The sequence below is a fragment of the Phalaenopsis equestris genome, unplaced genomic scaffold (genome assembly GCF_001263595.1).
Source record: "Phalaenopsis equestris unplaced genomic scaffold, ASM126359v1 Scaffold000049, whole genome shotgun sequence".
Taxonomy (NCBI): Eukaryota; Viridiplantae; Streptophyta; class Magnoliopsida; order Asparagales; family Orchidaceae; genus Phalaenopsis; species Phalaenopsis equestris.
The window spans coordinates 525,302-577,805 of NW_018164491.1; the positions used below are offsets into that span (position 1 = coordinate 525,302).

General features: G+C 34.1%; 1 protein-coding gene and 1 pseudogene across 4 annotated transcripts; both read right to left on the reverse strand.

Moving 5' to 3' along the window:
• Nucleotides 1-7,409: 7,409 nt before the first annotated feature.
• On the reverse strand, nt 7,410-38,546 carry LOC110019110. Of its 4 annotated transcripts, none has more exons than XM_020716680.1 (9): nt 38,094-38,546; nt 29,000-29,080; nt 28,849-28,908; nt 25,069-25,119; nt 8,660-8,703; nt 8,469-8,511; nt 8,312-8,383; nt 8,145-8,246; nt 7,410-8,074 (listed from the first exon to the last, which is right to left on the reverse strand). In XM_020716680.1, exons 1-9 carry the CDS (start codon nt 38,475-38,477, stop codon nt 7,931-7,933), a joined length of 981 nt encoding a protein of 326 aa, XP_020572339.1. In that variant the 5' UTR covers nt 38,478-38,546; the 3' UTR covers nt 7,410-7,930. The 4 variants fall into 4 exon arrangements, with proteins under 4 accessions (XP_020572339.1, XP_020572341.1, XP_020572340.1 ...); XM_020716681.1 differs by having other exon boundaries at nt 7,421-8,061; XM_020716682.1 differs by lacking the exon at nt 25,069-25,119 and having other exon boundaries at nt 7,414-8,074.
• Nucleotides 28,197-28,657, reverse strand: LOC110019111 (annotated as a pseudogene).
• Nucleotides 38,547-52,504: the final 13,958 nt, after the last annotated feature.

Consider the following 52,504-nt stretch of genomic DNA (forward strand, 5'->3'; position numbering starts at 1 on the left):
ATATATGTATATATATATATAATATGATTAAGATGAATGTAAAATCATTGTTTATTTCTAGCAATAAATGCAAATGATAATAAAAAAAAATATGATGATCATTTTATTTATTTTATGAATTTATGGACACAGATTTTTGCTAAGTATGTGAGATACTTCTTTATCATTTAGTTGTTGCACCATTGTTCACCTCGATAATTTGTTATTAGTCTTTCATTTTGTAGCACTCCAAACTATTGTGGAACCAATTTTTATTTGAAAACCTGTAATTTTGTCATGGATTTTGAACCAACAAAGAACTCTAGATGGTCCTAATTTCTCATAGATGTTTGTTCCAAGTTATTTTCAACCTTATTGACATATATTTTAATGTGTTTTGATGGAAGATATGAAGCAATAGATTTGTTGCACCTTTAGATTTTGGGGTTTTTGGAGTTACATTATGAATAAAAGTAGAAAAAAAAATATGAACGAAGAAAGCAAAAAATAGTTAAATTAGTCAAAGATGTTCTTAGCTATTATAAGATCTTGAGGAGACAGATGATTTGCCATGGGTTGTGAGGCTCTGGTTATGACTTTTATCACTATATTCACGGTACATCTCCTAAAGAGTATAACCTTATCACTTTAGAGCTTGAGTTAATAAAGATGGCGAGGTAGTTTGATGATTACTACACAAGACAATCCAAGATTGAGAGATATTAATTGGTAAAAGAAATTCCTGCTTACATGTTATAATATCATTAGTCATATTTTATTGGTCCTAATAATAGTTTTGTTGAATTTGATTAGCACAATCTCTTACCATTCGATAGTGATGTTACGGATGTTAATGTTATATGAATTGGTAGTTGCTTTTTTTTTTATTCTAATAGTTTCAAGCAATTTCTACGATATAAAGTTATTATACATATTTTTGGAGTTAAGATTATAACAAGAGTTAAGGCATGAGTCATAGCAACTTGCTCAGAAAAAAGAATTTTCATGGAGAATCAAGGCAACATTATGTACAGCTGACCAAACATTTAAAGTTAAAAATTTTAAAATTCAACATCTATGTATATGTGTTAGTTAGCAAGGCCAAGAACAAGTAAACAACGTCTAGTTGGGTTGCCCATAATATTCAAGAAATGGAAAAGAAACAATCAAGCATCCTACCAAGATAAATAAACAATAGCTTAGAGCAAACATATGGCTTGTTTTTGCAATAAGCAGAATTTTGATGCTCAAGAGAGTTGGATCGTGATAAAATTTTTGGATTGGTTGACATGAATTATAAGTGGATACCCACATTAAAATATGAGCTACATGGTAGGAATCATGGCTCCCACATAATGTTCACTTATAATGATAAAGATAATTCTTTCAAGAGAATTTTTTTTTAAGTTTTAAGGTATGCATTAATGATTTTATTAATGCTTGTAGGCATCTGATTGGACTTGATGCATGCCATTTGAAGTTAAAGTACTTAGATGGCAACAATGAGATATTTATAATCGCCTTTGTTATTGTATAAACCAAATCCAAAAACCAATGTAAATGGTTTCAAAATTCAAAGCATTATGTGGTTAGCTACAAATGTATATGCAATGTATGAGTTGGATGTTAAAATAAATCATTGAACATTTCACCTCTACTCCATTCTTATATGCTCAAAGTTCTATATAGATAGTCTAAATTCCAGTTCATTCAAGAGATAAAAAATCACAACATTACAAAGAATAACATAATCAATTAATTCATGGATTGGGTAGATTGTTAGGCAAGATTAGAAGCATGTTGATCGAGAAAGGGCGGAAAGAAAAAAAGAACTCTTATATATGGAGAGAACCTGATTCCATTTATTGAGGAGTATATAAGATTAGTAATCACTTGAAATGCTCAAGTTATTATCAGGAAAACAAAAAATAAAAACGATGAGGTAGAAGGTCGTCATGGTATACAAGAAGTAGATATCATGGCTAGAGAATGTACTTGTGGATTTTGGCAAATTACTGGATTATCATGTATCCATATATAACTGTTTTTATAAGGACCAAGGAACATCATCTATAGAACATGCATGTACATGACCATTACTATATTAACAGGTGGGACTCATTATCATGCCACTTCACCTCATCATAATGTTAATGATATAATTTTCAATGCAAATAAATGATGGCTTGTGATGGTACCATCTCAACTATGCTAAGGAACAATAGGATGCATATGACAACACACTTAAAATTAGTGTGCCAAAGACGTTAAGGCAAAGGAGCCCAAGAAAAATAGATTTAAATGTTTTTTGAGAGATTAAATAAGTAAAAAAGAAACCGTTCATAAATGTAGTCATTGCGGACTTCAAGCTCATCATAAGAGTACTTGTATGAATCCTTTACCAAGTTAATTTCAATAGTTCCAAATGTCATTTTCGGAATATGTCTGACATACAAGAAAAGGAGAGCTAGCTTTTGATCATATTTGATTGCTTACTTTCATAAGGAATTTTTGGTGTGGTGGATGCATCTCTTCCTTTCTTTTTTAAAGAATGCATGTGTTCTTTTATTTTTTTGAACTTTAAATTATTAAAGTCAAGTGTAAAATGCAACATAATAAATTTTCCTTTGGGAGACAAGTTTGATAAGCAAATGTAACATTGTTTGGTTAGGGATGGGCGATAAATTGAAGTGTAATGGACAATTCACATTTATAATTTGGGAAATTTGCATATGCACCACACAATTATTTTTGTATTTACATATCTATAACCTAAAGTATGATATTTACATCTATACCATTTTGGTTTTATAAGTCTATGCATGAAAATATCTCTGACTCTTACAATGCCATGCAATGTTTCTCAAAGTTCAAAGATGTTTTTTAGTAAGTGACTAATGATTGTTTATAAAGAGGACACATATGAAAGTTGCATTAAGATGTATGGTTTCCCTCTCATTTTGAGTTGCTAGAAGCCAATCATATTCTAATCAAGGTAACTTACAAATAATGAGGCTCATGTGGCACTTGTTATGGATGGAGAGTATTTTGTTTATTTTGAGTCTGAATCAGTAAGCATCGATCATTTCTTACATATTTGTTATATTTTTAGAGGTAATGAATGTTGTGCTATTAAACTTCTTTTTTTTTTTAGCCTTTTACATCTTCTGAATGTTTTGCTCTCTGTTTGTTTTGCCTTATGATATATTATCTAGCTTTTTATTACACTAAGTGGCCCTAATTGAATAACTAAATTGCATTGTTGACCACCCTTTTGGTCAACCCTTCTTTGGAACTAAAAACCAACTCAAATTCAACTTAGTGCAAATGCTTGCACTTGAACACTGCTTTGAACCGACATGGTCACACATGGTCCGAGCGTAGCCACGCTCAGAAGTTTCTTGGTGTGTTCATGCAAGGTTTGGATGTGGCCACGGTTGTAAGTAACCAAGTGTGGCCGCTCTCGACATTGGTGTGGCAACGCCCCCAAGCCACGCCAATGATCTGTCCACGTTAGCAATCCATGGCTTTCATACTCGGATCCTGCAACAAATAAATGTGTCGGTTCGTCATCGGTTATTTGTGGGAGCTTCAATCATCAGAATAATCTCGACCATTAATCCACCACCTTAATTAAAGATCATTGAGGCCTCTGCCACCACCTCTCTAGCATATAAATAAGCCCTCTCAACACTCCCTTTGACACACTTGGGTGAGGGCTTCGACTGAGCGGCTTCCACTCACAAGGAGAAGAGTTCGAGCCTCCTCCTCTGGCAAACCACTACAGCCAACCTCCTTTCAGGTAAGCCTTCTCCTCTTCTCTTTTATATCATGTTTAGTTCATTTAAGTCAATTCGAGTTAATCAATTAGCCTCGAATTAAGCTTGGGTCTGGGTCTAGCTCAGGTCGACCTGAACCCAGACTAGCCTTAACTCGAACTCAGTCTAACTCTGCCCAAAACTTAACCCGGCCAGACTTCAACCCTAACCCTACCAAGCTGAAACCCCAATCCGAACCTTGACCCAAACTGTAACATGAACATGACCTGACCCTAACTAGCCTAACAAAAACCCAAGCCAAGTACAACCCAGGATAACTTAGGTCCAACACAGGTTAAATTAAGTCAACCCAAGTACAGCCAAGATCCAACCCAGGTCTAACCTAGGTCAACCCATGTCCGATTTTGAGTTGACCTTAGTTGAACCTCAACCCAAGTCTAATTCATGCTAAATTAATGTTATACTTTTCATGTTTAGTTTCATATCTCTTCTTTTATGGGTAGTTTCAAAAACAATAATAACAAAAAGAAATATTAACAAAATTACATAAAATAAAAAAGAGGATATCCTCTCACAATATGATTTTCCTTAAAAATATCTAAGAAAATAGCTAAAAGTTAAGGACCAAACTAACATTAAAAACTTAAGAAAATCTTAATTTTTCACAATGGCTGACAAATTTAAAAATTGAAACAAAACACAAATTAAATATTGAACCTCCAAATAACATCTAAAACATACCAATATAAAGAACGAAAACCAAACCTATGTAGATCTGACACCAGAAATGAGGATAAAAAACCTACCTTATGTTAGTCCAAGTATAGAAGCATAGATCTGTCTAATAGTTGTCCCTAGTTAGTGCTAAGGATTAGGACATATAAAATAAACAACATACTCCCTGAGACTATAGGGAATGCCCTAACATAATGTAACCCAAGATTACTGAAGAAAGCATTTCAAACCGCCTTTAAACCAAAAAACCCTCCACATGCCATGATCTTGGCGCTCAATAAGGATTTTTGATTACGAGGTTGGTTATAGTTGAAAGATATCAACATGCTCGGGACGACAGAAAACCATGAACATCCTGACAGGGGACGTTATTCCCAAAGTTTAGTTTAGTCCACCCACTAGAATTCCTTATAAAGTCTAGGGCTTCGCTTCCATCTAGAAATCCTTCTTACCCGACTTTATCGCTCCGTTCAGGAGCTTCAACAACTTCAGTCAGTCAAACCAAGTATTCCTAAGTTATCCATTTGACTTTAGTTGATCTATTGAAACTCATTACCAGTCTTTTCATACTGTTTAATCATCATCCTTCGGGTAAACTCCTTCCCTGGATGGTTAAATGCCTTTGTCTGGGCCTTTTCATGATACATTGTCATTGAATAGTAAATCCCCTCTTTTTAAGCTTAATTCTCCAATATGGATCCTCACATTCGACACTTAAATTTTGGAAGTCCAACCTTCAATATGAGATGTATAAATCATTATATTAATCAAGAGGTTTTTTAGGGCTCATAGCTTTGGAGATGTAATTAACTATGAGAACTTGCCCTTGTAGCGAACCTGACCACAAAAAAAAAACTTATCTTACCCCTATAAGGTAAGAGAAAGAATCCTGATTCCATAGACTTACAAAGTTCTTCATCATCTAGTTGAGCAGGCCCACTTTAAGATGGTATTTCCTTCCCTCTCGATATTATTTTTCAAATGTCATGCTCGCTCTTTTACATAGAAGTCTTCTGAAAGTTCTATGGTATGGGTTGACACAAAAATCCCCCGCCATGTACTTTAAAGGAGGTATCTATATGCTTTGACTCTTTGAATGTTGGGAAAAATAAAGAGCATGTACTTGTTTGCTAAAATTTAAGTTCATATCTATATGTGCATCTCTATCTGCTTCAAATTGTTGGAGCTGGGATTTCATTTACCTAATACTCTTATTGATGTCAACTTGTAGTAAATTTAACATGATGACTTTGTCATTTGGCATTTCTATTTTAGCAGCTATCATGTGTCCTTTTTTTTTGCAGTGCCATGTTTTGTTGCTCAACCTCCAATGGTGTTTTAGGATGTGGCTGATGCTAGGTGTAAGGATGAAAATAACATTAAAGTTAGATGTTTTGTTGCTTTAGTGCCATGTTTTGTTGCTCAACCTCCAATGGTGTTTCAGGATGTGGCTGATGCTAGGTGTAAGGATGAAAAATAACATTAAAGTTAGATGTTTTGTTGCTTTATCATTTTGAGTTGCTGGCAGAAAGTCATTCTAACAAGGATAATCTATGGTTATGAGGTTAATGTGGAAATTTCTTTAGATGGGAAGTATTTTATTTTTCTCTGAATTAGTTACCATCAACCATATCTCATGATAAATTTTCTTTATACTATTATATGGCTTTATGTTGAGCTAATTTGCCATTGTTGCCCTCTCATTTTTAGTTGCTGGCAACCATTCATATTCAAGCCAAGATAACCTATGGTGCTGAGGATTATGTAGCAGTTTCTTTGGATGATGAGCGTATTGTTTCTTCTCTCTAAATTAATAGGCATTGGCCATAACTTATGATATCATTGCCTCAAACTCTATCATTTGGCTTTTTATTGGTTTGCTCTGATTATCCTCTCATCTTGACTTATCGTCGGGTATTGCTAAAGTTTTGCACTTGTATTTATTTGATAGCTTCCTTCTTGCTTCAATTATTATAATATAAGAACCTTTTCTTGATGTATTAGAAACTTTGCTGACTATATTGGGAAATATTGATGATGATAGCAATGATTAAACCTTTTCTAATGTTTTATATGCCACACAATTGCTCGACTAGATTTTCAATGCCAGTATGAAGCTAAACTATAACAGTAGCAACAACAACGTTGCTCGACTAGATTTTCAATGCCAGTATGAAGCTACACTATAACAGCAGCAACAACAACAACAAAACTTTTATCCCACTAAGTGGGATCGGCTACATGAATTCTTTTTCTCCATTGTCTTATTTAGTGTCTTATTTTCATTTAATTTTAATAAATTAAAATCATTTTTTATACAATAATTCAATCAAAATTATCTCATCTATTGTGAAAAACGTTGATGCTGATTATTCAGAATCAGGTAATATACGCACATTGGTTTCTAATATATACCATTCAAGTAACATTTATATGGATTAAATTAGAATAGAGAACAATTTTACAATCAAATAAAAGCTATAAAAGACATCTCCTTCAAGAAAACCACAACATTCATATGATTACATAAAAGATGGCCAACAAAATTTCAGCTACAAAAGGTCAAACTAGATGGATTTGACATGTTTACAATCCACGTGCTCAAATGCTACAAATCTCGGTTGGTTCATTTCAAAGGTCGGTCGATCTACTTCATCGATCCATACAAAAAAAAAAATTGCAATTGTCTTCTTATCTAATTATGGTACACCAGCAGAATCTTCTTCCATGGCTTTCACATCTATGTTAGATGAATATTTTGCAATGCAAGTTACAGTGGGAATACATTTGATAAACTTGGTTACACATTGAAGCAATTGATTGGCTCAAACTCATTTTAAATAATGATTTGATTGTAACACGAAAAATATTAGTTTGAAGATTTACGCTTATTACCAAAACTTCATATAAAAGTTGCACAAGTAAGAAGGATTGTTCTATGAATGCAAGATAAAATAGAGCATTGAAAAATAAAATTAGTTTGAGAATATGTATCAAACATTCATAACACCTCTTGATTATACATTATAAAACAGAAGATCTTTTCCTCATGAAATTCCACAATGACTACAATGGTTGGTTTGTAGATCTGCAGAACTACAATAACACTTATTGTGAAAATCTTAAAAATCAAACTCTTAACAGCTATGGTTCATGAACTTATTTCTTATGATTCCAAGCTTGTTTTGTTAATCAATTCTTATGGATATTGTACTAATCAAAGGATTAAATTGGGAGCAAAACGGGACTCATCAAAGGATTAAATACTGGAAAAGGATCTCACTTCAATGCCTTAAAATCCTACCACACCCCTTTCAATTTTAAGTTGTCATCCTTAACTGACAGTTTCAAACATTAGGAGATGTAAACAACATTAAGGCTCGGCTAACCTTCTCATTTAAGTTTGAAGATTTCAGCCCAGAATAGTAGTTGCGTGGCTATCTATTATTCAGACCACCTTCTCCAGCCATCCTGGAAGCGCCAAAGAAGCTTTCATCCCAAGTTTGGTGAGGAATACAGCATAAAGAATATGCAGCAATAAAACAAAGAATCCACAGTTGAGAAGAAGCTGTTTTAGAGCACTGACAAATCAGATTTTTATCAATACAAAATTAACAGCAAATTGCTGAGAAAGAAAGAAAAATACGGTACCAGTGTCCCAAATATAGCATATATAGCATCCATTGTTGGTATAATACTCACTCCAATGGCTGCCAGGACATAGGTGAGCGAGGCATGAACATTAATGGTGATCTGTAAGAAAAAAACTAATTAGCAGGAACAAATTCATATTTCAGTTTAGGGACTTCAGGAAGTACCAGATTCAGTATATTCTCTCTTATTAAAAAAGAGGTTAGTAGAACATAACCAACAACTCCAGTCACTCGAACCTGTATATCATGAGATTTGATAAATAATCAGCATTTAATCATCAAAAACAGAAAGTTTAAGATAATGAAGGGTAAGGATAATTACAAGTGTGCATAAAGCTAGCGAGACGCTCCAATTTATTCTCAGCCTGAAAATACCATCAGCACCAGAATTAAGCTCAAGTGACTTGACAGCTAAATGCTACAGAAATGAATGAATTATTGAAGCTTTAAATCAAAGAAAATACTATAAATGATAGAGGAATATAATTTTCAAGGAAATCTCCATAAACTAACCTCCACAATGAACCCATTGCAAGACCAACCAACCCATGCATTAGCTGCACAGAAGAAGGGGAATCTCAACCGGTATGAAAACTGGCTATCAGTGTATGCAAATTTTGAAGTAATATATGGAATGGAAAATAAGTATAAGAAGTTCGATGGAGCCTCGTTTAAGCCTTAACTGTTACTACTACTGTCGACTGATGAACAAGACTTAAAACAAGGAAAGATTATTGTTAATTTGATCTTTGATACTTAAATAAAATGCGGCATAAATTTAGTGCTTGAGCACAAATTTCTAAAAATCAGGGTAGATTTATCCTTTCAACTACCCCATATAAAGAATAATGTATTAACAAACATAAAAAGACTCGTACATGCAAATTACATTCAAACATGAGATTTCCTGGCAGATCACAAGCTCATAATTAAAAATTCAGTAAACACCAGATCGTAGCAATTAGTCAATAATTGAGGAAGTTTATGAACAGAGGCACAGTAGATATTTTACAGCGTAATAGAATTGCTTCAATTAGAATGAGTATCCTAGACCTATAACCAATGTGTTTAGATTTATGCCAATAAGAATTAGGTAGGTACATTTGTGCATGCCAGGATAAGTAAATTTATGCCAATAAGTGGCATAGTGCGTGAAGGTCGGTGAGTGGGTGCGCCCACAAGTCAATGGCTGAAGAGCCACAGCATTGAGGTTGTTGTGGGCTTTGACATGATCGGTTTAAGGTGTGGCCAAGAGTGGTGAAGGCAAAATTAGTCAAACAATGTTTTTTGGAGTAATGTGCTGATCATATGCATCGCATGCCTATTAAGAGCAAGCTCACAACAAAGCAATTGTATTGCACCATGTCACTACATCACATCACAAAATTGCATACTTGGCTCTATCTCAAAAAAAAATAAAAAATCTTGCTTCATATTTCATGGTTCGATTACGATCCATCACAATAACTAGAAACGAATGTTTATTTGACCTTGCTATTTCTCAGTCATTGAGTAGTTGCACATTGGCATGTGTGAATACGTTTATGTTTGCATGTATGCATAAATATGTAAATTGTATACACCCATATTCATGCATGTATATTTATATGCACAAATACATATATGTGCAGTGAAATGCATATTATATAATTTATAGGTTGAATAGTTTTTGCTCTACTTGATAAGCAAATGAGTCAAATGTGGGTTACCAAGGCGGAACACCAAAGATGAGACTGACAAGAATGCAGCCCCGATAAGATGAACCTTAGGTGATGCCATAGTGGGACCGGTTGAGAACACGAAAGCAGACGAGTAAAAATGTGATAGTTACTAAGCTCAAGTGCATGCAAGGGATGCCCATAGTGGAACATAAACATGTGAAAGAGCACCTATGAGGGTTGAAAACAAGCTTAACTTTGGCATTATATTAAAAACAAATGAAATATTATGAGGTTGGGTGTTTTATTAATTTTGATGAGTACAAATACTCATCGTGGATTAGTTTTCTTTTTAACATACTATATAGTAAGTATTGTTGTACTCGTGATTCAAAAGGGATTCATTTTTGGACTATTTATTTGAAGTTATGAAGTGTGCACTCAGTTTGTAAAACTGAAGATGACAATGGAAGTTAAAGGAGCACATGTTTCAAGGTTTACTCGTGTTTCTTTTCAGTTCAAGTATTTAACTTAAATATCTACCCATCATGGCAGATTAGGAACTTGTCTTGAGGCAATTTGAGTTAAACTGATGGAGATCAAATGCAGAAGAATGATTGTTGATCATTAGAATGGCTCACAACCTGAATGTATGATAAAGAAAGAAGAATATGATTGGCAACATGAGAAAGGGGAGAAAAAGAGAAAGGTATACAACCTAGATAGAGCATAAAAGGGGGATTCACATAGCCATGCTCTTAATTCAATGTTCTCTTTAATGATTCATATATAGGACAATAGAACCATTCATATAGCCAAGGGGTCCTTAAAACAGACCCAAAATATTTAAGACTGATAAAAGGTCCGGATTTATTAATTTCCATAACACACTCCCTCAAAATGGAGCTTAGATATTTACTATGGCCAATTTGTTACAAATATAAGTGACTCTAGCTCCTTTAAGGGTCTTTGTGCTGATATCTCCCCGTTATTCTCCAGTCTTCACATAAGCTGTAGAACTTAAATTATGTTGAATCTTTTTGCAACAAAATGACAGCGTATCTTAATGCGCTTAGTTCGTCCTTGAAAGATCGTGTTTGAGGCAATATGAATTACAGCTTGGTTATCACAACATAGCTTTGTTGAAACTGTGATCTTAAAACCCATTTCGGGCAAGAGTTAGGAACCGAAATCAATTCACTCAAAGCTCACGTCATCGCTTGATAATCAAACTCAGCACTAGACCATGACCCTATATTTTGTTTCTTACACTTCCATGAGACCAAATTAGTACCAACAGAGACGCAATAACCAATAATGGATCTTCAATGAATCCTGGAACTTGCCCAATCCGCAACAGAGAAACATTCAATATTTTTATGTCCATGATCTTGTATAAAATACCTTATCTAAAAACTCCCATAAGGTAACATAGTATTTTTTTCTAAAGCTGACCAATGATAGATTGTGGTGGAAAATATAAAATGACTTATAGTGCTAACTGAATACGCAATGTTAGGACGAATTACTGTGAGGTAGTTTAATTTTCCTATTAATTTCCTAGATCGTTTAGGAACATTAAAATGCTCCATACATGGGAAGTTGTTGATTAGGAAGCATCAGAGTACTCTAGATTGACCCTAATTTTTCAATTTCTGCCAACATATCCAACACATATTTTCGTTGAGATAGAAAAATACCCTTCTTGCTCTTTGATACTTCAATCCACAAGAACTACTTCAAGGACCCAAATCTTTTGTGTTGAACTGATTTTGAAAAAATGATTTCAACGATAAGATTCATTGCACATCGCTTCCTATAATAATAATGTAATTACTATAAACCACCAATATGAATGATTTTCGAAGCACATTGCTTATAGAATAAAGTGTAATCACTTCTACTTTTTTGCATCCCAAATCTTCTGTTAAGCTAATTTTTTCAAACCATGCCCGAGGGCTTTGCTTCAATCATATAAGGACTTCCAAAGATGACATACTTTCCTAGACTCTCCCTAAGCAACAAACCCAGGAGGTTGCTCCATGTATACCACTTCTAAAAGCTCACCACACAAGAAAGTATTCTTCACATCTAGCTGATGCAAGGGCTAATTATTCATTGCAACCAAGAACAGAAATAGGCGAAATGGAGTCAACTTAGCTACTAGAGAGAATGTGTCCCAATACTCGATCCATAAGTTCGAACACAGCCCTTAGCAACCAACTGAGATTTAAGACGTATTACAGATCCATTAGAATAAAACTTAACTGCAAAGGCCAACTTACAACCAACTACCTTCTTGCCATAGGGCAGTTTAACAAGTTCCTAAATTTCATTTTCAGTTAAGGCAGTCAATTAATCAAGCATTGTTGTCCGCCACCCAAAATGAGATAGAGCTTGTTGAACAGATCTTAGAACCTAAACAAAGTCAAGAGAAGAAACAAATGAGCAAGACGTGGAAGATAACATATAATAGTTAACACAAGAGGAAATGAGATAGGCGCGTTGACGTTTACCTCTTCGAAGAGCAATGGGTAAATCAAGTTCTAAAAGGAGGATCCACCGAGGAAAATGACGTCAGTAATGGACTAGAAGGTCTTCTTGAGTAAGCATTTGTGATAGGTGGTCTAGGCTGAGGCACCGGAGGTAGAGCTTGAGTAGGATCTGAACTTATGATGTGATACATTAATAACTCATTAGAACCTGGTGAGGATTTAGGATTGATGAGTCACCAAAAAATGGGATTTGTTCATTAAAGGTGATATCAGCATAAATCATGTAATTGTTCAAGAAGGGGAAAAAGAGTTATAAATAAAACTTCATAGGCAGTTTGATTCTGTAGAGCACTCGATAAAAAAAAAATGCAGTAGAGACTGCATCAACCCAGAACTGTTTAGGCACATTCGTTTGAAACAAAAGGGCGCTCTAGCAGTCTCAAGATTTCTTTTTTTTTTCTTTCAACTACTACATTTTGTGATGTATTATCGACACAGAATAATAGTGAAACATCTCGTTGTGTCATGTATGTCTGAAAGTTTATAGAAAAATAATCTCTGGTATTCACTTCCCAGAATCTTAACCTAAACATTGAATTAAGTTTTAATTTCAGCATAAATAAATAAAAAATGTAATAGTAACTCAGTATGAGATTTCATAAAATAGAGTCAAATCATCCAAAAAAGTGACAATATATCAAAATCCATTAGATAAAATCGGCTTCCTTGATGCTCTAATCTCGTCAACGTAGACAGGCGGACGAAGCAGAAGCAGACGAAGCCTTTTACCAAACCTTTGAACAAAGCAAACGAAGAACTGGATGCACTTGTTGACATTGTTCGAAGCAAACAAAGCCTTCGAATGGAACTGAAGAACCGAACGATGACTATAGTACATACGAAGCAATGTAACACCGCGAAAACAAGGTTATGGCGTCGTTCGAAACCTTGCAGACTTCGTTCGAAGTAGAAGAAGCCTTCAAATGAAACAAAAGAATTTAACGTTGATGTTGAGCGATGTAGATGATGAAGCTGAAGATGCTTAGGGATGCTGACAACGAAGCTAAAAATGTCGTTTGTTTTGAAGTAGACGGCATTTGTGTCGCCTGTGTCGATCAAACGAAGAAACCGCAGAGACAACTATCTGACGATGCTCATATACCATATGATAAAAGAGTTTTCTAATATTCAAGAATTAGATTTATTACTTTCAAAACAAAGACTAATATACTAAAGCATAATATTTTCTTATTGTATGAGCATTAGCATAATCATGCTTAAAATTATTTTGACATGCAATAACTGAAAATGCATGAAGCTAGAGATGATTAAGCCAGAGAAAAACAAATAACTCATAATCCTACATTAATTCACCTGAGCCGAAAAAAATTCTTCTCTAAAGAGTTTGAAGGCAACAAAGCATGAAAGCAGTGAAGGAATTGACATATAAGCATCTTGTAAAGCATTCACAAAAGTAGAATAGATGTTTTCAAGAGAATATGGGGACATTGTCTCTAGCCATCGCCATTTCACAAGCCACTGTATTTGATTAGCAATATAAATAAGGATTGAGAGGCCACTAGTTTAGGTAGAGTTAGTGAAGATAGTGTTGGTTAAAGTTTGTGGTACAGAAGATGGTAATGAAGTATGTGGAGTTGAATGTATATGTTTGGTAAAACAACAATCAAGATTCTGTATAAAAGCACCAAGTTTATCAAAAACAGTCTTCAGTAAATTGGAATATATGCCAGAATATAAAGCATAGTGAGATCTAAGAGGAGACAAGCTCAAAAATAGGTTGAATTATACGGATGCTGATTGGGTGTGTCATTAAAGTAACCACAAATTGATTTGTAACGATCATTATATTTAGTATCTAAAACATACTACTAATCCGCATTGTGCTTTAAACAACAGTGATCATAGGTATAATGATATGATCATGAATAGGGTGAATTTTTATGCCAATAATCGCGATAATGAACATTATAATATTCATGATGGAAGTTATGTGAATCATAGAACTTGAATTTCTATACTGACCATTGACATTATCACAATAGTGGCCATATCTTGCAATTACTATAATACAAACCCATAAGATGATTAAATCATAATTGCAGGGGGATAATAATTTAAGATTTTCTAGAGAATGTAAAGTGTGGCACCTGATTATATGAAGGAATCCGAGATGGAAACTTTAGGCCAAGTGATGATTTTTGGCGTGCATGAAAAGGATTAGATAGTATCATATTTTAAATGTTGGAATTTGATTTTGAATGAAGACGGTTCTGTAGACGAAAATTTTAAACGAATAGTACGATGTGTTATTTTGTAATGCGGGATAAAAAAAGAATAAGATGTTTTTGGCTATATATGAAGAACAAAGTAAACATGCTTAATTTATCCTTAATACACAATTTAAGGAGCAAAGAGAGGTAAAAGTACAAAACCCAGGGGAGAGAGAAGGGATCAACAAACTAGAGAGGGTAGAGGACAAGGAAAAGATTCAACAACCGTATTGTTCATTCAATATTCTCTTCAATGATCCACATATGAAGTTGTATAATCCATTATACAAATTAATGGCTCTTATATACATATATAAAATGTTTAAGACCATAAAAAAAAACATTTTCTTATTATGTAACAATGAACAAGAAGAATATTTGAAACATGCTTAAAATTATTTTGATATGTAAGAAATATGGATACATGAAGCTTGTGATAATACGAGAAGCCACTACAATGATTTTGTATCAATTCACGTGAGCAAAAAAAAAACATTCTCTAAAAGGTCTAAAGGAGATAGTTGTGGTAGTGGCAGAGACAGTAATGGCATATAGGTATTTCAAAAAGCAATAGCGGTACGTTATATACCTACAAAGAAATCAAGACAGCCTTTGAATGTCACCATAAGTCATGCCATTGTACCAAAGTGAGGCAAAGTGAGACTTAAGTCTCAAGACGGATTCAGGCGTAAGCCTCAAAAAAGAAAAAAAAATCGTAAAATTTAAAATAATTCATAAATATAATATAAACTATTGATAAGTTGATTTAGTTTATTGTCATAAATTCAAACTACAAATCTTCATCTTAAATATTGACATAATATAGAAATTTGAAATGTTATTCTAGATAAACATTCACTTAAAATTTAAATATTCCATTAAGTTCAAGATCCATAGTGACTTCATCCTTGTTTTCATCAACTTCAAAAAAAATCATCATATTTATTATCATCTATTCTATCTCTCTATTTTATCTCATTTACAACTTTATAATATTGTTAATTAACTACAATTTTTTTCTTACTATCAATTACTTTGAATAATAATAATTTAAAATAAAGGAATAAATTAACATTAAAATCATACTTAAATTATATTTTTACCTTTTTGAAGTGTTGTATCAGATATATTAAATAAAATATAAACTAACTTTTTTAAAAAAATTATCGACGTCTCAGGCAAAAAAAGACAAACCTCAATAGTGACAGTGACGCTTAAAACTCGGAAGTTTTTTTGTGTGTTTCAGTTTGAGGCGCACCTCCAGATATAAGCCTCGAATGCTTTTTAAGCAAGGCATTGTATATGAACAAAAATAAAAAAGGCCACATAAAGACATGACAGTGACAATAGTAATAAAATAAAATTAACCAATGTAACGGTTGATGGAGCAAAAATAGTAAAAAGTTGTGGAATATAGTATATCTCCATTATAAGATGTTACTAACCAACAACAATGAAATAGGTGAGTACATATCAATCTAAAAATCAATTTTGGTAAGATATCATGCAAGCTTGGGCACTATCTCGGACAAAAACTTGAGCTAAGATACAAACTTAGTCTTAGGCACTGGATCAAGCTCAAGCCTAAGCACAAAATTATACTCAAATTCAAGCATATCCTCACTCTAAAGCTAGATCACAAGCAATCAATCAACATCCTTGGCAGCACGGGTTGTGGGCATAGTGGAACTGGTGGGAATAATAGATTTGATGGAGCATTTTGGTTTGGGTGGGCTAGTGATGCAAGTAGAGTATGTGGGACCCTATAGAGCCATCATGGTGTTGGAGTTTGTTATACTCGAAAAAGCGTAGTATTAAGAGAGGAATGCCCCTTTCCAAAATACCAATGATCAACTTGTACAGGAAAGCATTGAGTCTAACAAGAGTTGTAGGTTGGTTAAAATGTGTCAAAATATGAAATTCCATATCTAAAGAGCAGATCAATCGAAGTTAACTATGATGCCAATATAAATGATGACAAGATGTGTAGTTCACAAAAGATGATATGATTTGTGCCAATCATTAACTTTAACATATAAAAAAATGACTTGTTAACATGGTAATTTGAATGATATGAATGTAAGTATCACAATATGACACAGAGCAGCATGATTTTTTTGTTATCAGTAATGATCATCAAAAAAGTAATGATAGAAGTAATACAAATCTATCATGTTTGATAAGATTATCATAATAATCATATATTAAATAATTATAATTATACTACTCTCGAGATGATCAAATCTTAGACAATATTATTTGATATTTTCAAGAAAATGTGAGATGCATGGGCCAATAATGGGAAGTATCAAAGAAGGGGGCAATTTTTAGCTAAGTGATGGTTCTAAGCAATGCATGGAAGGGGATCTAATTAAAATTAGCTTTTGAATAAATATAGTTTTATGGATGAAGACAAGCAAGGAAATAATTTTATCAGGGATCAAAAAGGGGGAGGATGGATTTGTTGATGCATAAAGAGCTTAGTTATTTATAACAAAATACCATGAATCAAATATTCAGAGAGAATAGTAGAAGATCTGCATAAGGGAGGATTGTGATCAATTATAATATGGCACAAAAACTAATGAGTTTTTTTAATAGAAAATTGAGGGGAGGGAAGAAAACAAGAAAAAAACGAGAAAAAAATTAGGATGTATATGTTGCACTAAAATGGACCAATTAAGATCTACTACAAATACTATCAGCATGGCCTTCTGCCATTAAAGATAGCATTGGATCAGCCGCATCCAAGTTTGGTAGTTTGGCTTCCTTCATCATAATGTTCGATCAACCATTTGTGAACATATTATATCAACTTCTAAAGTTCTATCCAATCTTTTTAATTCTTGGCATCTTGATTTGCCTTGATGCTCTTGAATTCTCCTCTCTTAGGAGAAGCAATTCATGCAAGAATATTCACAATTCTCTATATAATTTAATGGCCATTGTAAGGTTCTAAAAAGTGGTGAATGTTTATCATAAGCCTTTAAAGGACTTCGTGAGCTCAAGCCTAAAAAGAATTGTTGCGGGATTGACCTTACCCTAGAGGTTAACTTCTCCATCGAAAAGAAGTTGTGAGGTTAATGTTAACTCAATGAAGAAGCTAGAATTAATAAATAAATTTCAAGGGAGAGCTTGAGAGTGAGCATAGGCTAATGAAGGAGTCAAACAACCATAATCCAATTCTCTTTAATATTTTTTCTGCATCCTCATGCACACATGCATTTAGGAAAATCAGGTGTTTCCAAATCACTAAAACAGAAAATGCCACCACTCTCCCTCCATCTCACACACCTATGGGCTCCGAAAATTTCGACCACCTCCTCAGGAACTCTCTGCATTTTGTTTTATTTTTTATTTGTTGAGAGAGAACTTTGAAGGGTCAAACTTTCAAAAGGCAGATTGGATTGGATAAGATACTACCTAAAGATTTCGCCTCGTTTTGCAATGTCTTTTTGATCTGGGGTTTGAGATTTTCTATAAGTGCAAGCACATATGGTTAATTACCCCTCCCGATAACGGGAGAGCAAGTTCGATTAAGGCTAATTAGTAATAATTGAATATTTAATATATAATAGCAGCAGATTTACGGTTTAAGTAGTAGAATTCATCACTCGAAGCTTGAAGAGGATGATGAGGGGAATAAAGACGAAACCCGATCAAGATCCCATGGTTCCGTCACCCTAGGTCGTCGTGATCTCTGATCTAATTAGTCAGAGGAGATAGTCGACTCAACCTGACACAAGAATCTTTGTCAGAAACCATGAATTGTGTCTTCCAAATTATCCTTATAAATCTCGGATAGATGTTTGTCTTAAGGGATAAATTTATGTCGACCTTAACTAACATAAGGCTTTGCGTCAATCAATTGTACTCTTCTGATTCACAACTCAAAGAGTAAAAAGACGTTAGGGAACATACGGGTTGCGGCCGTGAATGTAATATAATGATGTCATTTGGCAGCAACCACCCGACCAGAAGGTTTGCTACTTTGTGGTGTCTTTGGACAGCAAAACCATGCAGACAAGGGACTCGGGTCACGTCTTTACTGACATGTAATTACTTTGATTGTGAATATAGGGATACAACTGATATGACATTCACTTTTCGTGAGTTGAAGTTAGAAATTTGTGACCCAAGACAAACAGTTGCGAAGGGTAGATAGATTTTTTTAACTTTTAGTGATTTATTTTACTGTTGTGGGGGTATGAATACAGTGAAAAGTGTAAGGGCCGCTACACCGGCGCCCGAGTGTAGTGTCAAATAAGCTAGGGTTTCCACATCACAGACGGATGCGGGTAAAAAAATCCATGAAACTAATGAAATTAATATTATAATAGGACCTTAGAATATAGGTACTCTCAATAGTAAATTAATAGAATTAGTTGATATTATGATTCATAGAAGGATAACATCTTATGTCTTCAAGAAACAATATGGGTTGGAGAAAAGGTTAAGAAGAATGATAACATAGGTTTTAAACTTTGGTATTCTAGTAAGAGACGCATTAAAAATGATATATGTGTAATTATAGATAAGAGCTTGAAAGATAATATTGTAAAAATTAATAGAGTTGGAGAATTAATAGAGTTGGAATAGAATTATAGCCCTTAAGATTATTATTAATACTAAGATTTTTAATTTTATAAGTGTTTATGCTCCTCAAGTAGGTTTAGATACAGAGTCTAAAGATAAATTTTGGAATGACTTGGAAGACTTAATACAAATGATACCTCTTGAAGAAAGAATTTTTATTGGAGGAGATTTAAATGAACATGTCGGTAGGGTGGTAGAAGATTTTAGAAATATTCATGGTGGCTACGGTTTTGGAGTGCCTAATGATAAAAGTAGAGCTATTTTAGATTTTGCTTTTGCATATGATTTTGTTATATATTTTCTAATAAGAAAATAATCAATTTGTTTTTTAGAAATGAGCATCTTATTACTTATAAGAATGGATTAAATAAAAAACAAATTGATTATTTTCTTATTAGAAAAAGAGATCGTCGAGATTGCAAAAATTGTAAGGTCATTCCAAGTGAGGATTTAAGTACCCAACATCATTTATTAGCTCTAGATTTTAAGATGAAGAGTTATAAAATAAAGAATACTAGGACTCATCATTGTAGAATTAGATGAGGGAACCTAAAAGACATAAATAAAATTATTTTTATGAGTAAAATTCAAGATTTCAAAATTTGGGATGTTCATGATGAAGCAAATGCTATGTGGGATAAAGTAACAAACACTATTAGACATGTAGCAAAAGATGTACTTGGATAATCAAAAGAAAAAGTTTCTTTAAATAAAAATAGTTGGTGGTGGAATAATAATGTGCAAGAAAAGATAAAATATAAGAAGTTATGTTAACAAAATGGTTTAAATTTAAAAGCTTAGAGAACTGGTTAAATTATCAAATGGCCCACAGGGAGTCTAAAAGAACAATCTGTAACGCTAAAAATTCTGCTTTTAATGATCTTTACAATAGATTAGATACTAAGAATGGTGAAAAATATATGTATAAAATAATCAAACAAAGAGAAAAGAAAAGTAAATGTTTAACTCAAGTAAAGTGTATTAAATATGAAAATTAAAAAATATTTTTCTTAGAAAAAGATATTCAACATGAGTAGGAGAATTATTTTGATAAACTTTTTAATGAAGCTTTTGAAAATACAATCAAAACAAAGAAAAAAGAAGAGTAAAGATTTAACTCAAGTAAAGTGTATTAAAGAAGAAAATTAAAAAGTGTTTTCGTAGAAAAAGATATTCAACATAGGTGGGTGTTATTTTGATAAACTTTTTAATAAAATTTCTGAAAATACAATCGACTTTAGTGATTTTAATATGGTTAATAATAATAATAAAAAGTTTCATTTTTACCATCGCATTAGTAAAAAAAAAGTTGAGGAGACTTTAAGAAAAACCAAGGGTGGAAAGTCTGTAGGACCTGATGGTATCCCAATTGAAGTATATTTAGGAGATTTAGGAGTTTATTGGCTTACTAAACTCTTTAATATTATTTAAAAACTAAAAAGATGTCTGAGGAGTGGATGAGGAGTAATTTGGTCCCTATTTTTAAGAATAAAGGGGATGCACAAGAGTGTGCAAATTATAGAGGAATTAAGTTGATGTGTCATACTTTAAGATTATGGGAGAGGGTAATAGAACATAGGTTAAGATGCATTATAAATAATTCTCATAATCAATTTGGATTTATTTTGGGCAGGTCTATTATGGAAGCTATACATTTATTGTGAGGTTTTATGGAGAAGTTCAAAGATAATAAGGTGAATCTACATTTGATTTTTATTGATTTAGAAAAAGCTTATAATAAGGTACCAAGAGATATCCTTTGGAGAGTTCTTGAGAAGAAAGGTGTTGATATGACATATTCAAGTCATTAAAGATATGTATAGTAGAGCTCTTATGTTCAAACTGAAGGAGGATTGACCAAATATTTTCCTATTTCTGTTGGATTACATCAGGGATCGGCGTTAAACCCATATCTTTTTGCTTTAGTTATGGATGGTCTTACTGGAAATTTACATGAGGATGTACTTTAGTGTATGATTTTTGCTGATGATATCCTTCTCGTGGATAAGAAGAGAGAAAAAACTCAGGAAAAACTTGAATTATGGAGGTCTACATTGGAGTCTAAAGGACTTCATTTGAGTAGAACTAAAACTGAATACATGGAAAGTAATTTTAGTAGTAGTAGCTCTAGTGACAGAAGTGTAACTTTGGGTGATCAAATTATTAAAAGGTGTGAACGATTTAGATAGATCGGGTCTGTTGTTCAAAGCGATGGTGATAAAGATGGGGATGTTAATAATAGAATTTAAGTTGGTTGGTTGAAGTGGAGGAATGTTTCAGAACTTTTGTGTGATAGAAAAGTATCGCTTAGACTGAAAAGAAAATTTAATAAGACGGTGGTGAGACGTGCAATGCTCTATGGCGCTGAATGTTGGCCTTTAAAAGAGAAGCATTTTACTAAGTTACGTATTGCCAAGATGAGAATGATTAGGTTGATGAGTGGCTTTACACTTAGAGACAAGGCGAAATGAATAGGTCCGTGAAGGTTTGGTGTAGCTTCTGTGATGGACAAAATTAGAGAAAGTCGTCTTAGATGGTTTGGTCACATTAAGCGTCGACCATCTGATGATCTGATTAGGAGAGTAGATGTTTTTGATTCGACTTATGTTAAGAAAGGTAGAGGTAGACCTAGGAAGACTTCAGCTTATTGTAAAAAAATGATCTTAATTTATTAGAACTAAATGAAAATATGACACTATATAGGACACAATGGAGAAAATTGATTCATGCAGCCGATCCCACGTAGTGAGATTAAGGCTTTGTTGTTGTTGTTGTTGTGATTTATTTTACTTGAGCGCATAATTTATTTTTTGAAAACTTGATTTAAAAGGTTAACCCCTTTGGTTGAGATCTTCAATCAACACGGTCATCATCGAGGTATTAAGCATTTAAACTTTTATATTTGAAGGAGGCATTTAATTTTATTAGTTTAAACTTTTCGGAAATAAGTCATGTCGACTTTTGTCCTTAGAAGGAGGAGAATCAAATTAGTTTGGTGACTTAGACTTATAAATTCTTATTTCAGGATTTGGATATTTAACAGGGCTTATTAGACTGGTCAACTTCTGTCCTTTTGAGGATGATCGAACTAGTGAGATGGGAATTACAACCCTATCCTAAGACAAAATGACCCGATTAGCCCGTGCAGCATTCTCTAACCTAGTATTTAAGTATCCAATACATTAGTTAGAACACATGTGGGCATGTAATTTGTTGGTTCAGGTTGATTTTCAAATAACTTTGCATTCATTTTAGGGCAGATTAAATTTGAGCTTAAGTATATATTTAACCCATGCAACATTCTAAGATCATGAGATCAAACATTTAGCACATTGGTCGGAGCACATGCGAACATTTAATATCATGTGTTTGATGTATTTCAATAGAAACATTTGGTATCTTAAGAAAATTTATATGATTTAAAACATGGATTAAATCAACAATTGTTTTAAATGACATCTTTAAAACAAAAAATTACACAAATTTGTCTCATTTGAATACATATACATTGATACATAAATATATTCACTTTGGATTTCTGAAAAATCGCCTCTGTTGACTAACAAGCATGTTGTGAATCTAGTGGTGAGATTTTAAAATTTCAAAAGGTTTCATATTTGAATTATTTTTCCTAAATCCAAAAAACTCTTGAATTAATTTTCAAACTCTAGGACCCTGACTCCGAAGACCTCAATTTTTAAAATATTTTCAAGTTCATGAACTTTAAATTTAAAATCCAAATTTACAATTTCTAAGCCCTGAATACTTACATTTTAAAAATCCAGAGCTTTAAAATTTTTAAAATCTAAAAAGCCTAAATATTTAAAAGCTAGAGTCCTCGATTTAAAATCTTAAGAGCCTAAATTTTAAAAGCTCGAATTTCCCAATCATTTTAAGATTAAAATGAGTCAAATTTTATGTTATTTTATAAGCTCAAATATTTAAAAATTTTAAATTAATTACAAGCTCAAATCACCTGAAATGTTGGCAGCATCCAGACGTTAACTCTCGTTAGGGGGGCACGGGAGAGTGTCAACTTTTTCAGTTATCTCAAAAGAATTGTTGGTCAAAGTCGTAAGACACTACGATCAGAGAACAAAAAGAATATTTAACCCGCGGTCTCAAAAGATGTGATGGGTCTTCAATATACCTACAGAATGTGTTAAGTTACAATTTAACGTCCTCATTTTGATAGCCTCCCAATGTCAACCCCCGCTAGGGGCACGGGAGAGTGTCAACCTTCCCAACTATCTCAGAAGGATCACTAGTCAGTGTCGTAAAACATTACGGCTGAGGAGCAAAAACAGAGTATTCAACTTACGGTCTTGAAAGATGCAACGTGAGAGCAAAATTGAACATTTGACTCGTGATCTCAAAAAATGCGACGAGCCTTCATTGCAGCTGCAGAAAATGTTAGATTGCAAACAGAGAGCTCCACGCTTTTAAAAATAATGCTCTCATCGAATGGAGGTTTTCAAAAAATTTCCTTGCCCCAAATTTATAATAATTCGAGCTTCGATGTTTTTGATGAGGACAACGAGACGACAGAATACAATAAACTACAACACAAAAACTTTTATTGCAACAATACAAAATATTAAAAATAAGAAAATAAAACAAATAATAAACTGGCTCGGGTAGGGGTAATCGGGTAGGCCTGTAATACTAGTCATGTTAGAATTTTATAGTGGGATTGGTTTAACAAGAAGGAAGCTTGGGTTTTAGGCTTGGATTGGTGTGTTGATCGAGATTGGGCTCGGTAGGGCACTAGGGATCAAAACAAAAGGCAAGTGACAACTCAGCTAGGTTTAGACAGAAGTGAGAAGGAGATGAAGGCAACGTACAAGTCACGCTAGGAAAGTGTCGGGAAGTACACTATCGGCGAGGGAAGTGCGAGGCTTGGGCAGTAACTTCGTGGTATAGGGAATTGAGGCAAAGATTCTGTTCAGAGTGAGCAGAACTGTGCAAAGGAGTGAGATCACACGAAGGCTTTTGGTGTTTGGTTCGCGTGAACAGAATATGAGAAAGGTAGGGACGGAAAGATTGTTTGTTGGCTAGGAAGGAGCGATAGAGAAATTCAGAATTAGGGCTTGGTGAGGAAGAAGAATGACGAGGAAGTACAAGTATGCGGCTTGTAGTTTTGTTGTGTAGATTTCGTACGTGACAAATTGATTAAAAGAAAGAGAAGAACAAGAGAGACGAAGTGTCTCCACGATTTGTTGCAACATAAAACGAATGAAGAAGATTCTTGCGTGAACGGAGAAAGACAACAACAAAAATGAAGAAGCAACTTTCCTTCTTTTTTTTTTTGTGCGGAGGCTAAGTTTTCGAACAGGGAAAGAAAACAAGAGGGATTGGAACAACAAGGGAAGAACGACAGTGTTTCATGCAAAATGAGTGGTCATGGGCAGTTACAGGACTATTGTCCCTTTTTACTTCAAATCAGATGGCTCACTAGAACAGTTAATGAGATGAGAGCAGGAGAGTCTCCTAATATTAATTAAATTTAAATAAATTTAATTAATAATATTAATTATTTTTATTAATCTTTTAACTTCAACAACCCCGTAATGGTTTTTTAACTCAACACAATCTAAACAAGGTGAGGATAATGACAAACATAGATATAGCTCTCTACCAGGACAGAGAAGAAACTCCAATGACTTTTTAAAAGGTAAATAAAATAATATTGAAGATAATGTAGATTATCACAGAACCATCTAACATAGATAGCATTAATTATTCAATCCAAAAGAAGGATAAAAAAATGGTGCTTGTTAGAGGGACTTTTCACTTAAGCAAAGGTGCCACCAGGCTGCACCACTGTGCTTATCTTACATGCATCACACGAGAATGAAAAAGGCATTTAGGCAGCAACACACCATTCTTGAGTCTGAGGAACTGAAACAGCAGCACCATTCATGGAGGATTACCTGTTATAATGCGGGCATTTTATACAAATGAAAAGCATACAATTTCGAATTTCTTACCAATAAAAACTAGGTTAAACTGTATCCATTCGCACCAATGTCCTACGAGGATTCTATACGTCCAAAAACATATCTCACTAAAGTAAATTAAGAGCTTATGAAAATTAAGCTATGATACCAAGCTAAATTAAGTAAGATGATCGTGAATATCAATAGATGAGCACCTGATGATAAATGGGATGTGAATAAAAATAACATCAGAACTCTACAGAGTTAGCAATAAAGTGCCAAAAGAATACTGAAGCATAGACGTTTAACATAGAAATGAGCAATGGCACGCCTTTTATATGAGGAAAAAAGAAATAAGCCTAAAATATAAATCAATTCTTGCACGGAAATAAAACTACCCACATTTAAGAGCCATACAAAAAATTTATGTAGAAACCATGAAATAGCAGAGCAATAAAATATAAGTGAAACAAAGAACTTATATTCACGTTGCTTCACTTCCCTCACAAATTGTTTGTAGGTGTGCACTAACAGCTCTTTTAACAACAATGAACTGTCAAATTATTTAGTTTGATTGATAAAGAGCTGATAAGAATACATATATATATAACTATATATAACTATATATATATATATATAGATGTGCATGTCCAGCCCATATGTGCTAATTCGATCGCGATGGATTCAAACCAGGGATAGGTGACTTACACAGAAGTTGTCATCCAACAAGCCACCGGTGGAGCGCATATATCTATATCTATATCTATATCTATATATATATATATATATATATATATATACATATATATATATATATAGTTATTTCAATATATGATGGCGTCGGCGGGCAGGAGCTGGAGGCTATGCTAAGGTTTCGAATCATGGCGAACCCTTGCGTCTGTTACAGTGATTGCTCGCATCGTCACGCTTGAAAGTTTCGCGCCTTGAATTCCTCTGTTTCGTCTTCCGTCCTCCTGCTCGTTTGTTTCATAGCGCTTAGTTGTGTTGCGTCTGCCTCGCCGTGTCGTCTTTCGTCGCCATTTGAAGGACGATTTTTGGGCACAGACTCGTCTCGCCCTTCCTTGTGCTCGAAGCAGAAAGATCCGCACCTTTTTGTTTCGGCTGCTCGTTGAAAGACGTTTGCACCTTACGTCCTCTGCTCAACTTTGAAGGGGGGCTTTCGCTGATCCTCCGGCTTTTGCTCTTTCTTTCAGTACAACTTCACTGTTCCTAACCCTGCGCCTCCTTCGATTGGTGATGGCTTCGAACTAAACGTATGTTGCTGCCCATGCGGGTGTCCACGCCTCAAGTACTCCTAAATCGTGTTTCTTCCCTCCTTCGTTTGCGTTGGTGGAGGACATCAAGAAATCTGATAGGAAAAATGGGAAGTCAGCCATCTTTTTTACGGAAGCAGAATGTAATCAGCTAGTTTCCTCCTGTCGTCTGAATTTGATAGGGAAATTCCTTAATGATCATCCCAAAATAGAGCTTATTCGTAAGAAATTTGAGCTTATGCACCTAGTTGGGAAGTGAAAAATTAGATTTTAAGAAGAAAGGCACATCCTTATTCAACTTAATAATGAAGAGGATTACACACGCTTATTTGCTATAAAATTAATCTGGTTTGATAACAGAGCAGTAAAGATTTTGAAATGATCGATGAATTTTGGCCCATAGACGGAACCACCAATCATTCAGGTCTGGATTCCCATCTCTATGAAATTTCATTATTTTACTCAAGAAGTGTTGTACTCTATTGCCTCAGCCTATAGTAAGCCCCTCAAAACGAACATTCCTACTTTTAATCTTTCACCTCCCTCTGAAATTAGGGTTTTTGTTGAAAGGGACATCACTTTAATCACTTCTGAGGAAATTTGGTTAGACTCACAACACCATGGATATTGGCAAAGGGTTGTAATTGAGTCTTCCCTTCGTATTGCTCAAATTGTCGTATGTTCGACCACTCCATTTCTCAATGTTGTCATCTACACCCCCATTTAAGACAAAAAAAGCAAAGTGTTCAGCCAGAGGCAGTGATACCCCCTTCTCCTAATCTGCTCCAAGTTATTGACACTATTGATCATTAGAAGGATACTCTTGAAGATGTCACTATCCTCGCAGGTAATATGTCAACCATTCGGCCTCCACACAATGCTCATGATGTAGGTCCCCTATCTCCTCCTATGGAACCTCTTTTCACGAGGGCAGGGGAGATATTTCATACTTCACCCGCCCTAGAACTTATCATTGATGTAACCGATGGCAATATTTCTAACATGTTTCTACTGCCTCATCAGATCAAGTAAGTTGTTACAGTTAGTCGGGCACATGGGGCTCATGATGTGCAACAGCCTAAACTTTTCTAGCAATCTTCAGACCAATCCACTGATAAAATAAGTCGATCTTCGGATGAGAAATGACAGGTTTATACATCCAGGAAGAAGAAGAAGAATGGAGGGTTATTACCAAACTTGATGGATAACACATTGGTTGTTTCGGGTAATGGCAACAAACTTAGCATATTGTTAGCTGGCTCCCGTTCCAGAACCAGAGGCAAAGGCAAGGCTAAATTGGATCATTCGCAAGCTAACTGAATCTGCAAGTGTTGGCAGACTATTGGCGTACAATTTCTATGTCTATATTTTAATCTTGGTTTTTTTTTGTATACATGTATTTCCTATGTGTGTTGTACGTCGGGTGGTTAGGGTGCTAATTTGGGCCCTTATATCCAACATACCTGTACCTTTTCTTATATTAATATATTCGCTTTTGAGTTTTTCAATATATATATATATATATTAGTAAGAATAAAAGGAAACCACTTCTACTAATAACAAAAAGAGAGTTTAGCGTTAGACACAAGGAATTAAGAAGAGCTTCTTAAAACAAACAGAGAATCATATACTATCACCTAGCTCACGGGGAAGAAAAAGGAAAATAAGGTAAAACAAGAAACAGCATGTGTTCATGTGAAGCCCTGAACCAACGCATCGATAGTGGCCACTTTGAGTGCCAAAAGATTACCAACAGACGAAGAATGCCACCATCTCCGTTAATTTCTTGTTATTGATTATAAACCTTTTAGTTCAATCATCATCCTCTTCACCTTCATCCTCCTCACTTCTTCTTCATCGCTAACTTCGAACTTTGACTTATCAGAAGACTCCTCGTGAGCCAAATCTTTCTTTGTCTCCTCCCCAGCATTATAAGCCTTCAGCTTTTTCTGATACTCCGCTTTCAGCTTTTCGGCCTTAGCAACGTAAGGAGCTTTCTCAGAATTAGACAACGATTTCCACTTATCGCCTCCAACTTTTCCAACCACAAACACCTGCTTGTTGTTAGGGTTCTTCTCCTTGAACTCCTTCCTGAACTGCTCCATGAAGACAAAGAAGGCGCTCGGCGGGCGCTTAGGCTTGTTGGGATACTTTACGCCCTTCCCTTTTGTTCCTCCCTTCGATTTCTTGTCTACGCCTTTCTTCACAACCAGCTTGCTATCCAATTCGTCCGATCAAAGTTGTTCGTTTCCCTTCATTAATTACAATCGGGACTCTATAAATCGCGAATCTTCTAGCACGCAAAACTATCTTTTCAAAAAATATATATATATATATATATATATGTATATAGTTATTTCAAATGAATTTTTATGATGCAATAACCAGATATAAATAATTTAAAACTCAAGGCTAAAGTATCTACAATACATAGAAATGAGTCACTCACCAGATAAGTAGATGATTTGACAGGTCCAGATAAGATAAAGAGGAGCATGGCTGTGGCAACCTTGAATAGTGTTAAAAATGTTTTTTTTTTTCAAAAAATGGCATTATATATCAAGTCTGACTTAAATTATAGATTCCAGATATATACATACCATTGTTTTCCTGCCAGCAGCCAGTCCCCATCTCATAGAGGAGATCACTATAGGTAATGAGAAGAAACAGCCTAAATAGTTCTGCGAGAATAAATTTCATTTAGATGGCAAAAAATGTTTACTGTATTTAAAAAATAAAACTAGACTGAGCATAACCGAAAGTACCGCTTAAAACATCAGCAATAAACAAAAAATAGTAGCAAGGAGTTTAGAAATTTCATATACAAACAGCGAATTTTGATTACGAACAAATGAAATAAATTAGAAATTAGCAAAGGGCAAGCAGTTAAGTTATAAAGAAGATAAATCATCTGTTGAGGGAATATTGCTGACCCATGCTAGTTAGTTTAAGATGATATGTGTTATTTATAGAACAACAGGACACGTAAATGTTTATTTACCTAGCTTATGAAGCAATATTAAATGTAATAGATAGATGAAAAAAAAATCACCGAGCTCGCAAAATTGAGGTACAGCAACTCGTGAGTTCATAGTTTAAAACTTTCATGGCTTGAAAACTAAACCGGTTAAGGGACAGAAATACAGTTGCTCTCCTCTACAGCAGCTTTGTTGGGCCTAGCTTATTTGGTGAAAAGAAACAATCATATAGACTATCAAGTCGCACCATTCCAAATGCAGTTGTGTGCCCTCCATTTAGAATATTCGTGATAATTATGTCATTAGTCCGCAATAGCATGCCATCCAACTAGAAGTAGCTTTGATGCAAACCCGACACTATTATTACTAGTATTTCATTAAGTGGAGCAAATGATCAAGGTGGTAGCACTATGGAGTAAGAGAGATGCTAATAAAAATAAAATCACATTCCTCTTACTTTACAACTTATTCTTCCCTCATCGTCTCCTCCCTAAAGTTGCTAGAAAGCTTGATATTGCATGAGCTAGCATCCTAATATTGGTGCTTTCGTTAAGATTTAACAAAGAGACAATAGCATTACCTTGCTCAAATGGTGGAAAAAACCAAAACAATCATGATGATAGAGCATCTTAAAGACGTAGGAGAATAATTGGCCCCCACAGAAGTTCTGAGGGAAATCAATTTGAGACTAACTCTTCAAAGTTAGGTATGACCAAGACACCTAAAGGCAGTGACAGTTCAGGAAGACTCAACTGTTCAACGGGAAACCAAAGTAAGAATAATGAGTGAAAATCACAAGGTAGTATGACTCTGAGCCATTTGATATGCTAGAAAATCTAGAAACCTGGATAAGTAAAATTGAGCAATTCTCATGCTCTATAGCCTCACCAATGAGGACAAAGTAACGCTCACATCATTCCATAGAGATGAACTGGTGGAGAACTGGTAATGTCCACAACAACGTTGCTGATAACATGGGAAGGATTCATAAATACTCTATGCACATGATTCAAACCATCAAACAAAGGGACCTCATTGAAAAGCTAGCAAGGAAAAAGCAGACAACAAAACATTGTCAAATATCAACTACAATTTGTGCAGTATCCAATCAAGTTATCAGATAGGATGAACTGTGCTTGCAAGGCTATTCTGAATCTAGTTTAACCACTAACATTTTCAAGGAGGTTCATATCTGACCTGGGTTGTTGGATCATGCAATTGAACTAGCCAAGCACTAGCTCCAAAAAATTGAATTGGCGGCCGAGGTAACTTACCATTATCGCTTCAAAATCATACCCCTCCTTGTTACCAACCCCAACCAAGCACAACTCATTTTCAAATAGAACTAATTGATACCAATCAAAAGGTTAACTATAGATGAAATGATGGAGAGAAGTTTCAACGAAAATCTGTGAGCAAGGGCAAAATGTTCACCTTGATTATTAAGGAGGACAAAGGCAAGTTGGAAAAACTAGGAGAAGATTGGGTGACAACCATTGATGCTAATATAGAAACATTTAAAACATGGGTGGCATGCCTCACAGTTCCAGTGTTGGTAGGGCAATAAAAGCTAAATATCTTGAAGTTGGAAAGGAATCTAAGCTAAACCGGTTATATTTTGATTGATGGAAGGAATATACAAAATTTTGTAATGCAATATTGTTAGAAAATTTGGGTTGGCAATCACTCCTGCTGGTAGAATCAAATTTCTTATGGAAAATGAGGAGACAATAGAATGTCAACACAAATACTCAAATATCACCAACATGACAGTGTCCCATGACATGGAAGCCGCAGACACGTCAATTGAGTGGAATGTGTGAACGGGATTTCCCGTCTTGTAAGACTTTGTAGCGAGAATTCTCTCAGCTACCAAGGATAGTTTATTTATTTTTGAATTAGACTTAGGGTTCTTTTGAAATAGTTATTTATATGTTATTATTTCTGTTTTTTAAGACTTTTGTTTTGTTTTAATGTATTTGGAGAATGTACTCTCTGATTTTTATCCTGAGTTGTATTATTTTTCTTTTGAAAGTGGTGTGTTGTAGCTTGTTCAGAAACAGGTGACGGGTCTTCCTAAGTTGTTATACCTCGTAGGAGCCATCATTGCATGTTCTTTGCATTGTTCTCTGCCTGGACAACAGCCAAATATCTTCTATTCTTATCCAAACGTCATCGAACTTGCATATTATTATTCCCTTATGATTCCACAATACTCCTCTTTAGATGCCTTTCCTAAAAAACCATCTAAATACCATAAAATAGTGTCATTTAGTATTAGAGCCCGACAAACCCTAAATTTTTAAATATTTGACTTCCCTATATCTAAAATAAAAATTCATATAAATTAACCTAAAACATGCACCCAAAATTACCCTCACACCATCTGCCTAACCCCAACCCTATACTACAATCTCTGATTTCAACCAAAACCTTAATTGGAAAATAAAATTTACCATGCTGACATGGAGAAGCTCTCAACGAGGTATTCAGGAGCTTACCATGAAGGATATGCAACAAGAAGTTCTCCAATTTTAACGAAGGTTAATTGATTTTGAAAGGAGACGACAAGGGGAAATCATCCACAACAACAACAGTGACAAGCCATAAGGAGAATATGATGAAAATTCATTTCACCATGAAGCTTCAAGCAATGCAGAACTGATGTCGCGTCAGTTCGACATTGAGTATAAGAGAGATGTGATTTTGGAGTTGAGATTGACTTGCTAAATTTTGACGGATTTTTAGATTTGAATAAATTCATTGAGCGGCTCCAAATAATGAATGATTTTTTTAGCACAAAGGAGTTCCCCAGGACAAGTGAGTTAAGTTGACAGTCATAAAATTTTGAAAGAAAGTTTTTTTGTGATGGGAGAACCTGAAGTAAATTCAGAAGAGAAGAATAAAATCACCGCATAATCTAAAATTAAAAAGAGATACAATGCAAATAGCTTCCTATTATTACTAACAAGATATGTTCCTAAGACTCCACAAACTGCACCAAAGATATTATTCTATGGAGGACTACATAACCGAATTTGATCAACTCATGTTATAATGAATTTTGTTGGAATCATAACAGCATACAGTGGTGAAGTATCTGAAGGGTTGAAGCTATCTATTAGTAAGTAGTGCAGATGCAACATTTTTAGTCTCTTTTATATATTCAAAACCTAGTTTTGAAGATGAAAAAACATCGTCACCAAAAGGCCACCACACCTTACAGATATATCAATTCCAAGAACAGACAACAGGAGTACACTTATAAAGAAGAAAAATCAGTCTAGAGTGGAGAAAAGTGGAGGGCGTTAGGACTCTTAGATCCTTTCCAACTAAAAAGTATTTTTAAGTGCCATAATTTTGAACACGTTGCGTTTAATTGCCCAAACATAAGAGTGATTCATTTTATTGACAACAAAGCAATGAAAGAAATTGATTGACATAAGAGAAGATGAAAACGAAGAAAAAGTACCAACTTCAAGCTAATGAGGGAGAGATATTAGTGGTTTGATGGATCCTTTAAACAAAACACACAAGACAGCCTCTACAACATCTTTGAACACATTGCACTGCAAAGAGAAAGAAATGCAGTCTTATCATAAACGTAAATAATTGTGAAAATGTGGAGTCTACCCAAATGGTCATTAAATGAAGCTTATCCACATGAAAGCTTGCCCAACCGTATTACCTATCTTGGCTAAACAGAATAAGATCACATTTTGGAGGATATGCATTGTAGAGTTCTTTATTAAAAACAAATTTCGAAAGCATGTATGGTGTGATGTGGTATTTATGGATGCTTGTCATATTCTATTATGCCATACTTAGTAATATAATTGTTGCACACCCCATAATGGTTATAAGAACACGTATTCACCAAGAATAGGACATGTGTTGTACTCTTCTATTGGAAGAAGTCCAAGATGATGGACAACAAAACAGAGTTTTTTTTTTTTTTGCAAACCTTGAGATAAACACCTGTAAGACCAGCATTAATGGTCCTAACGATGAATCTGAGGAGCTGATACATGACATAAGTAGCTCCCCATTGAAATGAATTTAGGATGTTATGAATGACAATCTACTTCACAAGTTGACAAAACCAAGAGAGGTCCAACATGCCATAAATTTCATTTTAGAGTATGTTATTTCAAACGAACCTGTCCACTAGAAGCACCCAACTGAGTATGAGAAGTAGAAGAAGCAAGTTACAAACTATAAGACCAGTATTAATGGTCATAGAAGGCAATGAGTCTACGGAGCTGATACAAGACATAGTAGCCTCCCATTGAAAGGGTTTAAGATGTTTTGAATGGCAACCTACTTCACAAGTTGCCACAACCAAGAAAGGACCAACATGCCATAAATTTCATTCAAGTATATGTTTTTTTTCAAACGAAGCCTTCCATTGGATGCACCCAACCGAGTGAGAAGTTGAAGAAGCAAGTTAGAAACTTGATCACTCGAGATATGGTCTGAGAGTACTAGACAGTATGAGCAGTTCCGTAGATTAAGAACGTCAAGATGGAAGGATGACACGACACTTTGGTAGGAACAAGACTCTTTCCTTCGTGAACGAGAACTTGTACAAACCCAGCTTGGTAAAAGATGTGGAGTGACATCGGATAGTGAGGATATGTCATTTGACTCGAGAAGCCAAAAGCTTTAAGATACAAGAAGGAGCCCCTCTTACTTGAGGAGAGTGACGTGGGAGCACTCCGTGAAGCAGAAGTTGCGGACACGTTGCTTGGGCGTAATACGGGAACAAATTTCCTATCCTGTAAGGCTCTGTAGGGAGAATTCTCTCGCCTACCGTGCATAGTCAGTCTTATGAGCCCTATTTAATTTATTTTTAAATTAAAATTAGGGTTATTTTGAAAAGAAACTATTTGTATGTTGTTATTTCCTATTTTTGGAACTTCCGCAATATTTTTTGTATATGAAAATTATATTATCTAATTTATGCCCTATAGAGTATTGTATTTGTTTCTTTTGCAAGTGGTGTATCTCTAGGCTATCTAGAAATAGTGGTGGATCTCCCTTGGCAATTATGCCTCATAGGAGCCATCCTTTCATGATTCCTCCGCTGTTTTTAGTCCAGGCAGCTGTCAAGCGTCTTTTCTTTCCCTTCTAAAAGTTTTTGACCTCACATATTCCACAATGCCTCCCTGCTAGATCTACTTTCTAAACACTTCTAAGAACCCTAAAACAGTGTTGATCACTCTTAGCTTATAAGAAACCATCTTGTCATAAAATAGCATCTCTTGTCATGACCAGGCCCAAGACTTAAAATTAACCAAAACGAAAACAGACAGTTGGATGGTGAAAATCAATTCTCTTTTTTTTAATTTCTATTGCTAATAATTAAATATTCAAAAACTCATGAAAGAGCCACTAAGAAAAACAATTAAATTAAAAAATAGAATTATGCGTTTGTTGTTCTCGGCTCTTGTACACATTATCCCATCTTCTATTCATCTTAATCAAAAGTTTAAGCCTGAAAAATGTTAAAACAACATAATAAGTTATCTAAAAATAACTCATGAGTAATCAAATTATAAACTACAGTAACTCAAAGAAAGGTAATAGATATGCATGCCTGTTCTTCATATAATTATAAAAAATTTTGAAACATGCTGATTTTTCATATATCTATAAGAAATCTTATACATGTTAATGCATGTAACAATGATATTTTCTAAATGAAAATACACAGCTTTTCTATATACATTTACTTTATACTCTTTACATATATGTTTTTCTGCTTTGAGGATCACCGTCAAAACAACTTAGACACCCTCTGTCAATATTAGCCCATTGGCTCCCGTCAGCACAGCGATCAATGATCTACACATCACAATTATCTTGGGTGGAAAGGTCCTTATTTGCCTCTATCCGATATTATCTTGTCGACACAGCAATTAATGATCTAAACATCACAATTGAAGAAGTGCTAAATTCATTTTACTTATCTCTAATCGATATTATCTCGTCGATACAGTGGTTAGTGAACTATCACAATTGTCTGGGGTAGTAGAAAAGCCTCTACGTGCATAGGCACACTGGCATCCATTGTCTGTACCATTAGGGGGTGAACTCTTCCTTTGAACATGCACAAACAAACATTCATATATAAGTTACTTCATTCTTCCATATCATGCATTTTCTTCTATGAAACATTTACCTCTAGTTATTGATCAATAATGCAAACTTACTATATATATAAATCATGAAATCAACTAACATATGCACATTTATTTTATTTTATTTTTTTACTATCTATTACAATCTCTCCTCATGAAATTTCATCTTCGAAATTCATGAATTTACACCAACTAAATATTATGTAGTATGAACCTGAACTATACACTGATCATCAAGAAAGTTTATTTTTTTACAGTGATAATAAAAGCAAATCTGATAAATCCAGTATCTAAGATAAAATAATTTAGTTGAACAATCTCCAAATATCTGAATCATAACAACATAACTAGCACAATACTTAAATTCTGAAATCAAAGTACATTAAAATACTCAACAGTAGACAACTAACCTGAAAGATAACATAACGCCAAAGTGACAAATCACTCCAACTCTATGCATCGGCATCAGGGACAACAGGTTTTTCGATTCTTCAGGTTCCTGGTGACTTAAGAAAAAGTCTTTTGGTTGAGTGTTCCTTGGCTGCTTCCGATGAGTCATAGTACCAGCTTCTGTCATTCTCTGTTGGCCACTTCTAGAAGTCGCTCCTAAAAATTTCTCCGAGCAGAATCCCTTCTCGAGTTAACATCTAATGGGCATCTGTGAGCAAAATTAGAGTAATTTCTCATCTGATGTCCAGGCTGTATGCAAATATAACATACCTTCAAACCAAATAGACATTCACCACGATGTTGCTTCCCACATTTAGTACATGGATCTATAGTGTTGCTACCAGTTTGACTGATAACTTCATCATAATATAACTTTATCTTCTTCTCGTTAGACTCTTGAGAATAAATTGTTTGTGACACTTCTTCCAAGCTCTTCCTCTTGTGTGTGTCATAACGCTTCTGAATCTGTTAAAAATCAATCTCCAGTTGCCTAGCCCTCTCCACGAACACTAAATATTCTTCAATCCCAAGTGGTACTAGCGGTTGTCTGATTGAATCCTTCAGTCTATTAAGAAACCTGACATTTCTCCTCTGCGATAAGAATAAACTGTGGTGCATAACTCGACAGCATACTAAACTCATCTTCGTACTGCATAACTGATCAATCTCTCTGTACCAGCCCAATAAATTGATCCTGCATCAGTCTCCTAGCTTACTGTGATACAAAACAAACACTAAAGGTACTCAGGAACTCATCTCACTGCACAATGTGATTGGTTTCATCTCCAAACTTCTCATGCATCTGTCCTTGCCACCACCTCTCAGCTTCTCCCTCAAAAGCAAATGTGACAAGGATAACTCTCCTCTCTGGTGAACATGTCATCTTATCAATGTTTTTTTCTACCCTCAACAACCGGTTTTCAGCTTTCAGTGGCTTTCCAAGTCCAAAAAATAAAGGAAGCCTCATGTCCTGAAAAAGCTTTAAAAACTTATCCATCGGTGCTCCTCCATTGCTACTGGTTTGAGGCTGAGAGTTCCTAATCATCTGTCACTCTAGTCATAATCTTAGCAAAAGCATCAACATTGACTATAACATTATGTGGTAAGTCAAAATCAAAATCATCATCATTCCTAGCCCCCACCTTCGGATCATCCATAATTCTAAAATTACAATAATTTAAAAAATTTCCTTAAGTATCAGGCAATCAGATTTGGCGCTTCATCAAATTGAGTTTGCCTACAATTGACTCACTAGTCAGTCCGTAGAACATAGTCCCTTTGAGATTGTCTACGAGCAGAACCCTATCACAGCTTTGGAGTTCGAGTTCATACTACCAACTTCTGAAATTAGCATAGATGTAGAGATCATGATCAAAGAAATTTAGATCCTACATGAGAAGGTGAGGAAGGAATTTTCTAAGCAAGTATTAAATATCAGAAGTAAAAAAATAAGTCCAAAAAAGCTCAGGTCTTCAAAGAATGTGACTTGCTATGGATCAAATTCAAGAAAAAGAGATTTCTTACATGTTCTTTCGGGATACTTAAGCCAAGAGTTCATGGCCCGTTGAGGATTATCAAAAATATTAATGAAAATGTATGCAAGATTGAGTTGTCTAGATACTACAATATTTCTGTTACCATCAATATCAACGATATTTTATGTGGTCTTAGATGTTTCCAACAAAGAAGGCAATGCTCCTCCCACTCGAGGAGAATGATGCAAGCATTTGTTCTGACAGGAAGCATGACGTGAAGCCATCCAGTGAAAGCGAAACACCCAAAATCAAGAGTGCCCATATCCACTTGTTGGATCAGTTCAACGTCTTTAGCCCCGTTGGGTTGGGCGATCCCCTTGGGGTCATATTTAACTTATTAGGATACTGATTAAGATATCTTTTGCAGTGAGACATTTATAGACTTTATTCTTATCTAGCTAGAGTGTTGTATGATTGATTTCTCTCTGGCAGTGTGCTTGTAGCCTAATCCGGTTGTGAACTCTCCCGGACATCTGAATACCATTTCTAGTTGGGTGTCAACTTGACACATGATGAATCGTATATCGAGGATAATCCATATTTTCCAAAAGAGAACTTAAAAAGAAACTCAGAAAACAAGCAACTGACCTCAATGGCAAGGGAATTGCTTAAAAAGTAAGCAAGGCCCGTAACAGAAGCGAACATAGAGCACTCCACCAGCCTCAGCGTTTTCTGAAAGACCTCCCCTTCCACACCCAAATCTTCAAAGTCATCTTCTTCCTCCTCATATGCCTTCTTACGGCCCAGCCTTTCATCTGCTCGGCCATGGGAAACCCTAGCTCGAAGCTGCTTCGAGGGAGAGATAGAAAGTTGAGGGGAAGCCGCGTAGGAGCTGCAAAGGAGATATTTTGCGGGTTCGGCGATTGAGAGGAGTGTTCGCGGACCTTGGAATCGGAGATGTAATGAAAGGAATACTGAAGGAGGAGGAAAAGACGAGAGGCCGATGAGCTGAGATCGGCTTAATGGAGTCATTGGGTGCGAGGAGGGAAAATCAGCGTACCATTACTCTCATGAATATTTTCCTCGGAGGCGGTATCCACATGTGCGGATCCGTGATATCGGATGGTTTTTAGTACGGCAGTGAATTTATATCTTTAACATCTTGATAGTTCGAAAATTTATTCCATTTTTGGATCAAATATTTTTTAATTGATTCTAATTTAGCTTCAAATTAGATCATTAACCGCTCTAATAATATTATGACCTTGAATTTAATAAATTTAGCTTGAAAATTATAAATCACTCAAAAATTAATTCTAATTTAGCCTCTGATCATGATCGAGATCGGATCGAAATAAACAAGCAGAGCTACACGTAAAAAATTTGGATCAAGTTTTTTACCAGTCAATTTTGAGTCGACCACAACTCGGCTTAAAATAAACATTAACCACCATAATTTTATGTCATATTGAAATATTATTTACTTTAATATCACCCTAATATTAATAGTCGATGCATCAAGTTCTTCGATACCTAATATTTTTACCTCATCTAGATTTATTTGGTTCGTTTTAAAAATAGAAAATATAAGTGCTAAACAAGGAAGCATATTCTTTTAAAATAAAGTAAAATGTTTTAGGATAAAAAATTTTAGATTATTTGAATGCTCATCCTAAAATTACATGATTTTTTAAAAGGATAAATTCATATTTGCACACATTTTAAATGTAAAACTATGACCATAATTTTTAGAATTTTTTTGAAAATTATGTTTTGCTTAAATAATATTAATCTTTAGGTATATCAAGATATTGGATGATTTAGTAAACTTTTATTATTTTTCAAAGCATATTTTTTAACGGCATGTAACCAAATGAGACCTTATATACTATCAACTACATTGAAATAAATTATGATGCAAGTTCATCGAATATTTTAGATAAATAATTACCATTATTTAACTAATTGATGTAAAATATTTAAATTTTAATAGTAGAATTCCTTAAATTTTAATGATTGATGATGAGTTTAAATTATTTTCATCTCTCTAAAAGCTCAAACTCATATAATTTATCCAGTTTGAGTTTGCTCACGTAGGAGAGCTAGCTTTGGTTTCTATATGGGATCTTTCATTAGAATCATTTGGAATCCTCCTCCTAGTTGATATTTTTTAATATACACACACACACACACATAATATCCAAACGCACACACACACACACACACACACACACACACACACACACACATAAAAGAAACCCGGAGGTAATTTTATTTCATCAAAGCAATAGGTACAAGATTGTGTGGTTGATGGATCCTGCTACTAAAATCCAAAATGTAAAATACACACTCGTAAGGGAATTACATCACCTAAAGTACAACTCAACTCAGAAAATGATCTCCAAAAATAATTACAAGTATACCCAAAACTAGAACTCCAAAAAGTATACGCTAGTTCGTTTTTCTTTGTAGAAGATCTCCCAAAAAAATGTTTTTGTACATGTTCCAATGGACAAAAGACAAATAAACAACCAATACAACAGTAGATGCAATGAAATACCTCAAGTAAGGATATGATTAGGTGTGGTTTAGGTTATCTCCAAACAGCAAACAATAAAACCATAAGTAAGATAGATAACATGCAGGTGGTTTTATCCAACAAGGCAGCCAGTTAAGTTCATCCCCACAACCACTATAGCTACAAAAAAGGATCTGCAAAAATGCCAACAATAATTCCAACCATAGAGGCATCATCTGCACAAGCATCCTAGACATTAAAGAACAAATAAGAGAATGGATGCAATAGTTAATAGATCATTGAATGATCCTTCTGATGCAACCACCTAGCATCTGTAAAGAAAGACGACAAAATCCACCAGACAAAAATAACATCTGCATAGTCCTCTCATAAACCAATAAAAAAAGGGACCACATTCTAAACAACAATGAAGGAATAAAACCCTGGATCATTATTAATACTAGAAAAATAAAATTAAACATGTATGTTAACATATTGTTATTATATAAGGAGGAAACAGATATATGGTATCTAAAGTAATCCAATAGCTCCCATGGGTCACATAGCTCAAAGAATAAACGAGAAATTAATTTCCAAACAATAAGACCCCTTCCCATGGTATAAACACCAGTAAGTGTTCCCAAGGAGAACATGAAAAATTTGTATAGCAAAAAGCTCAAACCTAGCACAAACAACCAAAAAAACAAATCATCATATATGAAATTTATCATTTTAGATTGGGAACCTCATGTGGATCCCCAACAACAATTTTTTTAAGCTGTTATAGCAATCTCCATCCCACAAAAACTTCATCAGTAGAGGCACCTCTCTTGGCCAACTAGTGGGTTGGACTTGTACCCTCTCTATGAATGAATCTCCAAACTATATTAATCTTTAATTTAATGTTGATTTTTGTTTTAAAGTAATGCACAATATCCCAATGAGCCTCTCTTATGCCCTCTAATATTTCCACCAAAACCATGGAGTCAAGCTCCACTTCCAAAAATTGCAAATTAAAAGTATTAGCTATCTGAACAGTTATATAAATAGCCCTTGCTTCAGTTTCCAAGGGATTATCAACGAAAAAAGGAGAGCAAAAATAAAATAAACATTTCCCCTTATCATTTCTAAGAATTCCACCAATACCAGCACCATATTTACTCCAACTACCATATGTGTTAGATTTAATCCAGGAGGAGGAGGGGACAACCATCTCACCTGCCTGGGTAATTGTTGTGCCCTCCTCCCAAACCCCAGACCCTCATGAATGTTGCTAAGAAAATGAGTTATTCTAGACAAAAAAGAGGAATTGTGCTTCCCCAACTCAGCCAACCTATTAATATATGCCAAAGCATTAGCCAGAATCATGGAACTGTTCTCACATATCTCCAAAAGTTTATTATCATTTCGAGCCATCCAGATGAACCAGCATACAATGTAAGGATAAACTTGCAAAAAAATATTTTTTTTAATCAAGATTCTAGAAATTTCATTTGCATTAAGAATGTCCCCCTTTTTTAAAGAGAGAGCAGTATTAATAATTCCCCCCCTCCTTCCACACAGTAAATGAGATAGAACAAGAGAAGAAAGATGAGAGATGGACTCCTCCTCCATTTTACATAAAGAAAATTGAGACACAAGTCTCAAACCTTTCAATTTCAGGACGTCATCACAAGGTATCATAGAATGGTGTAAACTTCAAGCAAAGATGGACATGGAGGTGGACAAAGCCCAACTATATATATTATCACCTCAATCAATAGTTTGAAAAAAATGTAACTTTGGCTAAAGAGTATTGGTTATGGAGCCTTTAATAAGCATTTTAAGCATAGGGATGTCTTTTTTAGTGTTATCGAAAGGGATAGTGGAAATGTAATGTGCATTTTCAACCCCAACCAATTCTTTAAGAAGATTCAAATTCCAATTTCCATTTATAAACACCTCAGAGACCAAAATGTCTTTAAATCATCCATCTCCATAATACTCAGTTCTTCCCTATACCAGCAATCTTTCCAAAATGAATTTTTACCTTCCCCAAGATCTCAAAAATGTGCTTTTGAGCCCACTCTCTCACCTGAAGAAGCATTGTTCACATCCTACAGCTCACATTTTTCTAGTTACCCAGAGAAGGATTGCAATCATTACAATATTTTCCAATCATGAATGAGGCCCATAGAGAATCACCTTTTCTCAAATTCAACCAAAGTTTGAAGTAATTGATTTCAGCAATATAATGGAGCTGTTTGAAACCCTGTCAGTCGCCAAATGGGGATTCTCGGTTGCTTTGATTATATAATTTAATTTAATATGTATATACAATTTTAAAAAGAGTGTTTTAATTTTAGAAAATATGAGAGCTAACCAATCTCATATATTTAATAATTTAAATAACTGAGCACCACACCACAAGCAATATGCTTATCCCGATGGGTAGACACATTACTTAATAGCGAGACTCGATTAAGTAAACTTAAGAATTTAAGACATCTATTTTGGTATGCAAAACATTTTATGTTGGCCGACAAGTTCTCCCATCTAATATAATGATTAGGTAAGATTTATATGGTTCTTTTGTTTCATGTAAGGGCAAGCCTTTATAGTTAATTACATCTTAGTAAATCAAAGTTACTTAAGAAAACTCTCGGTTTAGATCAGAGATATTTGTCTTCATTAATTTAATGTTTAGAGTTTTGAAGGTTGGACATTGAAAAGTCAAATGGGTATGGTTCAACATGAGAACAGTTATTTTCAATATCCAAAGGAAGAATGGTAGGGGATGTCATAAATCATGAGGAGAACCTCAGTGACTTCTCAAACTATCCTATTGTTTGGCTTTGATTTTGAAGAGATATTATCAGATGTTTCATCATGCCAATTTTTTTATGTAGGGCTTACATTTACATGATATTGATCATGCAAATTGCCTAGAGAAATGGGAGGGTTTATGTCGTATAAAAATGACAACCTCAAAACCTTAAGAGAGTTAGGTCTTATAGTGCATGAAATAATAGTGCAAAAGCATAAAGATAGATTGAGGATTTATGTCACACTAGGCGGACTGCCTCAGATTCTTATGTCTTGTTGTTTAATTCTAAAAAACAGTTTTGTTGATGAAGACCTTGTATACTCTCTCAAAGATGTTCTTCTGTATGCCCTTGTTGTGCTGCTCACGGGGCTTGCTCCGAGCTCCTTGTTGAATTAGCAGTTTCAAGGTTTAAAAGGTTCTGGTTTAAGGTTTTATGTTTCACAGTTTTGTTTCAAAGTTTGGTTTTGTTGTTGTCATTCAAATGTCCTATTTAGGGGAATTTAAATTTAATTAGAGTGACACTGGTTAGAATCCCATGGTTCCCTCATTCCAGCATCACTATTTTTTTTTAAATTTACTTAGTCCGAAAGAGACGTTGGGCTCACTTAGAATGGAGAATTCTCATTTTCAACCATAGGTTACCTCATCCGAGAGATTCTCGTAAATCCAAAAGAAGTGATTTAAGAGTGTTCACTAGGTTTAAAGGTGTACTTAATTTTAAAAAAAAGGTATTTTTGTTAATTTTTTTTATAATTAAAGCTTGCATGGTAAAGAAAATTGCATGTAATAAAAGTGTTGTAGAATGTGGTAAATAAACTATAAAGTGTACCTGGACCTCTGCTACAGCTGCATGGTTAGTATTGTAAAACATAATACAATTTGCAGTGAATTTTAAGTAAACTTGCAAGAAAAGTAAGTAAAGCGAAACAACCTAGCACAAAAAAAAATCAGAAAAATGAGTCGTAGAAATCACGAGAAAAACTCATAGTCACATATGAAAGATCGGAACTGGATGTAAGACATCGGTGAAGGTAGGGGCTTAAAGCTGAGCTATGTGCTTCCCAACCTTGAGTTAAGGATACCAACCCGATAACCTACGGAGGACAGTTCCTAAGCTTGATCCAAGTAATTAACTGTGAACCTTCATAGGTTTTCATTTATAATTTACATGCATGTATAATTCGCTTCAACAAACAAAGGAAGTTATGTTGCAAAAAGGATTTTTGTTTAAAAAGTTGTATTTTATAAAATAGTATGGTTCACAAGTTAATTACTCTAATCAAGCTAGGACTATTGGTAACCTAAGAGTATCGGAGGCAACAATCTTACAAAGAGCTAGTGAATAGTATCATTGGTCCAATCATCTCCCATATTGAAGGATCTTGAGGTAAGAAATACTACTCTAATTGTCCCACTTTAACACATATAAACATTTATCATCATCTCCCTAGCCACCTAAACCTCAGACTTACACTAGTCTGATGATCCATATGTTGGGAAAACAAATTTCCCCAATTGCCCACAAGTACTTGAATACCTTAGAGAAGACTCAAGTCCTTGAGCATTACTTTATTAATATAGGATAAGTAGTGTAGGGTATTTCTATTGATTTGGTGAGTTGACAAGTCTCGAGGCATAACTTTGTGGATCTCTAAATATTTTTAGGATGATTGCCTTTGAAAAAGGATAATAGGTCCAGATGTCTTCCAAAATGTCCAGAAGACTGTAGCAGTGTTTGGGGCATAACCCTAAACATATTTTAGAATTTTTTGGATCATTTTGAGTTCATTTGAGCATATTATTTTGTTAAATTAATCATATTAATTTAAAATTTAATTATAATGTTTTAACCTATGCTCAATGAACATCTCAATGCCTTGATCATCCCATGAGCAGGACAATTAAACATTCACTTGATGTTTCACTATGTGTAAACACTCTTAAGGACATATAAAGTCATTAAGGGAATCCTTACCCTCTCCATTTAAATTGAGCTTGTAGTGTTTTACAAATGTTATGATTAATTATTTTCCTCTTCTCTAAACCTCATTACATGATTAAGGATAAAGCCTCAACTCTTAAACATGTGTGGGTAGATTTGTACTCTTAAAAAATATATTAAGTGAAGTGCACTTTATCCTTATTGAAAGATCAAATTATCATTTATCAAATTATCATTTAAAACCATGGAAGTAGGGCTTCTAATCAGTGGATTAACAATTTACTAATACAAGCCCTTCACCTTAGGATCTCCTAAATTTATTGATTTTCAACTTGTAACAATTCAAGACATTACATTTTTACCTTTTGTAAAAAACATGGTATGAATTGATTTATATCCTTTTAGCCCTTTATGTTTCAAACATCTTAAGGATTTAATTATAATCAAAGTTAACCTTTTACCCTTTGGTATAACCTAAATTTTGATTAAGGTAGGGAAACATAATTACAACTTTGCCCTTAAGGCTCCTCACCTAATAATTACTTAAGTTAAACTCAAATGACTTTAAAATTTTATTGTCATCTCACTCATGAGTCAATTAAGACATTAAAGGAGAATTTGTGATTTTTCTAATTTTTAATTTACTTTTAATAATTATTTTAACTTGAAAATAAGTATTTTCAAGGATAATTAAAATAACTAAGTAAAATAAACTTTATGTCCTTAAGAAAATTTTTAGAGGTTCAACTACGTGAGAGAACCACTAGAAACAATTTTAGTGAATTTTTGAATTTTTTTTTAATTTTTTATAATTTTTGAAATGATTTATAAGGAAAAAATAAATAACAAAAATGCATTTCCATTCCCAAAATTCTTTTTTATATTTTTCATAGGTCTCTCTGACCTCAAAGAGCTTTAAAAAAAATTTGTTACATTTTTTTCTATATTTATTTTTTAATAATTTTTTAAAGTTGAAAATAATCCAAAAATAAACCATTTATTTTATCCTTATTTTATTTTTCTTAGGTGTCTCTGATTATAAAGAACACCCTAAACCACATTTTTTAATTTTTTTTAATTTTTTTTAATTTATATAATTATTTTATGCAAAAATTCATAATTTCTTAAAAAATTCATTTTCACACCAATAATAATTTTTATTTTGAATTTTTTATAGGAGCCTACTGAGGTGATTAGACTTAAATTGGTAATTATTTAAATTATTTTATATTTTTATTAAATTTGGTAATTTTTGTAATTTTAAAATAGAAAAAATATGTCTTAAATATTTAAAATTTGATTTTTATTTTTCGTAAGTTCATCTCATCGTAGTAAGCCTACTAAGGTAATTTCCATAATTTTCTGACATATATTTCGTTTTTTTTATAACTATTTTAAACAAAATAATGGTAGTTTACATTGAAAGTTAGGGTGTTATCAATTTTTAAGGTGTTATCTGACTTTGGGAAAATCAGAGAACATCCCCAAGCATGATAGGAGTGAACCCTCCAAATTTCATATTTTTGTGATTAGTATTTAATTATTTATAATTTAAATAAGTTTCAGAGTATTTCATTAATTTAAAAATAAATATAAAGAAAATATTTTTGATTTTTAGTCCTCATTATTCTCCTATGTTCGTTGAGCACATGAGAGTTTTTATTTTATTTCTAGTATTTTTCTACGTCAAATTATGAATTTTTAAAGTTTATGTAATTAATTTAAATCAGCAATACCCCTAATTTCCTACTTATTCGCGTCAGCGCTGACTGTGTCCTTGTACGCGTTAAGAAGCCACGCAATGTGTTTTGATTTGATGCCACCATCCCGGTTAACTGCCTCATCAGCTCGATGTTCACTCAACGTTACTCCGTCCGACGCGATCTCAGCCATCCACTCGATACACACGGAATCGTACAACTCTTGGTCATCGTCCCTAGTTTCCCCAACCTGAGAACCACACGTTTTCTAGACCTAAGATCATGTTTAATCCTTAACTAAATTACATTGGGTTTGTTCATACGCCTTCATCTAGGTTAGACAAACCTATCTATATGGTTACATGTGCATAAAGTACAAGTTTGTTTCACAAAGGCTCAAACTGAGAGCAAAATGGAAAATTTCAAGCTATACCTTAGTCTGAGAGGTGTGGCCTCAATCAAATGGTTGTAAAAGCTTTATTGGAGTGGAATGAATGTCCTCCAAGTGTCAAATTGATCTATGGTTGGTTATGTGTTGAAGTTTGATTAGAGTGTGGTGCGGCCTTGGTCAAGGTCTGGTGTAGAGGGCTCAGGAAGGGTGAATTTTAAAGGTGAAGTCCCTCTCTTGCCCTGGATAAGCTCAGGAGTGAAACAATTTGGGATTTTGATGAGGTTTGAGGTATGACCATGAAAAGTCCTAGGATTTTGAACTCAAAATTAGGGCAATGTGTTGGGGATAAAGGCTGGAAAACTTTGGGGATGAGCTTCACAAAGCTGCTAGAGGGTTTGGGAGAATTTTGGCAGAGTTTTGTTAAGGTTTGATCACTCTCTTTTTTTTTTTTTTGTCATGGGGGTGCTTAATTTATAGCCATGGCCATGGTGGCCAGCAGGGCAAGCCAGGGTGCCCAATGGGAGCCTTAGGTGGACAGAAGAAGAGCTCCAATGGCCAATGGGGATGAGCCGCATTAGGGAGTCCAAATATTGGGTTTAACCCTTAGGGTGGCTCTCTGGCTCGGTGTTTTCCAGCGGCTGGGTGGCCGGTCAGGGCAAGTGTGGTCACCTCCACACTAGGGGGGTTAGTGGGGCTATGAGGTGAAGTTAATTTAGTCTAAAGTGGGCTTATGGCCAAAGACCGAGGAAGAAATGGGGTTTCTGCTAAGTGGCTAGCTCAAGTACTTGGTCATGTGGCTAGCTCAAGTCCAAAGTGGCTAAGAGGATGGGCTTGACCCCAAGAGAGGTTTGGGTGGACTTGGATGGCTGGTTTAAGCATGAAGGAGAGTGCTTGGATGTTTCATGAAGGGGGGAAACTTATGTGAGGAGGAAAGCGAAAGAGCCCCTCCCTTTTTCATTTTTGGAAAGATTGACCCATACGAAGCCCATGGATGGCTTCATGGGTCAAGCCATGCAATGCATAATTCCATGAGTGAATTTTCATGAGAAAGGAATTTTTTAATTTTTATGAATTTTGGGAGGAAATGTCATGATACTTGACCCGACCCGTAATTACGCAATAATTTAGCTTCCAAAAGATGGTAAAAAAACTTCACCAAATTTATATTTAGCGGCTAGTGTGTAAAATCAAAATGTTATAAAATTTAGAAAATATTTTACACACTCGAGATACCACGCAACTATATGTATCATTTCAAGTAATATTGAGTTTTCCTTTAAGACCTAGAGCATTAATACCACAGAGAAGCGAGGTAACAAATCCCTTGTGTTAATTCTAGTCTACTACTATTAGGTCTCAGTTTGGAATGCCAATTAAAGTGATTTTTCTAATAATTATTCCTAAATGAAAATCTTATATCTAAAGATAATATATCTGGATAAATTGGTTTGGACAATCTCCAGATGTTAAAGACTACCATTTTCATGTAATGACCTTGATAATGTGAAGGAATGAAATTCTTAAAATATAATGTTGCCAGTGAAAAATAGGAGCATTCCCTTTCTTTACCCCCTCTTGGTACCTGTAAAGAACATTGGCTATTCTTAAGTTTGTTCCAGCTTGTATAGTAGTGCTAAGTAGATTGTAGCCTCTCACCTCCATTTTACTTATTATGCCCTCTCTATAGGACCTACTAGGGCCCCTTAGAACCAAACTCTAAACTAAATTGATACAGAATCTAGTTTGTCACCCTAGAAACATCAATTTTACACCAATCATAACTTATCTCCCTATTTATTTGCATTATTCTTAATAGTTGGTCTCCCCCTAGTAAGGTTAGTGTGGCACTTACCAATTGGGTGAAATCATAGCCCTTTCGGGTCATTATGTTTCACAACGAATTTTAACCTCACAATTCATCAGTTTGAAAAGTAAATTAAGAGACGGTAAAAATACCATCACATTAATAAAATAAGAGAATATATAAGCAAATCTAGATTCCTAAATATGCATCTAGTTTATTGCAAAAGAAAAGTAAAATGAAGATGATGGCATAATAAGTAAAAGCATTGATAGAATTATGTAATTAATTCCATGTCAACAAGTAACATATGTCTACCTACCCTCTTCCAAGGGTATAGGTATGCTTAGTATTATATTAGTTTTATGCAAGTATCTATTGCCTAGAAGCATCTAATAGAAACAAATTTTAAGGAATTATAACTTAAACAAACTAGGGAATGTTATAATTTAAGAATTCATTCCAAGATAACTACTCTCTCGAGTTTTAAGTTTAAGTTATAAAAGATACCACGCAACTTTTAAGGAATTATAACTTAAACAAACTAGGGAATATTTTAAGAATGCATTGCCAACTTAATTTACTGGAGCATTCACTGGCAACAAGTACCTAGGAGCATTCCCTAGTTTGTTTAAGTTATAATTCCTTAAAAGTTGCATTGCCACCTAAACTAATTTACTAGCCAACTGGTCAATGTGAGTGCACTCAAGCTTCAAGATCACTACTCTCTCGAGTATTAGTTTCACTTACAACAAATTTTAACATAACCTATTGCCACCTAAGTTATGTCAATGAAGCAAAGGACATATTACTCATCACATGAAAAAAAAGAATAATTCTATAATAAAATAAATTTCCCTACACATGCCACTACTTCATATTAAAAAAAAGAGTAAAGAAAACTACTCATGAAGCATGGATAAAACAAAGCAGAAAAGTTCATTAAATCAAACCAAATCCATTAGAAAGTGTTCACATCAATTATAAGAAAATAAAGAATACAGTACTTAGTTTTTTACTTCTAAAAGAAAGATGAAAATCTCTTGAACAAAGTCTCCTGCCAATCCATTCTCCGCTCATACTTCCTTACTCTTATCTCTCAAAATCCCTCACCAATCTCTCCAGAAAATGAATAAATCTACATCTCCATCTCCTCTCTACACTCACGTCAAAACTCTCCCTAAAAATCCCTTAAAAAACTCCTCCTAACCATTCTCTCATGAAAGACGCCAACCCCCCTTTTTAAAGAGAAACCAAACACCTCCTTTTTTTTTCCAAGAGACACACACATTCACTCGAAGAGTCACACCTATTCACATTCCAAATGTCTAGATTCAATTTATAACTCTTTGGGGCGTGCATAACCACACAGAATCTTCCATAACACACTAGAATATCCCAAAAACGCCCCTTAACCATTTATGGTGCCTAGGTGTCGGTTTTTGGTGAAGACTGGCGCCTAGGTGCCACTTTCTGGCTCCTAGGTGCCACCCTGTTGGCAGCACCTCTGTTTCACCCTGTTTTAGCTCCAATCTGCTCCAAGTGTTATACTTACAAGATAAGCATGAAAATAACCTTTCTTTAAAGTGCAATTTTATTTAAAAACATGTGATAAATGTAAAGGAGATTAAGCATAGAAAGACATATATAAATGTGTCATACCAGAATTTTCTTTAACCTCATAATACATTTGGTTCCAGTAAGATAAGGTCTAAATTAATCAAAAGCATAGACTATAACTAATAGTTCCTTTTCAGTAGTAGTGTAATTAATTTGAGCTTCATTAAGGGTTTTAATAGCATAGTATATTACTTTAAAAATTTTATCATATCTCTGCCCTAAAATAACCTAAATAGCATAATCACTAGCATCACACATTAATTCAAAAGGCTTTGTTCAATCAGGTAAAATAGTAATAGGTGCAGTGATTAATTTTTCTTTTAATAAATTAAAAACATTAAGGCATTCCTCATTAAAATCAAAATTAACATCTTTTTCTAACAGTTGACATAGAGGCTTGGAAATTTTAGAAAAGTCTTTAATATAACGCCTATAGAAACCAACATGTCCCAGAAAACTTCTATTGTTCTAACATTAATAAGGGATGGTATATCAGCAATGACTTGAATTTTTGCTCAAATAATATATAATGAGTAAAGCCTTTCTCAGAAATCTTATGTCCCAAAACAATTCTTTCTGCAACCATAAATTGACATTTTTCCTAATTAAGAACAAAGTTTGTTTCTTCACTTTTATTTAGAACCTTCGTTAAATGATCTAAACATGAATTGAAAGAAGTTACAAAAACTAAGAAATCATTTATAAGAACTTCAATTCCTTTCTCAATTAAATCACATAAAATTGACATCATATATCTCTGAAATATTTCAGGTTCATTACATAATCCAATTGTCATACTCCTGAAAGCAAATGTTCCATAAGGACTAGTAAATGTTGTTTTCTCTTGATCCTTCTGAGCAATAAGTATTTGGTTGTATCCATAATATCCATCCAAAAAGCAAAAATAACAGTGCCCAATAAGTCTATCTAACATTTGATCTTGAAAAGGTAGAGGACAATGATCTTTCCTGGTGGCGATATTTAATTTTCTATAATCAATACAAATTCACCATCCATTGACTTGTCTTGTAGGAATTATTGATTCTTTTTATTTGCAACAACTGTCACTCCTCTTTTCTTAGGAATATAATGAATATGACTAACTCATGAACTATCTGAAATTAGATAAATAATTTAAGAATCCAACCACTTTAAAATTTCTTTCTTAACAACATCTTTTATAATAGGATTTAATCTTCTTTAAGGGTCAATTCTAGGCTTATAATTATCTTCCATTAAAATTCTTTGCATACAAGTTGAAAGACTGATTCCTCTAATATCAGCTAATGTCCATCCAAAGGCTTTCTTATGATTTTTTAATATCTTTAATAATTTTTCTTCTTATTCATCAGTTAAATCTGAGTATATAATAACAGGTAATGTAGATGAGTTTCCCAAAAATGCATACTTTAAATGAGTAGTTAGAACCTACATCTCAAGTTTAGGAGGTTTTTCAATATAAGGTATTAGAGGTTTACTATTTTCAATAATATTTAAAATTTCTAATTCTTCCTGAACATAATATAACTCCTTAGTGTTTTTCTCTCTTTTGATTCATTTTCAAAATCTTTTTCAATTTCTAATTCTTTTTGTACCAAAGTTACTTTATCTTTTTGATCCGATATGACTTCACATCTTTCATGAAAATGATTAACAATCATATAATCAATTATATCCATTATGTAACATTTACCATATTTTATTTTATTAGGATACTTTGTTGATTTAAGCACATTAAAAGTTACTTCCTGATCATTAACTCTCATAGTTAATTCTCATTTTTGCACATCTATCATTGCACGTCCAGTAGCTAGGAAAGGTCTCCCTAAAATAATAGAAATTTCTTTATCTTCTTCCATATCCAACATAATGAAATCAACAGGGAAGATAAATTTATCCACTTTAACCAACAAATCTTCTATAACCCCTTTAGGATAAGTGATAAATCAATCAGCTAATTGTAAGGTTATAGTAGTGGGAGAAATATCTCATAAACCTATTCTTCTAAATATAGATAATGGCATGAGATTAATGCTTGCTCCCAAATCATATAAAGCTTTTCCACAAAAATTTTTTGCAATTACACAATGTATGGTAAAACTGCCAGGATCTTTGAGTTTTTTAGGAAGCTTTTTCTGATTTATTATGATGCACTCATACAATAACAACAACAACAACAACAACAACAAAGCCTTAATCCCACTACGTGGGGTCGGCTACATGAATCCTTTTTCTCCATTGCGTCCTATTTAGTGTCATATTTTCATTTAGTTCTAGTAAA

What these genes read in the sequence shown, in the direction of transcription:
- LOC110019110 (XM_020716680.1), bottom strand. Translation starts at nt 38,477, where the DNA reads ATGACTCCATTAAGCCGATCTCAGCTCATCGGCCTCTCGTCTTTTCCT. An exon ending in GTTCCTCAGACTCAAGAATG is followed by an intron (nt 8,704 to 25,068) that starts GTGTGTTGCTGC and finishes TCTTCTGTGCAG; the next exon opens with CTAATGCATGGGTTGGTTGG. An exon ending in CGCTAGCTTTATGCACACTT is followed by an intron (nt 8,384 to 8,468) that starts GTAATTATCCTT and finishes CATGATATACAG; the next exon opens with GTTCGAGTGACTGGAGTTGT.